Source organism: Bidens hawaiensis, unplaced genomic scaffold (assembly GCF_021521415.1).
Source record: "Bidens hawaiensis isolate Kalapana, Puna unplaced genomic scaffold, B.hawaiensis_p1.1 tig00008086_1, whole genome shotgun sequence".
In the NCBI taxonomy this organism is placed as follows: Eukaryota; Viridiplantae; Streptophyta; class Magnoliopsida; order Asterales; family Asteraceae; genus Bidens; species Bidens hawaiensis.
The window spans coordinates 85,320-157,200 of NW_027491572.1; the positions used below are offsets into that span (position 1 = coordinate 85,320).

The 71,881-nt window shown below is 34.5% G+C and overlaps 7 protein-coding genes and 1 non-coding gene across 9 annotated transcripts in view; 2 read left to right on the forward strand and 6 right to left on the reverse strand.

The window, feature by feature from the left end:
- Positions 1-4,093: 4,093 nt before the first annotated feature.
- Positions 4,094-5,569, reverse strand: LOC143636901 (two-component response regulator ARR6-like). Its single transcript, XM_077104383.1, has 5 exons — positions 5,473-5,569; positions 5,320-5,396; positions 5,174-5,251; positions 4,555-4,625; positions 4,094-4,462 (listed from the first exon to the last, which is right to left on the reverse strand). Exons 1-5 carry the CDS (start codon positions 5,567-5,569, stop codon positions 4,297-4,299), a joined length of 489 nt encoding a protein of 162 aa, XP_076960498.1. The 3' UTR covers positions 4,094-4,296.
- Positions 5,570-12,564: 6,995 nt separating this feature from the next.
- LOC143636902 (uncharacterized) lies at positions 12,565-15,925 on the reverse strand. Its single transcript, XM_077104384.1, has 2 exons — positions 15,254-15,925; positions 12,565-12,636 (listed from the first exon to the last, which is right to left on the reverse strand). The coding sequence occupies exons 1-2, from the start codon at positions 15,923-15,925 to the stop codon at positions 12,565-12,567; spliced, it is 744 nt and encodes a 247-aa protein (XP_076960499.1).
- Positions 15,926-30,858: 14,933 nt separating this feature from the next.
- LOC143636920 (uncharacterized) lies at positions 30,859-33,835 on the reverse strand. The gene is made up of 14 exons (XM_077104400.1): positions 33,778-33,835; positions 33,196-33,293; positions 32,982-33,082; positions 32,791-32,869; positions 32,635-32,695; positions 32,506-32,552; positions 32,339-32,431; positions 32,149-32,239; positions 32,027-32,075; positions 31,790-31,906; positions 31,552-31,699; positions 31,370-31,462; positions 31,169-31,280; positions 30,859-31,080 (listed from the first exon to the last, which is right to left on the reverse strand). Exons 1-14 carry the CDS (start codon positions 33,833-33,835, stop codon positions 30,980-30,982), a joined length of 1,248 nt encoding a protein of 415 aa, XP_076960515.1. The 3' UTR covers positions 30,859-30,979.
- A 2,559-nt stretch (positions 33,836-36,394) lies between these two features.
- Positions 36,395-40,739, reverse strand: LOC143636943 (aminoaldehyde dehydrogenase 2, peroxisomal-like). 2 transcript variants are annotated; one of them, XM_077104420.1, is made up of 14 exons: positions 40,583-40,739; positions 39,218-39,360; positions 39,049-39,129; positions 38,812-38,960; positions 38,648-38,740; positions 38,427-38,550; positions 38,262-38,327; positions 38,106-38,172; positions 37,944-38,020; positions 37,741-37,854; positions 37,419-37,648; positions 37,267-37,336; positions 36,738-36,835; positions 36,395-36,658 (listed from the first exon to the last, which is right to left on the reverse strand). In XM_077104420.1, the coding sequence occupies exons 1-14, from the start codon at positions 40,689-40,691 to the stop codon at positions 36,565-36,567; spliced, it is 1,515 nt and encodes a 504-aa protein (XP_076960535.1). In that variant the 5' UTR covers positions 40,692-40,739; the 3' UTR covers positions 36,395-36,564. The 2 variants fall into 2 exon arrangements, with proteins under 2 accessions (XP_076960535.1, XP_076960534.1); XM_077104419.1 differs by having other exon boundaries at positions 36,396-36,658; positions 36,738-36,844; positions 37,276-37,336.
- Positions 40,740-44,604: 3,865 nt separating this feature from the next.
- Positions 44,605-44,677, reverse strand: TRNAA-CGC (transfer RNA alanine (anticodon CGC)). The gene has a single exon. It is a non-coding gene; the product is annotated as a tRNA-Ala (tRNA).
- Positions 44,678-47,262: 2,585 nt separating this feature from the next.
- On the reverse strand, positions 47,263-52,547 carry LOC143636921 (alpha-N-acetylglucosaminidase-like). Its single transcript, XM_077104401.1, has 18 exons — positions 52,311-52,547; positions 50,974-51,047; positions 50,612-50,823; positions 50,416-50,537; positions 50,224-50,309; positions 50,050-50,144; positions 49,874-49,955; positions 49,691-49,797; positions 49,582-49,612; positions 49,380-49,497; positions 49,239-49,286; positions 49,033-49,143; positions 48,616-48,717; positions 48,450-48,548; positions 48,264-48,374; positions 47,751-48,194; positions 47,594-47,672; positions 47,263-47,519 (listed from the first exon to the last, which is right to left on the reverse strand). The coding sequence occupies exons 1-18, from the start codon at positions 52,545-52,547 to the stop codon at positions 47,263-47,265; spliced, it is 2,415 nt and encodes an 804-aa protein (XP_076960516.1).
- Positions 52,548-54,917: 2,370 nt separating this feature from the next.
- On the forward strand, positions 54,918-57,151 carry LOC143636903 (uncharacterized). The gene is made up of 4 exons (XM_077104385.1): positions 54,918-55,333; positions 55,417-56,246; positions 56,327-56,546; positions 56,614-57,151. The coding sequence occupies exons 1-4, from the start codon at positions 54,918-54,920 to the stop codon at positions 57,149-57,151; spliced, it is 2,004 nt and encodes a 667-aa protein (XP_076960500.1).
- A 13,525-nt stretch (positions 57,152-70,676) lies between these two features.
- LOC143636922 (protein JINGUBANG-like) overlaps positions 70,677-71,881 on the forward strand; it is a 1,284-nt gene continuing 79 nt past the window's right edge. Inside the window, exon 1 of the mRNA XM_077104402.1 lies at positions 70,677-71,881. This exon is cut by the window's right edge and continues 79 nt beyond it. Within this exon, the coding sequence (XP_076960517.1) occupies positions 70,786-71,881 (1,096 nt within the window). The 5' untranslated portion in view covers positions 70,677-70,785.

Here is a 71,881-nt window from a genome sequence, read left to right on the forward strand (position 1 = left end):
ACCAATAAAAACCATTTTTCCTTGTTATTATTAAACTATTTAAAATATGTAAGGCTTAAGGCATAGATAGATCACCCAGATGCTATGTATAAGAAAACCAACAGACGTATTAACTAGAAAAATGAGTATGGTGTTCTAATTGTCGCCGCCGCCGCATCGCGCGGGTTCCGTACTAGTAAACAATTATGGATGTTCATGGTTCAATTGGAAACTTTCAAACCATTTAAACCAAACCGATGATTGGTTTAAATGGTTTTAGTAATTCACTTTATTCGATCGAATCAGTGATATGACTTGATGGTGGAACATGAAGAATTTTAAGACATAATTCAAAGGCAAAAAAACCATTACACACATGCATATCTTATTTTACCAGGTGACACGAAAGCAACATCCAACATATATATATGGTTACCCTACAATAATATATACTACAATAAACGATTGAATATGCTACAATAATATATGGCTTATATAGCTAATATATACTACAATAATATATGGCTTATTAGTAGTATATATTAGTTGGTTATTAAGTAATATTATTGTAGTATATGTATAATAAAGAGTGATGGTAAACACATATTAATAACCAACAAATCTATACTTAATAACCAACTAATATTATTGTAGTATATGTATAATAAAGAGTGATACACGAAAGCAACATCCAACATATTAATTGAATGTTAATATTACTTAATAACCAACTAATATATACTACTACAGCATATGTATAATAAAGAGTGATATAAGGTAAACACATATTAATGAATATGTATGAAAATACTTGGTTGGTTATTGTTACTTTGCTATTGTATTGTTCTTGAATAGCATTTTACTCTCTTAAAAATATTTAACTATTATTTCAATCTTCTAGTCAATCATCTTTTTTGCTGTAACGTTTGTGACTGTACTGACTGAGTCGTCATCGAAGGTTGGTTAAGCGAAGATAAAGAATAGTATTTAAAATGGCTGGCTTCTGGAAAAGTTCAAATATATATACAAAAATTTTTAGATTATACACTATTCATATTCTCGTAGATTAGACCTTTTGTAGACAATTATGAATGACATGTAAAGACATAACATACGTTTCTTAACAGAACGCATGCAAGTCATAAAGTAGATACTCGAATACTATTTTTTTTTAAATGTCACTCTTAAGGAGATAACTTTAAATTTCTTTGCATATCATCATAACGCATAAAATATTTGTCTAGTTAGAAGTTGGTAGTTTATTATACAACTATCAACTTTTTTTTCTATAAATAGAATGGATAACAACTTTAGTTTTACTACAATAAACGATTGGGTATAAGGAATTATACATGGCTTCTATGGACATGATGTCATTCATTGGGTAGTGGGCTAAACAAGGGGTAGAATCGTCACATAAGTGACTTGAGTCGTGAGTTGAGCCTTATCTGAGAAGCTCGTCGAGCTTTAACGAGCTTTGTTTATTTTAAAGTTTTTCCCATTTTGTTCTTTTATATATTGATTTCACAATGCACAATGGAGCTTGAGCCAAGCTTTGGCTCATCTAAGATAATAAACAAGCTCGAGTTGAGCTTAGGCTCATTTAAGGTTTATCTCATAATATATAAAGTTAATTAAAAACAAATATAGCTTAATTAATAAATAATAAACATCCTAGCTCGAGCCGAGGCCAAGCTTAATAAAACAATTCATGATCCGAGCCCGAGCTCTAGTAAGTCAAAACGAGCAAGGTTTGGCTCTGACTCATTTACACCACTTGGAAATACACTACTACTGTTTAAACAACCTTCTTCGATGGTTAACACACCCAGTGTTATTTTAACAGTTTTGTAACTTATATTTATATTTATATTCATCTAATTAATTTAAGAGAAAACATCAATGTTATTTGGTATATATGTACACCAAAATCAAGTACGATCCAATAATAATCATAAAATACGCACAAATCCCTCGGCTCCCTTTTCTTTTGTTTCATCACTTCATGAACTTCGAAATACATGGTCTCACTCAAATGACACACGCTTGTAACATATATTATCATGATTAAAAGAATTGCTTTGCATTAAAATATTTACCTCTAATATAAAAATAAATAAATCTGAAAAGAAAGAGAAAATTCAACATACATAAGAGGAATTGGTTTGATCTCAGGTGCTTTCTTTATTAATCAAATTCGAGCGTCTATCTTTTATCATACTAATTTATATGTGAAAAATGATAATCGTTTATCCATATTTCCGAAACAAAATAACAATACGTGAATCAAATTCACGTATCTACTATTTCTACGCAAGTGACGCACGGTTTATGTTTTTTTAACTAACAGATTATTTGAGTACATATAGATATAAGTGATTGTAAATTCATTACCTAGTTGCTAAGAATGTGTATTTATTATGAAATGACTATAAAGTATCATGGATCAAAAATTGATTTGTTTTGATCAAATTACATAAACAGTACCTATGCTTTATAATTTACATAAGTAGTCTCTTAGATTTAAAAAGATTGAAATGTCTTTCAATTTAACAGATTCAGTATAAAAAACATGCGTTAGTCACATGAGGGTGAAAATGTAATTTTAACTGCTGTTATTAAGTAATATATTATAAAATTAATATATATTAATCTATTTTTATAATATGTATTAATTTATTATATTATTTAATAGAAGCGGTTAAAATTACATTTCGCCCTCATGTGACTAACACATAACGAGGATTTTGGATGACAGTTGATTAAAAGAACGAAAATCAAATAAACATGTTATATAAAAGATAACATGAAAGTAAACTTTCTAAAATACCTGATCTGTAAATTAACTACGTTTAAGGAACAAAATTTTTATTTATGTCATTTTCACTATTATTTGGACGATGGCCGACTTATAAACTTTGTATATTGTATGAGTTGGTCAATGTTGAATATTTTACTGTTTTGGTCAAACGGACCCATCGTGTGGCCTTGAAAATTATTAACAAGTCCCAGTGTGGATGTTTGTTGACTTTACAAAGATTTTGGACTTTGACTACATGTTAAATAATCCCACGTTAATTACCTCTCAGAAAATGATACGCGGTGTCCTTTTCGACTTTGTTTTTCTTAGCTATAGGATTCTGTCAAATCTTTATGACTAGTAAATTATTTAATATTAGTACTTACTTCATAAAATATATTTTGTTATGATTTTGTGTTTGATTTTATTATTAAAAGAGGAGATTATGTAAGATCATTAAAATACTTTTAATTTTTGAAAACCCATAATAGAATTCAAACTGAATAAAAGTTAATGCTACGTCAGTAAATGATTGACAAATGTTATATGGGTTAAGAGTGAGACAAGAGGGATGTATTGGATTCGAAACCTCGTGGTTCGATTCCAACAGAGGAGAACAACATTGTTCTAGGGTTGAACTTGAAGAAAACGGGTGATAAGCCTTTGGTGTCTCCTGATAGCCAATTACACTAAACACGTTAAAAAAATGAAGTGGTAATAAATAATACTCTCACGGTATGTAATCTCATTCAATAAAATCTTAAACCAAGCATAAACTACGTTCTTTTTAACTATTTAACGACAACGTAATAAAAACTATTAAGGATAAATCACAAACAAGTGAACAAAAAGTTAAAAAAACCAACATTGAACAAAGCCAATTGGTCAAAGTTAAATAGTTAAATTCGACCATGTTCCTCACCCAAATGTACGAGTTCACCTTAATATCTTCAAGAATCGTGTCCGCCACCTCTTTATAGTTGTAAAATACCCTTATTTTGATCCCTTCAAATGCACCATAATGAGAAGGAGATGAAACTTTGCCCCCAATTTTCTATTAAGTTACCGTTCCGAGAAGTTTCTCCATAAATTCCGGACTACTAGTAACCAAGTCCCCACTAGAACGTCAGTTTTTCCCAACGGTTTTCACTCGCGCCCAAACCTCATTCATTAACGAGAAAGATATATATGGTGAGGCTTTCAAAGCAACACCCCACACATCACAAATGGTGGTTTAAACAAACACACCCGCTTTCCACACAAAAAAGTTGCTCTTGGGGACACATTTAACCGAATCAAACAACAAATTATCACGAGGCATAAACTAGGTCATAACTTATATTCATCAACACAAAAAAGGTCATGTTGTGTGCCAATCACACAAACATACAACAGCCCATATTGTTTCCTTATGCATAAATATGCTTCAACATATACAATATTCGACCGCAAAAAAAACTACTATCTCATTTCCTTGCTAGTGTTAGTAAAAAAGGTTTTTCATCTTCAAGATTCAATCAGCAAAGCTTGGGTGCAGGTGAAACTGGTGGAGACATGGATGCATTCATATGACATGAACGTGGCAACCGATTTTTGGTGTTCAAAATTGTATCTTTCAAGCGTGTAACATCCGATAGCTTTACTGGCTTCAGGAGATAATCTTCAGCTCCTTCTTCCAAACATCTGTCATTCCCAAATTAAAAACAAAATCAATTCAATCTCTCTATGTTTTGAACTTGTCTTGTGATTATAAAATGCATAGATATCAATCTTACCGGTCAATGCGTGTTAGGATGTTCTCAGATGACATGATAACCACTGGTATCTCCTTCAATGTTGAAGAATTCTGTCATATCATAAACATTTTGGTGTTAGATAACCATGATGATAAAGTTCGTGTCGCAAATTTGAAATTAAAACACATAAATTAAGACAAAATTAGGCTAAAAACACATATTGAGACAAAATTTGGGCTGAAAACACACAAATTGACATAAAACTAAAGGATAAAAACACACGAACCGACAAAATTATGGCTAAAATTACATGAATTAAGACAAAACTAGGGATAAAAACGCACACAGACGTATTTAGGGCTAAAAACACATATATTGACCCAATATTAGGGCTAAAAACACACATAATAAGACAAAATCAGGGCTAAAAACACATAAATGGAGACAAAATTAGGGCTTAAAACACTTAAATTGAGACAAAATTAGGGCTTAAAGCACATAAATAGACATAAAATTAGGGATAAAACACATAACTTTGCAAAATTAGGGCTAGAAATGCATAAATTGAGACAAAATTAGTAATAAAAACAGATAAACTGACAAAATTAGGGCTTGAAACTTATGATATGAGGCAAATTAGGGGTAAAAAGAAAGCAACCTTAATTTTCTTTAACAGTTCGTATCCAGTCATCCCAGGCATGGAATAATCGGTGATGATCAAGTTCACCTTCAAATCCTGCATCATTAAACTCATTCAAACATCCATCCATCTAATCAATAAACATGTATATAGTTTGAACTTACATCAAATCGCGAAGAACACGTGTCATCATCTAACCTTAGGTACTCCAAGGCTCTGCTTCCGCTATCCACAACCGTAACTGCAACAACAACAACAATAATAATCAACACTCAATCCAAAACCACAAATCATTCGTCTCCACAAAAAAAGGCTACCTTTGAAGGAGGAGACCTTGAGCAGCTTCTCGATCAGTTTCCGATCGATGTTGCTGTCATCAACGGCCAGAACGTGTAACTCTTTAGCTGCCTCCATTAGAGAAATTGAATTGAAGGTAAAGCTGAAAGCTATTGTTTGAAATGAAATGCTTAATATGTTGGTGTAAAGGTACAGTGTTGTTGTGTGTATATATTATATATAGGGGCCAGGGGACAGGAAGGAGGAAAGGATCTTATGAGATCTGGCTTGGTATAATATAATATAATAATATAATATAATAATATAATATTATTATATTATATTATTATAATATTATATTATTATATTATATTATATTATATAATAATATAATCACACATGCCGATTTTGTCATTGTCTCGGTCTGACCCACCGCCTTCTTTTTATTTAGTTTACCATTTTACCCTTTTCGTGTTTCAAGTCACACGTCTTGGCTTCATACCGCAACCGACCAACTTTCTTCCACAAGAAATAAAGTATAATAGTAGAGTTAATGGCCATTTTCGTTCCTGTGGTATGCTACTTTCGCCACTTCAGTCCAAAATTTGTATTTTTGTCAATTTAGTCCTCATAGTTTTAAATATTAGCCATTTACATCCTATCCGTCTAACGGCATCCAGCTATGCCGTTAGTTTAAGGGTATTTTTGTCTTTCTCCTTTTTATTTTGAGTTATTGGTCATTTTCGTCCCTGTGGTTTGATACTTTTGCCAATTCAGTCCAAAGTTTGAAATTTTGTCAATTTAAGTCAGTTTTTTTCTATAACCCTAGAGAGCATTATCCAAGCCCATAACAAGTCTGCATTTACTCTGTCGACAGCAGTAATCATACCCCCTCCTCTCGTATTTAGTTTCTAGACGGTTCCTAAACTCTCCCCCATGGTGGAATTCAATGGTAAAGTGGTCAAAGCAATTCCGTGAAACCGAATTGTACGGAAAAAACTAAAAATCGTTTCTTTGATGAATGCATAATATTTAGGGTTTAGAGATTAACATATCATAACGAAAATCTGGGTCGTAATCAACTATTATACATTAATCAACAAAACAATTTTTAGTTTTTTGTGTATAATTCGATTTCAGGGAATTACCTTGACCACTTTACCATTGAATTCCACCATGGAGAAGATTTTAGGAAATGTCTAGAAACTAAATATAAGGGGGGGTATGATTACTGTTGTCAACAGAGTAAATGCATACTAGTATTTGAGGTTGCTTGATGGTTTTGGGCTTGAATTATGCTCTTTAGGGTTATAAACAAAAAACATAAAAAATAAAAAAAAATGAATTTAACTGAACATTAAATTGACAAATTTTCAAACTTTGGACTGAATTGGCAAAGATATCAAACCACAGGGACTAAAATGACCATTAACTCAAAATTAAAAGGAGAAAGACAAAAATACCCTTAAACTAATGGCATAGCTGGATGCCGTTAGACGGATGGGACGTAATTGGCTAAAATTTAAAACTATGAGGACTAAATTGACAAAATTAAAAATTTTGGACTGAAGTGGCGAAAGTAGCAAACCACAGGGACGAAAATGGCCATTAACTCTAATAGTATTTGGAAATTTAATGATGTTTGTTTGTGTATTTGGAGGACAAGATACGAAAATACTTTTGTCAGTACGTCTTACACGGCTTCTGTTTTCGGAGGGATAGGAAGATCAAGTGGTGGACCTTTCTTTGTATTAAAAATAGGTCAGCTTTTAAGTTTTTGTTTTAAAATAATTAGTGTAATTTCCTGTTTTAGTGGTTTTGTTGGGTTGGGCACTTAAGCGTCTAGCATCTTGCTAGGCTTATGTCATTTCAATGAAAGATGACGTTCTAAACAAAATAAAAATATATGATGATATATAGAAGAATATGTAACTTGAACTAGAGTAATAAGTAATAACAATGGAATAACAAATGCAAAATAGTATATTGATTTTAAATATTCAAAATCACTTGAAGACTACATGGATATCATTTAACCCTTTAAATGTATCTTCTCAATAAATTTTTTTATTAAAAAATAGAGTTTTCGTTTAGGATTTTAATTTGGAAGAATTATTTTGAACAAATCATAATCTTTTGGTAGTGAAATTATTCGGTGATATGTGTCTCTTTTAAATTGATTCTCAAACGATCATAATCATATACTGATTGTGAAGAAATATTTATTCTTTTATTCTATTTTGATTGAGATCAAAGAAAATATAATCTCTATTTCTATGTATAAAGACAGGTACATGCATTTGAAAAGATATATGCCAAATACATGCAAGGGCATGATAAATAAAAAGATAAAAGATTAAGTCATTCAATATCTAAATCTTTAAAAGATAAAAGATTAAATCATTCAATATCTTTACATATAATTTTCTTTTAACGCAATGGTGATATTGCTAAAACTTTTAATAAAATAAGTTACATGGTTATTTAAATCACAAATCTTTTAACACCCTAACAACCAATTTATGAATCTAGTCAAAAGTATGCATTAGGGGAATAGGGGTGTTTGGCGTTCCTTCTTTTATCCTCTTCATAACTTATGAATGTTTTTATAAGTCCTTTTAAATTTTATAAGGTGTTTGACATAAGTTTTTTAGGTTTTGACTTATTAACAAAGGTAAAATAAGGAGTTTTCATAAGTTATAATCTTGTGACTTATTAGCTTATAAGCTTGGTAATACCCATTACACCTCTTAACCTTTCAAACCCATTGCATTTCTTTTAAAAAAAATGATGTCCTTTTTAGTCATTTGGCTTTCCTCACCATATAAGTTAATTCAAACAGTTTTTAAAAACTTATTTTTAAAAAGTCATAAGCTAATAAGTCATTTTAATAAAAAGTTATTTTGGATTTAAATAAGCAATCCCAAGCACACCCCAAGTGTAATGGTAGGGTGGGGGAGTCACTTCATGCTACATGACCCAACTTTAACATGTTAAAGTGTTAAACCATTACACTTGACGTAATTTGCGTGCCAAACAAGAATTTGTTTCTTTGGGATTTATCATGTAGCGCCGCTAACTCGCTAAGGGTGAGGGGTGTGGGCCAACTCATTTCTCAAACAAGCAAATCATTTTCTTTGTAGTTGTTATATATAAAAATAAAAAATAATAACTGGGATGTTAGTTATTTAAAGCAACTCTGGTATACAAGTTTGATTAGGGATGGCAATGGGTCGGGTCTGGGACGAGTCTAGGCATTCCCAGAACCGCTTATAGAAACCCGTCCCAGATCCGTCGGGTTTTTATCGGGTAATTACCCATTGGGTTTCGGGTATACCCGCGGGTTTCGGACGTACCCGTTAGAGAAATGTTCTCATGCCGGTGAAGTTAATTTTCCTTTCCTCTCTTTAGTTAATTTATATACTAAGGAAACTGAATTGTCAAATAATTTTTAGTTAATTAATGCACTATAATATAATAGAATATACTTTTTTTAATGTTACTGTATCTTTTAGTCAATTAGTTGAACGGCACACCAGTTAGCAAAAAAATCAAAAATATTATTTTTAATATAACTGTATTAAACATATGTATTTATATATGTATAACAAATATATATATATAAAATTATGCCGGGTATATCGGGCATATAATCGGGTAAATGGGTCATCGTTATCGGGTAACCGTGTATTTTATAAATCCCAAACCCTAATGGGACGGGTAATACCCGTCCCAATTATGTCAGGTTTCGGGTATTCCCGTCGGGTCCGGGTTTGACTGCCATCCCTAAGTTTGATGAATTAATTAGTTAGTTAACTAGGTTATTGACCCGTGCGCTACACGGGTGGAAATAGAAAATTCGTCAATTGAAAACACACACACACACACATACTATCTAACTATTTGAAGAAATGTAATGATACTGGTTTTTCAATAAATGGATTATTTTACATAAGTATGTCAAAATGAAAAAAGATGACCATAAATGAAAATTTATTAATTTATACTTTTGATTTAATTATTATAAGATAATACTGATATGAATATTAATGAAAAGGCTATTGCATTAGTTTAAATTGAAACTGCATCCATACAATTCCTGTGTTTTCTAAACCAAAGCAACATGCAAAGACAAATTGAGTAACAAAAGATTAAGATATGATATAAATTGCTAGTTAAAGCATACGATAATATTGAAAAAAGCATTTAGTAATACATATTTATATTAAAACATCCAAGTTGTGAAATTTTTATTAAATGGTTTTTGAAAATATATTTACAACTTAAAACATCACACTAAAAAAAGACATTTATTTGGTTAATATGCTAAAAAACGTCTGCAGATGGACGGCTAGGATTCTATACTTGGTGAATATTTTATGCATATCATAAATACTTTTTTGTAAAGAAAAAACTTAGCCAAATTTATTAGGAGCTTAAAGGTCATCCAATCTTGAATATTAAATTTTATTTTTCATTTATTAAATTAGGAGAAAATTCTAAGAATGCATTCTTATTTATGGAAATTAATAAGATCATCCAATAAAAATGTAGTAAAATGAATTAGATATATAGATATAGATGTCTCACTGCTTAAGTGGAAGTAATGTAACAACACTTTTAATAGTAACCAACTAACCATGCTCCATTACACTTGATCTAACAAACATGCAATGGACACTTTTAAATACACTTTTTTTTTGCTATGTATCTCAACACCCTTTTGAAGTATGAAACAATGCTTTTTAAAGAGAAAACTGTTATAATATTACTACTAAATTATAACAAGATTAGCAATTATTCCTTAAACTTGAAGAGTTGAAGATGACAAAAAACAAGAACATAAGAGATATACATATATATTCAGTAACTCTTTTTTGATTGTGTGTGTATCTTATTGCTACAAATACAAGATATATATACACACTATACATTCACTATTTGGGGGACATAAGCTAATAATTTGGTTGAAGACTTTCACAATCCACATGCAAATGTTTCCATTCATTCACATGGATGTTTTACCCACACGTTATAACACTCCCCCTTGGATGAAACATTTTCAAATTTCGGGATATTGAATCACTGCCTCATTAAAACCTTGCCAAAGAAAACCCAGTGGGAAAAACCTTTAACTAAGGGAAAAAGAGTGCAGTATATAGCTCCCCTCAAGTTGTAGGTCGTTACATTGTTCGTATATTTCGCATGCCAATATCATGAACATGTTTCCTGAAAGTTACTGTAGGGAGTGCCTTTGTGAAAAGATCGGCTGAATTGTTGCTAGATTGGACATATCTTATTTCAACTTGTTTATCTTTGATAAGGTCTTGAGTATATGAGAAGAATCTTGGAGGTATATGTTTTGTTCTGTTAGTTTTGATATACCCTTCTTTCATTTGTGAGACACAGCCTGAATTGTCTTCGTAGATTGGTGTTGGATTTGCATCTTTCTCTAATCCACAAGAGGTTACTATAAGTTGTGTCATAGATCTTAACCAAACACTAGAATTTTCATGTAGTGCAATGACTTCAGCATGATTTGAGGACGTTGCAACAAGTGTTTGTTTCTGAGAGCGCCATGAAATTGCGGTTCCTCCATTCTTAAACACGTATCCAGTTTGAGATTTTGCCTTATGGGGATCTGATAAATAACCTGCATCTGCATAACCAACTAATCCTTCTTTTGAGTCATTAGAATAAAATAAACCTAAATCGACAGTTCCTTTTAGATACCGGAAAATATGTTTAATGTCATTCCAATGTCTTTTAGTAAGGGATGAACTGAATCTCGCCAACAAATTAAATGCAAAAGAAATGTCAGGTCTCGTATAGTTAGTAAGATACATAAGCGCTCCAATTGCACTGAGGTATGGTACTTCTGGACCAAGAACCTCTTCATTTTCTTCACAAGGACGGAATGGATCATTGTTGACATTGAGTGATCTAACAACTATTGGGGTACTTAAAGGATTTGACTTCTCCATATTGAAACGTTTTAAGAGCTTTTCAGTATAATTCGACTGGTGGACAAGTATTCCATTATTCATATGCTCAATCTGCAAACCAAGGCAATATTTGGTTTTTCCAAGGTCTTTCATTTCAAATTCTTTCTTTAAATGAATAATCGTTTCAAGGATTTCGTTATGCGTCCCAATTATATTTAGATCATCAACATATACGGCTATGATCACAAATCCTGATGTTGTCTTCTTAATAAAAACACATGGACAAATAAGATTATTTGTATAGCCTTTGCTTATCAGATAATCACTCCGACGATTGTACCACATCCTTCCAGATTGTTTCAACCCATATAAAGATCTTTGTAACTTGATTGAACACATTTCTCTGGGCTTTGAGTTTAATGCTTTAGGCATTTCAAATCCTTCTGGAATTTTCATATAGATGTCACTATCAAGTGATCCATATAAGTAAGCTGTAACAACATCCATAAGACGCATTTCTAAATTTTTAGAAACTGCCAAACTGATTAAATATCTAAACGTAATAGCATCCATAACAGGAGAATATTTCTTCATAGTCAATTCCTGGACTTTGAGAAAAACCTTGAGCTACAAGTCTAGATTTATATCTTGTAATTTCATTTTTCTCATTACATTTTAACACAAAAACCCATTTATATCCTACAGGCTTTATTGACTTTGGTGTCATGACAATAGGTCCAAAAACCTTTCGATTGTTTAGTGAATTTAATTCAGCTTGCATGGCATCTTTCCATTTGTTCCAATCCTGTCGACTTTGACAATCATCTACAGATTTTGGTTCATGATCATCATTTTCTTCCATGATATTACTTGCCACGAAATAAGAAAATATATCATCAATATTTTCCATTTCATCTTGATCCCACATTACATGTGTTTGAACATAGTTGATTGACAACTCTTTGTTGGAATCATTTATTTCTTCTTGAGGGAAGGTTATATCATTTACCTCTTCCTGAGGGACGGTTTTGTCATTTTCTCTTTCTTTATGGTCAGTATCCTTATCTTTTCCAAAATTTTTTCTTTTCGAGGATTTTTATCCTTTGAACCGATTGGCCTCCCACGTTTTAAGCGTTTTTGGGATTCATGAGGTGCATTATCATGGTTTTGCTTACTTGGAATCTCAACTCAAGCTGGAGCATTAGCAGCCGGTATATTAGATTTAGTAACCCTGTTTGTATCAGTAAATGCATCAGGTAACTGATTTGCAATTTGTTGTAGATGTATTATCTTTTGAACCTCTGTCTCACTTTGTTTTGACCTTGGGTCTAGGTGTAACAATGATGGTACACACCATGATATATCACTTTCTTGCCTTTTCATTTCTCCCCCTAATGCCAGGAATATTGCCTCGTTAAAATGGCAATCAGCAAAACGTGCTGTAAATACATTGCCTGTTAAAGGTTCAAGATATCTTATGATGGAAGATGTTTCATATCCAACATATATTCCCAACCTTCTTTGAGGACCCATTTTTGTGCGTTGTGGTGGTGCAATAGGAACATATACAGCACACCCAAAAATTCTAAGGTTGGAAATGTTTGGCTCATTGCCGGAAACAAGTTGTATGGGAGAGTATTTATGATTTGCACTTGGTCTCACACGAATTAATGATCCAGCATGCAGAATTGCGTGACCCCAAATAGAAACAGGGAGTTTTGTCCTCATTATTAATGGTCTAGCTATCAGTTGTAGGCGTTTGACAAACGACTCAGCTAAACCATTTTGCATGTGTACGTGAGCAACAGGGTGTTCAACAACAAACCCACAGACATGCAATAATCATCGAAGGCATGCGATGTAAATTCTCCCGCATTATCGAGCCTTACTCTTTTAATGGTATAATCAGGAAAATGTGCACGTAATTTGATAATTTGAGCATGAAATTTTACAAAAGCGACATTACGAGTCGATATTAAGAGACATAAGACCATCTGCTGGATGCGTCTATTAAGACCATGAGGTATCTAAATGGTCCACATGGTGGATGAATTGGTCCACATATGTCACCTTGAATTCTTTCAAGAAACATCGGTGACTCTTTATCAACTTTTAATGGCGAAGGCCTTGTAATTAATTTCCCAAGAGAACAAGATGTGCATTGAGGCATTTTATCTATATTGTGGATCTTTTGATCTTTCAATGGATGCCCATGTGTATTTTCAATGATCCTTTTCATCATTGTAGATCCTGGATGGCCTAATCTTTCTTCATTCCGGGCCACTAAAAGATGAAACGCAGATCAGCGTACATTTTATCAGCACCGGGATGTACGAAATATCGTGACTTATGAGCCTCGTCCATTATGAATGTGCGAAGGTCATCGCGATCGGGAATCCATAAACGATTAAGAAAATAAAGTAAACCATTGGGCTTGGTTTCCAATTGAGATTCCGCACCACACGACATCTCATCATACATATTACCTTCGGTGACGGATTCGTGTTGCGCGTTAAAAAACACGCTCTTCGAGATCATTTTGAATGAGAACACAAGTAAGCAACACGGATTTGACTTGTTTCTTGCGGCTAAGAGCGTCGGCCACGACATTCACTTTACCGGGATGGTAGCGAATCTCGCAATCATAGTCACTAAGCAACTCGGCCCAACGACGTTGCCTCATATTTAGTTCCTTTTGATTAAAAATATGTTGGAGACTCTTATGATCGGTAAATACTACGCATTTGGTACCATAGAGATAATGTCTCCAAATCTTCAAGGCAAATACGACGGCACCACACTCGAGATCATGCGTCGTATAATTCTTTTCGTGAACTTTGAGTTGTCTCGAAGCATATGCTATAACCTTGTCTCGTTGCATGAGAACACAACCTAGGCCTTGGTTAGAAGCATCGCAGAATACAATGAAATCTTCACTACCTTCGGGAAGGGCAAGAATAGGAGCATTGCAAAGCATGTCCTTTAAAGTTTGAAATGCTTCCTCTTGCTTTGACCCCCACTCGTAAGGTTTACCTTTATGTGTAAGAGCGGTAAGGGGCAATGCAATCTTCGAGAAGTTACGAACGAAACGATGATAATATCCCGCCAAACCTAGAAAAGAACGAACTTCGGTGGGAGTTGTCGGTGTCTTCCAATTCTTGACGGCTTTAATATTTGCGGGATCGACATGGATACCTTTGTCGTTAACGATATGGCCCAAAAATTGAACTTCATTAACCCAAAACTCACATTTTGAAAACTTGGCATACAATTGTTCCTTTCGTAGGAGGTCAAGGATAACATGTAGGTGCTCTTTGTGATCGTTTTCGGATTTTGAGTAGATCAAAATGTCATCGATGAAAACAATTAAGAATTTGTCCAAGTATGGTTTACGCACACGGTTCATGAGGTCCATGAAAACCGCGGGTGCGTTGGTTAGCCCAAAAGGCATAACACAAAATTCGTAATGCCCATATCAAGTACGGAAAGCAGTCTTGGGTATGTCATCTTCATTAACGCGAAGTTGATGATAACCCGAACAGAGATCGATCTTTGAGAAGCAAGCGGCTCCTTGAAGTTGATCAAAAGATCATCGAATACGAGGGAGCGGGTAACGGTTCTTGACGGTAAGCTTGTTGAGTTCACGATAGTCGATGCACATGCGAAATGATCCATCCTTCTTCTTCACAAATAAAACAGGTGCGCCCCAAGGAGAAGAACTCGGGCGTATAAAACCCTTATCGGAGAGTTCTTGCAATTGGCTCGAAAGCTCTTGCATTTCAGACGGTGCAAGACGATAGGGTGCCTTAGCAACGGGATTAGCTCCAGGTACGAGATCAATACGAAACTCGACTTGACGAATAGGAGGAAGTCTAACAACATCATCGGGAAAGACATTGGGAAAATCGCGCACAATGGGAATATCTTGAATCTTCCTCTTCTCCTTCTCTTTCTCCACCACAAGCGCCAAAAAGGCAACGTACTTCTTACGCAAATAACGTTGAGCTTGAAAGCACGACATGAGATTAAACTTAGAAGCATGCGTATTACCGAAAACTTTAAGAATACGACCATCTTGAAGAGGTATACGAAGGTACTTATCAAAACAAATGACCTCGACGTGATTTAAAGTCAACCAATCCATCCCAACTAGGACATCGAAACTCCCCATTTGCATCGGAATAAGATCTATACGGAACATGACCTTATTAAGAACTATGACACAATCCCGAATAACCAAATCGATAGTAATCGAATTCCCATTAGCTACTTCTACGGTAAAAGGCTTAGACAACCTATCCCAAGGTTTATCAATAATGTATGCAAAGTCTAACGAAATAAAGCTCTTATCGGCACCAGTATCGAATAACACGGAAGCAGAATGGTTATTAATAGAGAACATACCATTCACCACATTACTTGAGCTTTGGGCTTGATTCGCATTCATCATGAAGGCACGACCATTCGAACCTTGAGGAGTTGGTGCAGCTTGATTAGTCGGAGGGGCTTGAATAGCAGGGACTTGAGCAGTAGTAGTCGGCGGAGCCATAAGTTGTGGAACTTGAGGAGCATAGGTGTGAGGTGCAAAGCTTTAATGGATCGGGGGTTGGTAAGTTTGGACTTGGTAGGCTTGGCTAGTGTAGTACGGTGCGGGAACAACTTGGGCTTGATGAGCATAATACGGTGGGGGCATCACATGGGCTTGATTGGCACGGGCTAGCAATGGGCACATATTGCGGAAATGACTAGGATATCCACAATGGTAGCAAGCACGGGTATTAGGAACACCGGCTTGAGCTTGAGGGTTATTAGCAACTCGAGGAGCAGACAGTGCGGGTTGTTGAGGCGCGGCTCGTGCATTTGGAGGTGCACGACAAGTGTTAGCAAGATGCCCATAACGGTTGCACGAGGTGCAAAGGCGGTAAGTGGTTGATGCGGGATGATGACGGTTATAGATTGAGCACAGAGGGTGCGGTCCATTATACGGCTTCTTGTTGGATGCATTTTGGTTAGGGGCTTGGTTGTTGGGCTGGTTCACAACATAGTTTTGGTGATGAGTCTTGCGATTTTGGCCATTGTTTTTGTTGTTCTTGTGGTAACGGTTGGAGTTGTTGTTTTGGGCAGGCTTAGGATCGGCTTTGGCATCAGTAGAGGAGTCGGCTTTACTCTTTTCAGCAGCAGGCTTAGAGTCCTTTTGGGAAAGTGTACCATCTTAAACGTGATCATCAGTCAAGGAAGCAGCAAGGGTTATGGCTCCCTCAATCGTGAGAGGGTCTCGGCTGACAACCGCGTCACGGAAAATAGTAGGTAGTCCACGGATATACTTGCGGATACCGCGGGACAACGAGGTTACGAGATGAGGTACCACCCGACTTAGTTCCTTGAATCGGCTCGAGTAGGTAGAGTTATCGCCACCAATTTGCTTTAACTCCCAAAACTCTGTCTCAAGCCTTTGCAGTTCATGTTCGGGACAAAACTGTCTTTTCATAGCTTCCTTAAGCTCCTCCCAAGGCATGGCTAATGCTTCATCAACACCTTGGAGGTCCTTGAATGTGGTCCACCAAGTAAGGGCACGTTTCTCGAAAACACTTGTGGCAAAACGAGTCCTTTTGTCGTTCGGACACTCACTATGGATGAAGATGTTTTCCATCCTCTCAAACCAGCGGAGGAGTTTAGTAGCATTCTCCTCGCCCAGGTAAAGAGGAGGTCTGGCACTCGTGAAGTTCTTGTAGTGATAGTTGTTGGTGGGTGCATTCGAAGAACTGGACCCATTCGAGTTAATATTTTGGAGTTGAGCCACAAGCTCGGGCAAGGCGGCAGCGAACTCTTTCGTGATGCGAGCAGCCAAACGGCGATCATGAGCAGCCGATGGACAGCGGTTGCTATGGCGACGAAGTTGAGAAGACATTCTGCGGAGACCAAACGTGAAATTTTATGAGAATCGGGTAAGTTGTGTAAACGAGTCAATGCAAGACAATGAAGAAATGCGACTAATACGTGCTAGTGATTTGTCATGACTTGACGGCAAGTCGCGATTTAAAATAATGTGATTAACTTTTGGGATAGTTAATTAGATAAAATGTTTATTTCAAGTTTAAATGTAAAAATGTTATTGGGTTGGGCTTTCCATGGGCTTCCCATGGCAGCTCAAAACTTAAAATAAATAACGAATTAAACCAAGTAAGTTGGCCTCCCCTGAGCTTTTCATGGCAATTTGAATGGCCCAACTAAATTGTAAAACCAAGCTTCGTGTATTGGGTCTCCCATGAGCATTCCATGGTAGTTTAAATGACCCCAATTACATAACGAGACTTATATATTGAGAATTGGGCTTCCCATGAGCGTTCCATGGCATTTTATTGGCCCAATTAAATAGCGATTAACAAACAATTTGAGTTGGTCGGCCCATGAGCGTTACATGGCATTTTAACTGACCCAACTAATTAACGAATTATCAATTCAATGGAGTGGGTCGGCCCATAAGCGTTACATGGCATTTTAACTGACCCCACCAAATATCGAATAAACGAACAAAAAGAAAGTAGTCGGGATATCTCGTGAACCACCATGGTGTATTTCCGACCAAATAACGGATCAAAACGGGTTGTGAAATGAATAGTTGGTGTGCCCATGGATTTTCATGGATTTTTCACCCAACTAACATTTAAAATAATTAAAACACAATTTTGGAAAGATTCCGAATTTAGCCACGAACCACCATGAATTCGGTTTTTATTAAAGGAATGAGACCGTTGATTGGTCACGTTTGATTCACTTAAGGTCCGGTGGTATGACATATTGTCCAGCTTTGGCCTAGGGGCTCGAATACTGTGGTCATGTTATCCTCCAAGTAAGGAATAGCGTCTTACCTTGGGCTCTCGGAACCGTTTTGTCAAGGCCCGACTCACAGTTATCGTACCCCTTACAGTTACTACCGAACATGTCATACTCCCTTGCCCAAAGGAGAGGGAGTAAAAACAAATCTAGTGAATTCTTAAGGAATTTCCCAAAAATAGAAAGTAAATCTACTAAGGTTTTTTTTTAAAGATTTTTAAGGATTTTTATAAATTTTTAAAGATTTTTAAAAATTTGGAAAATATCTTTGAAAGTAAGGCAAGGCCTCATATTTGGTGTGTGCAATATTTACTAAAATAAAAGATATAATTAACTACTTACTAATATAAAAGATTTAATAAATATTTACCAAAAGTAAAAGATATCCTAAAATATGAAATAAATAACTACCTAACATAAAAAATATCATGAATAATTACCTAAATAAGCTATAAACAATTAGGGAGCAGTTAAATAGTTCAGATAGGCACGTATGGGGTTCCTAACATATGACTAGGACAATTTCTAACCACCTATCTTAAACCATCGGCTCTGATACCAATCTGTCACACCCCAACCTAAGGCGGAAATGCCGGGGCGTGAGCATGATTGCTCATAGCTCGAGGTAACTATCATGCAAAAATATGGTGACAATATCTAATAATTGATTTTATTTCAAATAACCAAAATATCCAAATATAGAAATTCAATCAAACAAGAATCCATAACAATAAAAGAAATAATCCATAATTTAAACTTAAACAAAATAGTTCTTGATAAGGCCTATGGTCTCATCTATCAATCCAAAACTCCAAGTCTTAAGTTTAAATGATAACTTGCATATACATAGAAAATACAATAGGTTTGTCAACAATAATGTTGAGTGAGCAAGTCATTAGTTTTGCAATGATATGTAATGTCACACCCCGACCAATGAAGGTGGAAACGTCGAGGCGCGACATGATTGCTCATTGCATAATGACACTATAAAGTTACAAAATATAAACAACTCATTTAAATCCATATCATCATAAATAACACAACAATTGTACATACAAAATGCCAAATAGATAGATAAACAAATAACTTGTTCTTTTATTTTCTAATATCCTAAAGCCAAGATAATAAGTTTCTTCAAGTAATCCAATCAAGCTAACATCAAACCTGTAACATTGCATAAAATAGAGTTTGTCAACACGAAGGTTGGTAAGCAATTTTCATAGTTTTGGACAATAAGTATATAGTATGAAATCCACAACTAGTATATGAAAACAATAAATAATAGCAACAATTTAGATAATAAAACCGTCAATAAGAATACATTGACGACAATAATGAAATCGTCAATAAGAATACATTGACGACACCTTTCTATATGGGGATACCATATATACTCGGAATTAACGTATGATCATACTTTGATGAGGCTACCCGCCTTAGCAGTCAAGAATTTGCACACAATCATGTAAAGCATATAACACCAAATCGAGCATTTATTTAAGTAAACATATACAATACGTGTTGTGGTTTAAGACTCAAGTATAAATCATTTGAATTTGAATAAGTATACAATGCCACCCCCAAAATGAAAGATGGAAAACGGGGGATGAAAAAGTACTCACATTAACAAGTAACTTGAAAGATAGTGTCGTGAATAATCGGAGAGATCGGTTTAACGAGCAAGACCTATATTAAACAGGTCTTGTGTTAGTAGGTAGTCTTGGAAGGGTTTAAAATAAAATACATGACAAATAAAGTAAATAAATAAAGTTTAGGATTTAAAATGTAAATATTTGAGAAATTAAAGAAACGAGTTTTGTAAAATAAGTTTACTCGAAACCGGGTCTCGGTATTCTATTCATTAGTTTTTTTCTTTTTTTACTCAACCTATGTTAAGTAATAATGTAGGTTAAAATGCGATATTGCAAAACCCTTGGTTATAAGAATACCCAAAACGAGGTTTAAACGAGTGTTCGGGTTTGTCGGTTCGAGACTTGATAATTGACCAAGCTCACAGTTAACTTCCCAAGATAATAAATGTTATGAGATAACTCAATAAAATCAAAATAGACTTAACCAAGTATGTAGTTCTATTGTGAAGAACCTTAACGTTCGTTAAGCGAGTATACGACCTTATCTGTTCGAACTTGTTATAAGATCAAGTTGGTTACCGACATGCCAAGTATGTTTAGAAACTAACTAAAATTGATTTAAAATATAATCTTGAAGAAAAATATGAGTTTTGGTGGCTAAAAACACACTTGTGTGTCTTAAGCGAGTGAACTCGGTTTAGTTCGGTTTTTGGTTCGGTCCTTGACTTGGAATAAGACCGAGGATGGTTACCACATACCCAATTACCATGGAACTTGTAAAATAACTTATAAATAATAATACTCAAGTTTTACATTCAAAAAGTTAACAATAAAGCTTTTAAACAAAAGTTCGGTTTTTGGTTCGGTCCTTGATTCGGAATAAGACCGAGGATGGTTACCACATACCCAATTACCATGGAACTTGTAAAATAACTTATAAATAATAATACTCAAGTTTTACATTTAAAAAGTTAACAATAATGCTTTTAAACAAAAGTTCGGTTTTTGGTTCGGTTCTCAACTCGGGATGAAACAGAGTTTAGTCACCGCATACCCAGTACCATGGAACTTGACAAATATGAACAATAAACTAAAATATGTAAAAGTTAAGCAAGTATAACAAGTTATATGGTTAGATTTGTTAAATATATAAACAAGGACTACAAAGTCCTCCATGTAACCTTGCCTTACTAGCCTGACATTTCAACCGGCCGAGACCGGAGAAATGAAAGATCAAAGGTAAACAAGGAGTGTATATTATATATATGTTGTAACATTAAGCTTTAAGTATTGAGAAGTTAGTTAAAATGAAAGATTATCTTATGAAGAACAACTTTAGAATTCAAGAATTTGAGAGAGAAATGAAGAAATGAGCAAGCACAAATGAAGAAGATGGATGTGTATATATAGGGTAAGTTGAATGGGTCTTTCATAAAGGGTGTTTCATGAAAATGGGTTGGTTATAGACCCAAGAAGCACAAACTACAAATGGGTCCTTCAAGTCTCCATTTTGGTAGTTTTAGTCCCTCGAGTTTGTTTTGAGCGTTTTCGGAGAATTTTAAGAACCGAAAAGGGTATTTTTTTTTACCCAACAACTATAAAACAAATATTTAACATACAATTCATCATTTTAATAATATCGAAAGGTTCGGGATACAAAACGGGTCAGGTTTACATTAAGAATACAAATATAAAATAACCCGAAATTGATAAATGTCACATGTAAATATATAAAAAGTAGCAAAACGTAAGTAAAGTGGTAAAATAACGAAACCAATGAGCAAATAAGTGTCAAGCGAACCATTGCCAAGCGAATCGGGCGCCGGTTACAACAAAACGGTCGTATGATCATACTATAATGAGAACATGGTGGACCTCTCCGAATGCGCAAATTAAACAAGTAGTCAAATAGCAATTAAGTCTAGCAATTCACACACAATACAACGTTTGCTAATGATCAAGATATATCTAATACGAAATACTTTAAGTATATATACGCCCCCAAAACGTTTGAAAATAGGTGAAAATGGGGGAATGACAAAACTCACATTAAAGATTAAGCGAGTTAATAAAATATCAAGAATAAATAAGAGGTCTTCCGATTAACGCGTCAAACGAGAATATCCAACAAAACCTGAAACTTAGTAGTATGAAAGTATAAGTAAAAAAGAACCTAACGCCGTTGGAATCAATCCAAACGGATGTGTATAACTCGAGTTATGCCGGTTTTAATGTTTAACGAGTCGAGTCTGACCAGAATCTGAACTTCGAGTCGGGAGTCGGGTTTTGGTCAGAACTATTAAAATTTAATTACGAGAAGAAAAGTCTTCTGGACCGAACGTTGAATCCAACCAGAAGCATGAGAAAACGAGAAGTCAAACAGATTGACTATTTTGCCCTTTTATCGGGTTTTAAAGCAATTGACCAGTCAATACCCTTCAATCTCATAAATTGATTGAAGGTTATCGACCAGAGAATGTTTATGAATGAAAACTCCGTTTACAACTTACCGGGAATGTGAACAAACAACGAGATATAACAAGTCAAAGGTCCTTAGTCTTGCAATGTCAACCGTTTAAATGAACGGTTCTTCAACAAAACACCAAAAACCGAAGAGAATTGAGATGAGCAGCAGGTATGACGGCTGGACGATGATGATTAGGGTTGGTGTAAAGTTTTGTGACAGGGTTTTATGATTAGTTTATATAAGAAAAGCTAAACCGAACCAATTATGGATGTTTTGGCCCGTTTAAGCAATAATCTACGTTTAAAGGAAAGAATCACACAATATATCATAAAGATCTGATCTTGGTGAATAAGAAACGAGGTATAACACGTAATTCAGTTATATAAAGTTGTCTTGGCCCTTAATTCTTGCGATTCATGCCGAAAATAACCGATTTTATGCCAAAACGAGCTAATAAACGAAAAACGAACTCAGATTCTGCGTGAACTGACTGTGCAGCAACACCATAGCGCTTTGTGGCTAGCTTCTGGACCACCACCGCATGGCGGTCCGGCGTCCAGGTGGGTCAAGTTTCAGCCGTTGACAACTTTAGTCTCTAATGTTTGTATTTTGGCCATTTTATGAACATTTTAAGATACAATTAGAATTTAAACAATGACTAAACATGAAGGGCTTGATGTGAATATATAGAAATTAGATAACTCATAGGTTTTTATTAAATATTAGGATCCGAAAGAGGTTCATACAATGATAAAACGAAATAGTCGAATACGATAAAAAAAAACCCGAAATGTTACAATTTTACAATATCACTTTCAGGGTTCAAATTCATTGATAAAATCTGAGATATTCAATTCAATATCAGCATCATCAATTTTGTCGATATGATTCACTTCCTTTTCCTTTCCTCTCAGAGATGTTTGATATAATTCACATAGATGTGAAGGTGTTCGACAAGTCTTTGCCCAATGATTAGTACTTCCAAATCTGAAACATGAGCCTCCATCATTCTGGGATGTACCAGCATCATTTTTAAACTTGTTTTGCTGGTTAGCGTGGTAATTATTAGCTTTTTGGCCACGACCGCGACCGTGTCCACGTCCACGGTTATTATTCCATTTAAATGAGTGGTTGCGACCACTAAATGGGTTTTATTGAAATAGTTTCGGCCACGCCCCCGGCCTCGCCCATGGCCTTGTTCCCATTTACGTCCAGAATTCTTATGATCATTATTATAAGCAATATTTGCTTCTGGTATGGCTAATGATCCTGTGGGACGAGCTTGATGGTTTTTCATTAATAGCTCATTATTTTGCTCTGCTATGATGAGATTTGTATTCAGATCAGAGTATGTTTGAAAATTATGCAACTGTAATTGTTGTTGCAAAATTATGTTTGATGCATGAAAAGTAGAGTAAGTTTTTTCTAACTTATCTGCCTCGGACATAATTTGTCCACAATATTCAAGCCTTGAACATATATTTAATAGAGCAGATGTGTAATCATTCACTTTTTTAAAATCTTGGAAACTTAGACTGTTCCATTCGTCTCTAGCAGCAGGGAGTAATGAATCCCTTTGATGATCAAATCTGCTTTTTAATTCTTTCCATAAAACACTTGGATTATCATGATTAAAATACTCCAACTGAAGTTATCAATGTGTTTATGAATAAAGACATCGGCTTTTGCTCTATTGTGGTCATCCAATGTGTTGTTTTCATTAATTGCTTCTAGCACACCCATTTGATTTGAGGTGTCTTTTGATATTTGCTGTCCATGGCATATAATTATCTCTAGAACTTTCGAGAGCCAAAAATTCAAGCTTTGCAATATTCGTCATTTTATTACTAAACACAAATTAGATATATATTAGGATTACATACTTATTAAAATTGAAAGAAGATACAAAGGTAGGGCAATAAGTAGATAAAGGAAAAAGAAAAAAATCAAACTTCTTAGGTAGGAGATTACAAATTAAGAACAATAAGATTATCATCATTATGGTGGCTAACATCAAAACTGGGTGAAGCATCTTTCAAAAATATTATCTTGAGTATTCCTAAGAAGAATAGTTTTGTATTTGTGAAAAAATTGAGATTGATAATTGGTTATTTGTAATGAAAAATTTATAACCGTTTTATAACGGCTATATGACCGTTTCATCAACGGTTATACACATACATACATACATATATATACATATATTATTTTGTAAGTAATAGAATAAATGAGATATAACTAATAATCTATTAAATAAGATGTAAAATTAGTATGCAGAATAATGAATTTGTTTAAGGTACATAAAGAATCATTAGTACATGAATAAAATTTAGTGTGCATAATAAAAGTTACAGAGATAGTAAGTAAAGGTTAGAGAGTTATTAGTACATGAATAAGATGTCTTTTATATTTGTTTTGTTTTATCATTATAGTTATCTTTTTTAATCATTATTAATGATATGCTTACTTTGTTTATGATTGACGTCTTCTTACTTGGTTGATCTTCTTGATTAAGCCACAAGCGATTCGTGCTGATAACGTATTATAATATTACTACTAATTATAACAAGATTAGCAATTATTCCTTAAACTTGAAGAGTTGAAGATGACAAAAAACAAGAACATAAGAGATATACATATATATTCAGTAACTCTTTTTTGATTGTGTGTGTATCTTATTGTTACAAATACAAGATATATATACACACTTTACATTCACTATTTGGGGGACATAAGCTAATAATTTGGTTGAAGACTTTTCACCATCCACATGCAAATGTTTCCATCCATTCATATGGATGTTTTACCCACACGTTAAAACAAAAACATATTTTTCTTAAATTGGAGTTACTCTAAGAGCATTCACATCTCAAAGGAGTTTCTGGTGTAGTTTCTCAACAATTTCATTAATAAACTACATATGAATCAGTCAGTACTTTTAAGTGTGTTTGGTTAATTAAAATGAAGCATTTGAATCGGTCAGAAAACCTACACCCCCGCCCATTATGCCAAAGTGCCACTCACGCACCATCTACTTGACCCACCACCACCTTATTAATTTGATGGATGATGAGTTATAGTTTTTATATATAAAAAGTTACTGTAACATTTAAAAAAAAAAAGGGATTACGCTAAAGAAATAGTACATGGGAATATGATGTGTTTTTAGAAGATTTTTTTTTAATGTTTTAAAGGAGGAGGAAGGCATGATGGATGAGTTGTGAGGGAGCTTAACATCGAAAATTTAAATAATTATAAACAACTAAGAAATCAATGATTTTCCTCCTAAGCTTCTTGCTTAGTTGGAAATCTGGAATGTTTCTTTAATAAAATTTGCTTTGCAGTTAAACGCAAAGGTATTCAAGGGCCGCACGGTTGACCCTCGAGTGCAAAAGCAAAATGAAGCTTGACAAAAAAAAGTGTAGTTAACAGTGTAACGTTACTGTATGACTTGTTACTGCATGATCTTTAGTGAGATGATGAAAAACAATGAGACCAAAGTCAAAGTCAAAAATTTTAAATACCCTTTCAGTTTTTGTGGGCCAAGTGTATAGAATAAACCAAAGAGAGAATCACATTAAGGTGATAAAAAGAATAGTGATTTGGATTTAGAGAGAATCATTTACGAGATTTTGTTGTGTGTAAATAAAGTGACAGGGGATATGACACAGTTTTCAGACTCATTATTATTATTATTATTATTATTATTATTATTATTATTATTATTATTATTTAAATCAGATCTTCTTCATCTGACCCACCAAAATCTTCAAACCTGGAACCTCCCTGCCAATGCCATCATCATTCTATTCAAACTGGAATCAGTATCTTGCAAAATGAACTAATGCAGAATTATGAAGGGGAAACTGGAAAGCTTGTAAATTAATTACCTAAACACCTTTCAGGCTTTGATCCAAAATTTTAAAACTTTAACCAATTTGTATATATCTGTACATGTTACGTTAGTAACGAGTTGGATTTCTAACTAATTTGTCTCTCATCTTGTATTGTCCACACTCACTAACAAATCGCTACGTATTTACTAGAACATACAAAATTATATATCGATACGTTTAGTTTTCATGTTAAGAACGAGGATTTAAAAGACAAATTGGTTGAAAATCTATTTATTGTTAGTGATTTTAGTGTCATCGATGTTATTTTAGAATAACTTAATTATTCGATACCAAAGTGTAAATAGTAGACGCTTGTTCGAGACTATTGTAATTTCATGCATAAATGAAGTCTAAGACAGAATACCTTTATTGTGATTTTAATGGTGTATGCAATGACGAGGATGCTCAGATCACCATTGGGTGTTGGTGCTTTTGTAGGCAAAGTATTTGGGATTGTTGGTACAAAGTGATGGGAAGATGGTAATAATGTAGTCCACCGTATCCAGGTTGTCTGGTGCAGGTGGAGAGCGGCCATGATATAATTATGCGATAGGATGTTCCCTACTATAATAAAAGGAAAATTTATAGGGTTGCAGTTACTCTTGCTATGTTATATGGGACTAACTATTGGGTCGTTAAGAAAATACACGCGTGCAACTTGCAAGATAGAAGTAGAGATGAGGATTTAAGTTGGATGTGTGGGCACATAATGCTAGACCGGATAAGAAATTCGGTTTTTAGGGAACAATTAAGACTGGCTAGTGTATCCGATAAGTTTAGGACGTGAGTTTGAGATGGTTTGAGCATGTGAAGAGGAAGCCGACCATGACGCCGGTTAAAGCAGTGGAACCCTCACTATGGATGCGGGAGTGGAGGCAGACCCAAATTGATCTGTTATAGACTGATTTGACAACATTTGCTAGAAGAACATGATCCATAACAGAATTTTATGAAAACATACAAAGCTAATGTTCCTGTTTTTCCTATGCTACTCCTTCACCATTCTTTTTTGTAATTGGCACCTTTTTGTTTGTGTATGTTATTTGTTTTGAAGCTGATGGTCATTATATTTTGTGAAATGACATTCCTTGACATCAGTGTACAAATACATAGCGTGCATACTTTTAACTTTTAAACCTCATGAAAAAGATACGTAAAAAACAAATAAACTAAATTATTCCAAACAAAGATTTACCTAAAATTATAGTTGTTCGAAGTACTTCCTACAACAAGCAGACATTTGAAAAGGTGGTCGTTTTTAATTTGAGTGACAGTGGATTCCAAGGACTGTCTTGTTTATTCGTAAAAGCAATATATCAATAAAGAAGCTATATAAGTTTATTCTTTTTGCTTTAACTAGTTTTTTTTACCGGACGCAATGCGTCAGGGCAGCTGACAAATCGCCAGCGTTGAAATCCGGGCGTCGGTAAAACCCGAGCGTTACTACGGTGGGTCGATGTGAATTTGGTCAGTATCCGCTATGTTCATTACGGTATACACACCATTGGTAAAGTTTGAGCGTTAAAACCCAAAAAATCAATTCGTCAAATTAACGTATAAAAAAACAAAATATTTAAAACGATGTTTATTTGGTCGGCAAACCCGCACGGTTCCCAACTGTTGCCGGTTCGGGGTATTGAGGTTGTAACTCGACATGAATTTAGTCGGTTTTGATTACATGTGAAATGCTACCGGAGTTTAAAACGAAAAAAAAAATTATAAAAATTGAGGTGGACCAACGACCAATTTGGGGGGGGGGGGGTAAACTTGCGCTTTGGTAAAACCCGAGCGTTGTCGATCACGGGCGTTGAGACGGAGACTCTGCGTGAATTTGGTCGGTTTCCGTTAGATTTGTTATGCTACCAGAACTAAACAAAACATGACGTTTTGTCAGTTTCTTTTACGTTCATTATAATAATCGAACTAAAAATAAAAACAAAAAACAAAAAAATTGCGGACCAATGTATTGCTATGGCCTAATAGGACAATTGCAACATCAAAGTTGTTAATTCTAGAATAATTAAAAATTAATGGAGGAATATAAAAAAATAATAATAAGGATTAAAGATACGATGGCGGTGGTGGGGTCACAACCCAAGAAGATACACGCTGGATATTGGAGATCGTACACCTGATCCACCAAATCAAATCCCCGAACGGTGAGATATACGGAAATTATTATTATTATTATTATTATTATTATTATTATTATTATTATTAGGGGAATTAGATGCGAAACCATCAAAACTACGTAGTTTTAAATACAAATTTATTAAAAAATCACTTTAATCTTTGTATTCTCGTTCCATATCCACTAATTTAGGATAACTTGATAAATCCCTAATTTACCGGTTCTTTGGTCATGCCTCACAATTCATATTATTCAATTGCAATCACAATTGGTCTTCAATTTCCCTGGTTACAAATTCATCTCTGATTTGATTAAAATTCATGTCCAAACCTGCAATCAATTTTCTTGTAATTGGTGTTTGTGGGTGGTTTTGCCTTTTTTTTGGGCTGTGTTTATAGAAATTTTCTTGTCACAAAAAAAAAAAACCTGCAATCAATTGTCAGGTTTACAACATCGTTCTTCACATTACCTTGTTAATTTCAATTGTTTACTACCACATGTGATTTTGGTTTGGTACATTAAAGTAATGAAACACTTGATATAAAACTAATGGTGTGTACTGTTGTCCACATGTAATTTCATGAAGAATTCGACACAATATTATAATCAAAGAATTGATATCAAACTAATTAAAATGTTAATGGCTATCCTTTGATTTATTTATGAAGAATAGATTCGGTGCACTAAACTTTCGTATCAACAGAATTATAACTACATGAGGATCGAAGATTAAAACCTTGTGTATGTATCACAACAATTTTGTTGGACATAAAAATAGGTATAAAATTAAGATTCAATTGGTTTTTATTCAAAATTACATAGTTTTGATGGTTTCGCATCTAAGGTCAGGTGCTTAACAGCCCCATATTCACTTTTCCCTTAATATTATGATTATGAATACCCAAGTTCAATTCTCACTTACAACATTTTGGAAGAGACATGGGTGGCTCAATAAAGGAAGACTTGGGATCTTTGTGATTTCCAGTTCGATCCTGAGAGCATCCGGCTTTACCACCAATGGGCCTTTGGGCGGCTGGGTTTTTCCCCGGAACTGAAGATAACTTGGAGGCGCTTAAGGGCTCCGTACGGCTGGGTTGGGCCAGCTGGCGGTAGCCTTTAGCCATTGGGTCACCCCATACGAAGTACCTTGACATTCTATGTTTGTTGGTCATTCAAAAAAAAATTATTATTATATTTTTATTAATTCATGTTTTTTTTAACGGTCAACAAACATTGAATGCATGGATACTCTGTACGGGGTGACCCAATTTCAAAAGGACACTGTCGGCTGATCTAACTCTGCCATACGGAGCTATTAAACTCATCCAAGTTATCTCCAGTTCCAGGGAAAACCCACCTGCTCGAAAGCCCACTGGTGATAAAACTCGGACGCCATCAGGATCGAACTGTAGATCACAAAGATCTCAGTCTTCCTTCATTTAACCACCCATGTCCCTCACAAAATATTGAAAGTAAGAATTAAGCTTGAGTCTTTATTGAAAATCCCATGCTTCCTACCATAACACCATATTAAAAAGTTCAATTCAATTTGGTTATAGATGTTTAATAAAAAATAAAAAACAATAGATGTTTATAATTGCATTTGCAAGACGGACTCAAGGGATGGGCGGAAGGTATTGTGGACTGAGGCCCAATGTATAAAACTATAAAAAAAAACACATACTCATTTGTGTTTTATATGTTATTCCTTTTTTGTTATATTCCTTGTACTAAATTCACATAACTTTATAAATTGTTGATATGAACTTTTAAATTTAGAATCCTTCCCGGACCTTACTTTGCGAGCGAGAGTATCCTGGATATGATTAATGAAATTGAACTAAAAGTTGAGTTTCTATGATGCTGAAATATATGTGTTGGTAAGGTAACTTAGGATAAGAACACGAAAAGAACTTATACTAGTAGGTTTATTCACATGTATACAATAACAATAATAAATAACTGTAATATTTTAATTACTAAAAAAACAGAAACTTCAGTAAATACATTTGTTGGTAGAGCCTAAGTATCTCGTATGATGTATGGGACTAAGGGGCTAAAAGGTTAGTGGGCCATAAGTTTGCTGGTTGGACATAATGTGAAATGGTTGCATTAAAGAAATGTAGTTGGCCATAAGTGAAAGTAGTTGGCTAACCGTTAAATGTATCTACCAAGTTAAGGTTAGATATCACTAATTCACTATCACTACCACTATCACAACCAAAGGTTATTGTAATCAGTTTTGAGTTATAAGTCGGTTTTATTACATATATTGTTCATCAATTACCGTTTATCAATCATGATTATAATCAGTGATTATTCAACACACATTGATGAATAAATGTTTCATATTTATTCTAAAAAAATTAGTGGTTTTTAACTAAATGCAACGTTGTATATATGCAATTTGGAACTCCATGTATTTAGGTTCATATTCAAGAAGATATAAACCAAGATGACATACTACAAACATTAATACATATCGGTTTTATTATCATCCCTGGATTATAAAAAAAGTTAAAAAAAACATAAATCAATATCCAAACAAATATGCAAGATGCAATATTTATTAAATAATACATATGCCCCTTATAAAATATCACAAACAAAAGAATAAAAACTTCAAACTAACTTTATTATATCATTACAGCTGGGATCAAGAAGCCGAAGAAATGGTGACAATTTACAAGATAATTTCTTGTTGAACACTAACATTAAGAGTCTTGTTGGGAAGAACAATGCAATTGATTACCACTACTTCATCTTCAACATTTACAGCTTCGCCTGGATCATAGTACACAATGAGTTTCTTATTAATCAGATTAATGCAAGTTGACGTAAACGTTGACTATTTTGATTCTTTCGGTCTTACCAAGAATAGTCACTCCAAGCTTTGCTTTTTGATCTCCTTCAGCCTGGACGCGTGACCACCGCCCAATTGAACATTTCCAGCCAACAATCGAATGAATCACAACTGCATTTTCCTGAAATCACATGATAATAAATAATAATATTGTCATTAAGCTACACATGTAATCCACCATTGCTCAACTGTAACTGTACATTTCTATACCTTGATTTCAACGTCATCAAGAATGATACAGTTAATCAACCGCACACCAGCTCCTATACGCGCATTTGCTGATATCGAAACATTTGGACCAATCTATGCATTTTAAAAATCAATATAACCACAATTTCATCATATTAAAAAGATTTCAATGTGTTTGAATTCAACTTAAAATGAGCACTTACCTTTGCAGTTGGATGAACTTTTGCAGACGGGTGAATATAAACGTCACCAATTATGGTGGCACTTTTTGTACCGTCTCCTTCGGTCAAAAGATGAGGCGAGGTGTACCGAAATAGGGAAAGATACAAACCAGAACATTTTAATGACATTCTGCATAAATGTGCAAAAAAAATAAAAATAAAGCATATTTATAATAAAAGATTTTAAACGAATGCCTAATGGTTTATGAGGGATGCTTACCCAGGTGTTTTTATTTGTTCCCAAAAATCTAAAGTTTCATATGTGTATAACTGTTTCTTTCCTGCAAGCGGTGATAATATATCTTGATCTAATCTTACAAATTCTGCAGGAAGGCTCCTGTCAGATGCAAACTATTGTTATCATTTTCAGAAGCGTATTGTTTTATTTACCATAATGTATATCATCAAAATAGAAAAATAAGGAAATTTAACTGTTTAAGTTCCACTACATTATTACCTTGTTGCTGACTGTAAGGCTTCAAAGCTGGATTGACGTCTTAGATTAGCTGCAATGGAATGAAAATATATTACAACTATTATATAAATTGTATATAAAAAGATTATAGGATTATGAGTAACCTCGGTCTTTTCGCTGTGTGGAAACACCCTGAATAGCAGTGAAAATCTCTGGTGTAAATACATAAACACCACAATTTATTCTGTCACTAACCTGCAAATCAGATAATATTTTAGACAAACGAAACTTAACTTGTTTAACAAACCAAGTGGTTGACTTTGACTTTGTGTTTGAGTTTAATCAAGCACATACAAAGGTTTCAGGTTTCTCTGTATAATGCAGTAATTCATTGGTGTTAGCATCAGCTACCAGTTCCCCAAATTGGTCTGCTGATTCAGGAGAAACCTACACAAGAATGAAAAAATAAAATAAATAACTACCAATGTTGACTATTATTATTATTTGTACACTATACCAACCTTTATTACAAGGATAGTCCCCATCCCACCATATCTTTTATGAGCCTCTGTAAAAAAACTTAAGTGTTAGAATATTCAATTGTCATCGGCATTTACATCCAGGATAACTTATAAAATGAGTCTAGTTACCTAGCATTTGCGGTAATGGGAAACTGCAGCAAACATCACAGTTCAGCAAGAAGATGTGTGACTGCCAGCAAAAAAGCACGGTACCACATTAACAATATGTTTTCTTTTTTTCCTTTTAATGAAGACAATCAAGAATGAAAAAGCGAAGGTTAATACCGGATTATCTTCCATGATCAGATCTCTGAAATTGTAAAGTCCACCAGCAGATCCATGTGGTTTGTCCTCTTTCAAGTATCTATTTAAAATTACACAAAGCAAAACATAATAACAAGATGAAAATATTTGTTAAAATTCGACACCATACAAGAAAGGCATATGTTTTAAGAAGAAAAAGATTCAGATGTTACCTGACAGGGACTTTGAGCTCATTCGATATGGCGGACACATATAACGCAAACTCACGCTCCTCGTAGAAACCAACAAGATAGATCTGAACTAGGTTTGGTATCTGTAACAGAACCAATTATGCATATGTGACACGTTAAATTTTATTATCAGAAATCAAATTCACAATACGTCAATAACTAACTTATGGTTGGTTAGTGCATAGAGCATGCATACCCTTTTACAGGCAGAGATCGGATGATGAACCATTGGTTGTCCTGCCAGTGGGAAAAGTGGCTTTGGAATATTGAGTGATAATGGCCTGAATCGAGTACCTATAAAACAATAAATAAAAAGAAGAATCAAATGAATTGTTGTTAATATTAACAAATCTCTAAGAGTGTTCAGTATTCGAGCCACACTCAAAAAACTCAAAATTCTATTCAAATCGAATCGAAATCGAAATTCTGTTTGCAAAAAAATCGATTGCAATTCGGTTCAAATTCGATTTAATAATCGAATATGAATGTATGATTTTAAATTCAATTCGAGCTGCTAATGATTTCAATCATATTTGGGTTACTAATTCAATATCCAACCCAAGCCCAAAGTCCGGGCGAATTCAAATTGATTTAGTTCGAATTCGACTTTAAGGTTGAGAAAATAAAAAATGGAATAATTCAATTAGATTAACTCACTGGTTGAACAAATATCCATTACAACTACAGACACACCTATTTCTCAAATTAACTGCAAATTCAAATCACAACAACATTCCATCCAGTGAAGTGAAATTAGCAATAAGAAACAAAGACAGACCTTTAGTGGGACCACCAACCATGATGACAGCAACAGCTCTTTCATCCGTGCTCCCCATTCGATAGTCCAGAATTTGAATCAGAGTCGGAAGTGGACTTTTACTGGATCTGAATTGCGAGATCTAGGAGTGGATCAAGTGTTTGAGGGAGAATTGAATTTGAAGTGGACCAGTGGATCTGGATAATAATAATAATATATCTGAGGTGAGGTGAGGTGAGGTGACATCATCAAATCATTGCCAAAGCTCTTGGTAAATACAAGCTATGCAGTCAACACGGTAAAAAATAGGCTGACAGTCAAGGTCCGCTATTTGAGATACAGGTTATCATAATAGGATAGCGGTGAGAAAGCGGTAATCTTAATATCATACATAATGTGTGTGTATATATATAAATAGTAATATCAAAAGTAAAAAACACAAATGTATCAATAATTGAAATACGATTCAATCATAAACAATGAAATCTTTCTTCGATTTCACATCAACCAAAGAATCGTTGGCAGACGAAAGAGCGAGAGAAAGACTTTTCTAGGTTTTGGGTAAAAAAACTTGTTATAAACAAATAAAAGATCAAATTTGAAGTTTGAGCTATCTTGGCCTTTTCTTAATTTAGCCTAAATATATCAATCTTGAAAATCGGTACTATGATCGCTATCTAGAAATAAAAAATCGGTCAAATAGCGGCCAATAGCGGTTCCGCTATTTTGGACTGCTATTGGCACCGCTATTTAGCAAAGGTCCGCTAACTGTTATCCCACTGCCATTGACTAGATAGAATACATGGCACACCCGGGAATTTTGGGAATTTTTTCTTACTTTATTCACTTTGCCAATGACACAAGGTGATGATTAAAACTTAGATTTTAAGCCCTTAATTTCAAACTTTGATTCAATGGGGTACACAGTTACACACAATGGTGGTTTCCTTCTTTAATGATGTTCTTAAGTGAATAAGACATTGAGCATAAGAATCATACATCTTGTCTCAAAAGTCTTACCCATATATCGAGTTGGTCCAAAAAGAAAAAAAAAAGATCTTTACTCTTTCACCTTCTTTTAGTGGCAAGTTTGTATACTTGACTACTAAATCATTTCGTTTTTATACTTTTACTTGACAAGAAATAGTTTGATATAAAGGGGTATATTTAGTCGATTCCTTGTGTAAATCATGTAATGTGTGAATTGTGTATAGATTATATCTAACAATGAGATGTATGTTGTTAAATTAGAGGTGAGCTCAAGCTTGACTCATTTAGTTTAAGATGACTCGTTCAAGCTCGGTAGTTTTTCAAGTTTGAGATTGGCTCGCTTATTATTAATTATTTTATTAAATATTAAATGTTCTAATACATTTATGGTTGCATACATGTATATATTTATAATTATAGCTTTTTTATTTAATATAGTATATATTATAGTAAGTTTATGTAAAAATATATGCATTAAATAAAATTATATAATAACAGGCTCAGTTGTATGCTCAAGTCGTTTAAGCTCCGCTCGATTCTAGGTTTTAGCGAGTAAATTTTGAATAATTTATGACTGACTTAACCTGTTGATACTCGTAAGTTAAATAAATGGAATTTTTACCAAACACATGTCACAAGCATAGGATCCTACATGTGAGGGTACCACACTTATGTGTGATCTTAACATAAGTTCTTGTTTGGGTCAACAACAAAATCATTGAGTCATTAGGTGAAGCAAACCATACCATAATTGTGGTGGGTGTTACAAGCAACTCATTTCCATTTGGGAGTGCGACAAAACTCATCTCATACGGCTTTAGGGGTGTTTGTAACATCTTAGACGTATATCCATGATTCCATCGGCTGTGGAAATGATATATATTGGTTGAATAGAGTGCATACAAGACATGGCATAATCGTATCATATCATGCCAGTACTCCATAGTTATATTTAAGAACAAAACTGTGAGCCAATAGGGAAAAGGATACTTGAGGGTCTTATGATATTGGTTTAGGTATTGTCAACTAAGAGACTTTTCAATTGAACCTGAACCCTTCGCTAGAGGTTATTTATCTTCCCTCTCTATATTTCATTTTTATTGGTTTAAATATTGGTGTGGAACTTATCTAAAAACCAATGTACAATAGGGCATTTGTTAGGAGTTACAAGATTTAATATTAATTGTAAGATATTGGCAATTTGTTAGCACGTAAGATATTGGAACGTGGTTTCATCAGAGCGAGTATATATTCATGGTGTGACAAGTCTTATTTGTGAAAAGGTAGGACGATAGTATAAAGTTACAAATTGACTACAAACAATTGAATCACACCCCTGCCACACATTCGTAATTTGTTCGACAAGCTTTTTGAGGCGTAACTCTTTTACCAACAAAGACTTGAGGTTGTGACTTCACTACTTATAGAGTAAAATGTTTCGAGAATTGTCGTTACGTGGAAAAAAATATTGTTTTTTTTCTTTTTATTTAAAAAAGTTTCCAAACAATTAAAAAGAGCAAACCCATACAATCATGACGATTTGTGTAGTCTACCTCATTATTAAACAATGTTATGCATTTAATAGTTATAGTTGATTATTATAAAACTCATAAGTCAGGTTATGACTAAATTTACTACTTTAGCAACTTTGTCAACTGCAATTGATTGTGGTTGAACCAAGCATAAACTTTGGTTCAAGAATTCAACCCATGATTAAGCATTTCTCACTGGACTATTTCTAAGTCTTATTTCTTATTAAATTTGCATTTAGGGAGTTTTGAAATACTTAACCAATACAAGAAAACACGATGCATTGGCTTAAAGCTTAGAAGCAGGAGGTGTATACCAGCCCCAAGGCTCCTTAGAGATATATCGCGTCACCTGCTTCACACTCAAGTAATTCTCAAGTCCCCTGAAAACAAACAAAACGAATATATAAAAAATGGTTGTCAAAGCAAACATATCAAATTCTTGTAACAATATAGTATTACCATTCTCCAAGTTCACGACCAAAACCACTACATTTTTTCCCACCCCATGGAGCTTGAGAGAAGCATGGTTGTGAACAGTTGACCCATACAATACCTGCCTCAAATGCCTACACAAAATGAAACAAATGTTCGCCTCAGACACAGAAAATAATCGTACTTTGAGTTGCCATATCATATCTAATATGTTTAACAAGCAGGCCTATTTAACTTGTTTAATTAAACGGGCTGTGTTTGGGTCGACCCATCAATACGTTTATCACTCATTTAACCACTTTATTACAATTTGTTTAACACGTTTATAACTTGAATAAACACCACTTGCAACCCACCAACATGTTTCACTCGTTTGGATAAATGGGTTAAGCAGTCACATTCGGGTAACCAATTTTTAAGTTTATCTACGTTATGTTGATGTTTTTGACACAATTAAATATGTGAGACGTGTTTGAATGATTCAACCTGCCAAACTGACACGAATGTAACCCCTAGCCACTAATCAATTGTAACACGTGTTTTCATCTAATTAAACTTTCAATACCTTTGTTAAGCGATCACACCGCTCCAAATCATTGGATATAACAGCAGAGCCCAATCCATAGCTGTTAAAATAGCATAAGCAACAAAAAAATTTAAGGGAAAAAAAAATAGATAAACTTTTTAGTGAAATAAATTATAACTTACTGGGTGTCATTTGCTAGTTCGATTGCCTCTTGCTCTGTGGAAAATGTTTTAACACACAAAACAGGTCCAAAAACTTCTTCTCTCCAAATTTGCATGGATGTGGTAACATCAGTAATGATGGCTGGCTCGATATAAAACCCTTTCTTCAAATGTTGGGGGCGTTTCCCTCCATGTAAAATAGTAGCACCTTCTCTTTTGGCTGTTTCAACGAACCTCAGCACCTTCTCGTACTGAATTATTAAATAATTTAGAAAACGATCATATTTGTTAAATCCAATTTCCGTTGCAAATGACATGGAAATGCTTTTTCTTTATTATTTACCTGTCCACCACTAACCACAGGCCCAAGCCTACAACCTTCCTCTAATGGATCAGAAATCTTGATGTTCTTAGCCCACTTTACAAGCTTGTCTAAAAACTCTTTGGCAATACTTTCCTGAAATATCAACATAAAAAAAAAATTTATGTATCATAATCATAATCCAAGAAACTATCAGAGCATAAACAGAACAAATAGTATATTACATGCAGTATCAAGCGAGAAGTTGCACTGCATATTTGTCCATTAGTCCAGAAGCAACCAAAAAGTGTCCACTCCACAGCTGTGTATGATGAAACAGAAAGCAAAAATATTATTATGTATACGGCAAAGATAAAGCTTATGATGTATAAAACAATTAAACAAACCATTATCAATGTCAACATCATCAAACACAACTATTGGACTCTTTCCACCAAGCTCAAGTGTAACAGGCTGCCAAACAAACATAGCAAGAGGGTTTAATACATGGATAGCCTCAAACTCCAAATCCATGATGGCTCTTTCATGATTAATAGGAATACCTTAACATTTTGAGCAGCAGCAGTCATGATCTTGCTCCCTGTAGCACTGCTTCCAGTAAATGCAATCTGTTTACAAAACATAGCATTATTTAAATGTCCTTTTGGATTATAAAAGCATGACACATGTTAAACTAAAAAAAAAGTGATGTTCAGTAATTGGCAGACCTTATCAACATCATGGTGAGAAGCCAAAGGAGCACCTGCTTCTGGACCTAATCCAGTCAGAATATTGAGAATACCAGGGGGTAGCCCCACCTCCCTGCATACTTCGCCTAATTCCAGGCATGTGCTGAAATTAAAAGAAAATGAAAAAATATACAAATATCATACAATGAAATAGTGAAACGCAAAAAATAAGAGCAGAAAATGATAGATTCAGGACTTACACAGATGCCAATTCTGATGGCTTAAGTATTGCGGCACAACCAGCAGCCAGTGCAGATGCAACTTTCCATGTAGCCATTAGCAAAGGGTAATTCCTATAAAAACATGCTATTATTTATTACAATAATATACAAATAAAAAATCAATATAGTAGAGATAATAGTACCATGGAGTAATCAGCCCAACAACACCAATAGGTTCCCTAATGACATGGCATTTAAAGGTATCCATTGGAAGATTAATAGGTGCATTTTGTTTAGCATCCAAAGCTTCAGCTAGTTCAGCATTATATTCAAAACATCCAGCAACATCATCCTGAATAACAATATATACATTAGCTGGTTGCCTGGTTGTATGCTTAGTTAAGAAAATATAGCAATATAATTATATGCAATGGATATACCATATCCCATGCTGCTTCATCAAGTGGTTTTCCACAATCAATGGCTTCAAGTTTAGAGAATTCAGCTTTTTTCTCAGTTATCTGCACATGATTGAAAACTTAAGCATTAATAAAAATAAAAAAAAAACAACTGAATCCAAGTTTATGATATCATCCCGCAACTCCTCACCTTTGCAGCAATGGCACGAAGATACTTTGCACGATGAGCTCCAGAAGCTGTTGCCCATTCTTTTCCACCATTGCGTCTAAGAGCTCTACGTGCTGCTTTCACAGCAATATCAACATCCTCAGAGGTAGCTGCCGGAATATCCCCTGCAACCAGTATTTCAACAAGTGCAAGCAATGTAAGTAAATCAAGACATGAACAGATTAAACTGTTAAGAATCAAGAACACCATTCAGGTAGGAGATTGCATAATCAACACATGAGATTAACAATAATATAAATGATCTGAGTAATGCAACCTTCATTTGATCTGAAATAATTCCAAAAAACAGTAAAACACACAACACAACAGGGGTGCAAACGAACTGATTCAAGCCCGTTTAAATTACACAGAGCTCAAGCTCGAGCTTGGCTCGTTTTGATTATTTCTAAAGCTCAATCTCGGTTCATGAGTGATTTTTCAAGCTCAAGCATTGCTCTATCAAGCTTTTCACGAGCCAATCTCGAGTAGCTCGCAAGCAGCTTGGCTTGTTTGCACCCCTACAACACACACACACAAGATGACCGACTTGAAGAGCTAAATAGCTACAACATAAACCTTACAGACACCTCAAACCAATGCTTCTGCATTCTATAAAACAAGAAAATAAAGAAGCATTCGAGCGTGCTTCACAACTAATGACGCAAAATTGATTCTAATGTCATTATCCAACTTCTAGGGCCAAAAGACGCTCCTGATAATCTAATCCACACTTGCTGCAAAAAAAAACTGATTCACTACAACAGATGCTAAATTGCATAAAACAATTATCTGATTTTTCACAACAATCTACCTTCAAAATTCATAAACAAAAGAGTACATTACACAAATTAGCATCGATCCAATCTTGATTGCCTCTACATCAGGGAAATTTGGTTAATGTTATCAGTCCGTTATGAAAGATAACTAACAAATACAGATCTTATACAAATGATCTTCAACTAGAGACCTAATTAGCAACAACTTAACCTAACAAATTCAATCTCTCACATAAAAGACAGTTAATCATCGGTTAGTCACGACTGATGATGCAAAATTGTTTCTAATGTCATCATCTAACTTTTAGGTTCAATATAAGCTCCGGATAGACTTACCGCAAAAAAGCCTATTCACTACAACAGATGTTAGATTACATAAACCGATTATTCGATTTTCACAACAAACTACCTTCAAAATTCATAAACAGAAGAGACGTAATTATCAACAACTTAACCTAACAAACTGAATCCGTTACACAAAAGTCGGTTAATCAGTACACGTGTAACTCAATCAGTGTATAAAATTAGGGCAAAATAACACATAGAAAGAAGTAGTTATATATATATATACCTACGATCTGTTCGGTTGCAGGATTGATGACAGGTATGCGATTCTTCCTAACAGGTTCTCTCCATTCTCCGTCAATGAATAACTGCCGAGACGGTATCGAGATCGCCATAACAGTGTATGCAACTTCGATCGCCGGGATAGCAACGGTGTCGTTTTGATTGATCAAGTGTGTTGCTAATGGAAGCTAGCTGTGTGTGCCGTTTATTTATAAATACCTAATAGAACGTGTGCAAATCGGATTGTGAAATGCAATGTTTTTAACCCGGCTCAGACGTTGACGCGGAAGCCTTACCGGGTCAAAGGTCGGACCGACCTGAAAAGACAGCCCGGTGTTTGACCCGGATTATGTCATAAATAATATATTTATTTTTTATATATAATATATTTAATGTTAATGGATTATATAATGTTTTTTAAATTTTTTTATTTTTAAATTTTTTTTATTTAATGTCAATGGATTATATAATATATTTAATGGATTTTTAAATTTTTTTATTATATAATATATTTATTTATTTTTTAAATTTTAAAAAACTAAACATGTAAAAATGAAGATATGAATGCACTAAAAAGTAAATTTTTATTATACTAAAATGAAAAAACGAACAGGCACATTTCAATTAAACCTTTTAATACACATTTCCAACCTCTCTCTCTCTCTCTCTTCACGACTTCGTCCCTCTCAAAGCCTCAACCCTAAAAATATACACAGCATTTATCTTCTACTTCTCACATCCACTATTGTTTACCACCATTAATAATAATAACAACTTTAGATCGGCAACTATTATATTCACAACATCCTTTTCTTCTATTTTGTTCTCATTTCAAAGATCTGGACATCTTCTGCCGCTATTCTGGTCGATAATTGAGTTTTCGAGACGGAAGATGATATGCAGATTGGATGAAGCCGAGATTTAGGCTTTCAGTTTTGATAATTTTGATATTTTTTTTAATTGAAAACTTGAAAAAATAATTAAGAAAACGTTTTTACCGGTTCACCGGGTCCGGTCCGCCCATCAAAACCGTCCGGGCTGTTAGAAAACGGGTTAACTACTATAGACCGGACCGGTATGCTTTCCGGGTCCCGGTTCAACCGGTCCGACCGGTCCGGTCCGGGTTTCAAAACACTGGTGAAATGTGAATCTTATCTGCTGGATTGTTTTGATTTGATTCCTAAGTTTTTGTAGGCACTCTCTTACACTAATTATTTAATAAGGACCAGCTTTATTTTTTAATTATTGTTTTTTTTAAATAATTTATTGTTTGGATCATCCATATTAATTTTGACGTTTTAGGTATGACTCGCCTAAGAACATCATCAAAGAGGAAACTCACCACTAAAACCCCCTTAAATCAGGTTTCAAACATGAGACCTTAAGGATCCCAAACTTTAACCATCACCACACCACATGCAATTGAGCCAGGAAACCAATTCTCTATATATATACATATCTTTATATTTTAAAAAGTCATATTAGAAAAAAGAAAAAACACTCTTATTTTTTTTTTTAAATCTACCATATCTCATTCCACATCTAATTCTTTGTATTACTTTTTTCTCTATCTACTTCGTATTTTTATATGCCATCATGTAATTAGTTGTATGAATTTAGGAGTGATGAAGAGTGAACCCCCATACCTTTACCTTAAACTATAAGGATGATTATAGGAATGAAAGATGGGATAGAATAGTGTTTTTAGATAATAACGGAATAGATGAGGAAATAGAATGGATGGGGGAATGGAATGAACAAAGGAATGAAATGGATCATTACCATTCTATTGTCATGTTTGGTTACCATTTAAGAATGGACTGATTAATCACTTTATTATTATTATTAATATTTTTATTAGTAATAATAATAAAAATAAAATAAATAATATTAATAATAAATGAATATTCATAATAACTATTTTTAGGACCCTCGTACTGTAACGAGATCGTTAAACCGTATATGCGTTGTGAATGTTAACTCATCAAATTTAAAAATATATATATATTGATAATGTAGTAGTAGTTCTAATATAAAAATAGTTATATTATAATATACAAAACAATAATGATGATTATATAGTAATAACTATAATTGGAAAATAATGATAATAATAATAATATAGTTATAACTTTATAATAGTAACAATGATTGTTGACTTTTTCATTCATTGAAGGAATGAAAAAAAAACACGTGTATCCAAAAGAATGAAAATCCTGAAAATGAAAGGAGTTTCATTTCATGTGGAATGATCTATTCCATTCATACATGATAAGAAAACATGCATTTTTTCATTCCTTTGGAATGACTTATTACATTCAACATTCTATTCCTCCGTAACAAACACTACCTTAAGGTTTTCATGGAGAATTGATTCTTTAATGATGTGAGATAGATGTATTACATATAAGGAAAATGCTAAATGTAAAGTTGAAAAGTCAAGACGGGTATCTTGAAAATAGGTGGTGATCCACAAATATGCAAAATCGGATAGAAGTTTTAGTCAGGACAACAATAGTGAGGACTGAGGAGGCATAGAAACACAGCACGGCAGGCACATAAGATATTGTTTTATTATAGTAGGAATATATGTATTTCTGTGTGTGTAGCAATCTAATTTAATTTGGTTTAACACGTCACTTATACAAAAACAAATTATAAATTACATAAATGTTGTAACCTTTATGTAATACTTGAAGTGCATGTGTTTCAATTAATAATACGACACACATGGTCCTGGCCCATCCATCCATTTGGAAATGGGTAGGCAAGCAACCATACAAACCATTGCCGAACGTACTCATTTAAATTATTTTCATAATCCGTACCATGTTCCATGTTGCTTTATGAGTTTACAGGTTTGAGATGATGTGAATTAAATTCACTATCACAAACGACGTCACATCATGTTATGACACAATGATGGGTTTGTGGCATTCTTATAGAAAATGCATTGACTTTGACATCGAAACACAATACGCATATTGCAAATTGTAATTTGTAAGCACGCAAATAACTCTTCTTAAATGGTATTCATAAATGAGAACTACTTTTGGGATTTTGTATACCACTTGACAATATTTAAGCACAGGAAGCATGCAAGTATACAACTTTTATAATCATTTTATAAAAATCATACTAACGATCCATATGAAAGAAGTTTAGCTTGAAACTAAAAGAACAAAAGCCATAGAAGGTTTAGATTGCTACAAGTCTACAGCATTTGAAGAGAAGTCGTGTTTCCTTTGATGTATGGTAGAAACTCCACTAGAATGTATCCACACCAAACAATGAGCTTGAATTATGGTGCTAGGCAAAACCGGGTTTCAAGATGAAGTCTTTGAAGTACAACCTTCTTCATAAGAGATGACATATAAACATGCAAGTGACACTAAGAACACTTAAAAAACTCCACCAAATATCTTATAAATGAAGGTTTTTGTGAAGCTCGCAATACTTTATTTTTCTCTTCCCTTTCTCCCATTTATCACCAAAACCGAATTATGCGTATATGCAAGGAAATAAATGGTGTTTAGTTATTTCTGTTGCCATGTAACTTATATAATCTTAAATAGACCAATTATAATCAAGATTATGAAGTCTTCAAGATGGATAATAGGGTGATTATGCCACCCATCATGATGATGAATGGTTTTAGAGGAAGTAAAAAAAATCTTGTTTCCCCCTCCATAAACAGGTAACAAGGTAGTTCTTCATGTTTCCAGTCTTGTACATGGTTACTTAAACATTACATATAAATCAAGTCAATAACTATCTATGAAGATTTATTAAAAAAAATTACAATACTTATAAACTAATTCAATAACCATCTAACTTAATTTATTAAAAAATTGCAATTATTTGGATTAAGGGTATAATCATCATTCGGTTATTCCATTCACCACATGATATGTACAACGCTATATTCATACATGGCTTGATAAAAAAAAAGCAATTCCAAAGATGGGAAAAAGTAATTTGGCGATACATTTGTTTTAAAAAGAGGCAAAAGCTAATATAATTAAATGGAGATGCGGGGAATCGAACCCCGTGCCTCTCGCATGCGAAGCGAGCGCTCTACCATATGAGCTACATCCCCAAATGTACTTTGATAGCTCTACGATATATTATAGATATTTATTACAAAATACAAAATCATAATTATAAAGCTATTTTTGGTATTTTTTTACAACTCTGATATTAAATTTTTATGTGCTGTTGTCATAAACCTAGGTTTAGATCACAATGTATTTCTCCAGCTGTAAAATCACAATAGTTAACTTACTTTTAATATTATTTTGTAAACTTAAGTTTAGGTCATAACTATTACTTTTGCAAACCTAATTTTAGGTCATAAGTATTGCTTCAACCATAATAAAAGCGTAATCATAAATCTATACTTAAGTTCAAAAATCCAGTTTAAATCACAAGTATTGATCTTTTACCTAATTTTAGGTCACAAGTATTGTCTTCAATTCTAAATTGCAAGAATAAACATGCTTTAGTTTATAAACCTGTTTTTTGTTCATCGGTATTGTTTGCAACTATAACTATAAAAATAATAAAAATGATAAGAAAACACACTACAAACCTAACTTTAGGTGATAAGTATTGTTTTTGAACATACAATAGTACCCGAGTTTGTAATTACCTTATTTTATTGTACCATTTGAGAAGATTTAGACATCTTATTAGTAAATTACCTTTTTGTTACGTTACTTATTTGACAAAATGGAATATCAATCATTTTGATAAACAACCACATGAATCACGATTCTACAATATAAAACTGACGCCAAGCCCTCTTTTTCAAGGCAAAATGGACTAATTATGTATTCATCCTCCGGTTGGAACCAAGCTGACCATCAGGGTTTTCATAGAATCCTCAAGAACTTAATATGAAATTCAAATTTATTGAATGAATTGAAATTGAAATATAAAGGATTGAGATTTGAATATGAAGTTTGTCGATAAGATTAGGATTAGAATTCCAAAATATTGCAATATATCAAAGTAATGTGAATTTGTAATTCATTAGGCAACAATGGGGTTGACGAATGTAACGATATGTAGAGGTTTGAGATTCTAGCTCATTTGGCCGAAATACTTCACAATTTGTGAATTGTTCGAATTTCTTTGCTTCAAGGAAATTTATAGAATAAACCAAGGATATCAAAAATAGAATTCACAACAAATTCTATAAATCAAATACACAAGTTGATTAAAGCTATTCACATCATAACCATACAAAAATATAAACAATTTTAATAACTCAACACTCAAAACAAGGAGAACATCAGACATATTCAATTTGACCAACAAAAAAATTTACAACACAACACATAAATTGTAAAAAAAAAAAAAACATCATTCATACACTTATAAGTTTAATTGCATATCTATTTATGAGTGGCTTTATGGTACTTATGTTTGATCCAATGAATCCCTACCGTTGATCCGTGTTTGATCTTCTTAAGTCCACTTGAAGCCACTGCTTTGGTCTTCTCCAAGCCATCTTCCAACTTGTCTTTGATGTTGCTCCGGTTGTTGCTTTGGGTCGGATGAACGTACACCGTGGGCGTATCGGTATGATCCGCCCACATGTAATCTCTTCTGTTTAGTTCAGCTGCTGATCTATGATCACCATAGTTTCCTTCCATTTTGATATTATCTCACTGATTAATATTGTATGGTTTTTGATGTAGAAAATAATTAATGAAGAGTTGTGTTGCATATGAGGTGTTTTTATATATGTGTATGTAGAATTTGACTTTCTAATGTCTTTGCGTGTTGATAGGTAGCTTGATTTGACCGAGGAAAGCTCTTCTAGACATTGTTTTATACGTGAGATTTGGATTATTCTATTGGAAGACAGCATAACCACCTTCTTTATGTGCTTTTAATGTATTGCCATGTGATGTTAATTTATTGCCATTGTTTAGAAACAAGTTGTATTTGAAAATACTTTATTAGCAAGTTGCATGCTTGTTGGGTTTTTTCTGGTTTTACAGAGCTTCCTCTGTTGGAGGTCGAGGGTTCATGTCTCATGATAAATACTGATATAGTATTATCAAAAGTAGATTAAATTGTCATTTAAAATAATAACAAATATAATAATAACTTTAATAAAAGCTAGTTATTTTGAAAAAAATATATATAGAAATTGATTCAAACTAAACCGTTAATATGCTAACCGGTAAAACTGCTCGGTCTAGTCGATCAACCGAACCTGGTCGGTCTAGCTTGCCTTTTTCCAAAATCGTAGCTATAGGCATGGTCAATCAGTTGAACAAGACCCTAAACATTCTTACTTCCTATAGATGTAAACATAAGCGTTTAAACGTAAAATATATAAATTATCAATATACAAAGTTTAAATAATAAGTTTGTTCGTACAACGACAACGACGACGACAACCATCACCACCTATCAGAATTCATTCAATACTAAAATAACCGTCCCCACTTAGAAAAAAGTCCACAAAAGTACCTAATGAGTGAGTGCGTTATACATGTCATACACACATTTGAATATTTGATGTTAGGTATGTTTGATATCTTGCTGACTTATTGTTACAAGGTGTTCTGAAGACTACTTCTTATTCAATGTTTGAGAAATGATTTCAAAGTTCATATTGGTAAAGTTTCAGAATTATAAAGACTTTATACATTTGACTCTGAGAAGCTAATGATCACTTATTCCAGAATCACACAAGTATTTATTAAAAAGCGCCTGCGATATGCTGAAAGTGTCACCATCACTTTTAATCGGGTACACATTCCTACCGTCCTGCCACTCGTTCGTAAGCTTAATCCATTCTCTTCTCCAACCTTGCAAACTAAACCTCTCCCCCATCACCAAACTCTCTTTCAGGTACCTAAAATAAATAGCTGCTCGAGGCCCGTAATAGTCTTTTAGAAGTCCACTCCAGTATTTGTTTCCTGCAATCAAGTTTTAGCCCATTGCGTCAAAATATCAAGACTTAAGGGGGGTTCTATGAAAAATGCTCGCTTACCGTAATCACGAAGCAGACTAGCTTCCTCTTCAGTGTTATCAAACCACATTGTGATTTGAGTTCTTGCATTCCATTCATACTACATTAAATAATAATAAAAAAAAAATTTTAACAAAACCTTTCATAAATTAAATAAAATGCTACTTAAAAAACTAACTTGTTTCATTTGTTCTTTGTTAACAGCAAGTTGTTTTGAACTCTCTAACCATGGTCCTAATAAGAACCCTTCATGGGAAGCTAACAATGTGTCCATATCATCCACAAGGTCAAGAAATTTCTCGCTAAGGCGAGCAACGCCATAACCATCGCGTGACTCATAGGCTTCAATGATGTCTACAAACAGAACATTTGCATACTTTGCTAATGCTTGTCTTGTTAAGTCAACAAGGTCATACCGATAGGTGTTGCTACTAGATAGTTCTTTACCGCCTTCAATAAAAAGTTGTAGCGCGCGTATAACTTCTGATGTTGAGTACCACAAATGCGGTTTATCAAAAGACTCATCTTCGTCATTTAAGGAATTGATCTTTGAAACAAGATTTGTAAAATAAACGGTTGGATCAACGTCTGGGAATGCAACTATCACATCCCTATTTTTATCCTGTAATGTTTTATAACATTTAAAAAATGCAACTCTATATTATAATTAAAAAAAATGAAGATTACTTACATAGGCACCATCGGTGCAATTATAAACCGTGTGATATAATATGTTCCAGGCCTCTTGCAGTGACGGAACAAATTTTCCATATCGTCTGGTTGGATATGAATCAACCCATTTCTGAAATATATATAATATACTTAATAACGAGTAGTAGAGTTTGATATATTTAATCACATGTATGATTCATGGTACCTTGACGCCAATTTTGTTGTGCTGAAATGCCATTTCTGACATGAGATCGTAGACCACGGGATTCTGTTCAATACCTTCCATTGACATTCCAACACCAACCTAAGAGAAACAATATTAAAGTAAAAAACATGATTTAAATAATTACAGAAAAATTATAATTTTTTACCATTGTTGAGTTGTTGCTAATACGGGCTTCAACGGGTCCAGATCCTACAGAATCTAAATAACCATACATTTCAACATTTCCTGCAAAATTATGCAGCATGCACCTGTATAGTAGAGAAAGATAATTATTAGAGTTAAATATGGTTTTAGTCCCTGTGGTTTGACCAACAGTTTCATTTTTGTATCGATTAAAGTCTAGCCCACTAACCCCATCGAAATTTTGTTAAAAGACCAAAACACCCTTGAACTATTTGTGTTATTAAGTCAAAATGATAAATTTTTTGGGACCCACTTAAAAACAAAATAACTAGAGTTAAAACACGGTTTTACACCCTGTGGTTTGACCCAAATTGTTAATATGCCAAGAATCTAAATGCTTATTTGTCAAGAATAAATATTAAAAGGAGAAAGTAACTTTCCAGATGTAAGGGACACCATAGAATTGATTTGAAGTGGTCCAAATAGGGTTGACTTCAGCAAAAAGGTCAAGAACAATCATTTTGCCTATAGGAACAGCATGCAGAAGTGCCTGGAAGAAGTTATTAAACATCAGAAATATAATAACTTTAATGATCGCCCTTGAAGTAATCATTAAGAATTTTCTTCATTGTTAGTAGTTAGTACCTGCATCTGCGTAGGTCTCCAGTATGGATCATATGCAAATAGCCATCCCTGCACACATAATATTAATAAATAAATAATGGGAAATTCATTTAATAAGTAAAAATGTATTTCACCCGACAAATAATTCATTTTTTTGTTTACCTGCATTAACCAAACAGCATCATTATCACCACTTTGCATTGCATTAAAAATTGCTGCAGCCAGTGAAGAAATGTACTCAGGATCATCTGTTGGTGGCGTGTTCTCATCAAATGTATCACTATAAAAAGTTAAAAAACTTAGAAAATATCTTCCAAAACTGATAAAGAATAATAAATAGAACTTAAGTGTTTAGAAGATTTACCAGTTGTAAATGTGGGTACTCCGCCCATACTCTGAACAACAAAAAGTATATATCCATTAATACAAAAAGCAATTTTATTATTTTATACAAAGGTTGTGAGAGACAACACCTTTGACTTGTTCTTGTATAAATGATTTCCCAATCTCAATGAATAAAGGATCAGTTGCATCAAGAAGATATGTACAACACCATCTAGGGTTGCTGTCAACTGTAAACCTACGAGGAATATCATAATAACAATTTCCTTAATAAAAGATCAAAGATATACATTTTATCAACTACAAATACTTACCAATTTCCTAAGCGTATTATCTTTGCTGATGGATATACATTTTTCAAAGCAGCAGGTACATTTCCTGAGAAAGCTGGTAGGACTGCAACAACACGCAGGTTTTTAACTTTGTTATTCCATAATAATTAATATGCCAATTAAAAATGAATGATACAATCATACAAACAATATAGTACCCGGAGTCATTCCGAGCTCATACATTCTAGCAAGAATCTTCTTCTGCATTGCAAGTTGTTGATCAAGCCAACTTTGTGGCAGTGGGCCACCCCACCTGCAACCGTTATATAATATTTACATATGAAACTAAATTAAACCAATTAAAGGTGATAATCATGAAGTGCAAAGCTCACCCGTGCAAGTTGGCCATGCGAGACCACGCAAGAAACGCAGGACCACCAAAGAAATCATTCAAGTCTGTACTGCTTATATTAAATTTCTACAAAAATATAAGATAATGTTTATGATTGGAATAATAATAATAATAATAATAATAATAATAATAATCATAAAAGTGGGAATAATAAGAGTGAAAAAATAATTACCTGAAATACTTTTTGCCAAATAGCTTCTTGACCAGTAAATGCTAAAGGCATATTAATGCCTTGAAGAGCCATCCAATCAATCTCCTTTTCCCATCTTTCCCAGTCCCACCAAGCAAATGTATCTTTAACAAATATAATCGTATAAAAATGTGTAGATATTTTAAATATTTTGGTGAAAAAATATATTTGAGCTTACAACTAGATGTAACAGCATTCTGGTAGTAATTCCAAGGAATGGGCCTTTGTATTAGAAGTCCATCATCTTTCATACGAGGAAGAGACCCTGCTTTAGGCACGGAAGACAGTTGTGAACCACCGGTTTTATCCCATGATATGTGGGCCCCACATAAGTTTTTCAAGTACCAATGAAGACCGGATAATAGTTCCACTCCCGTCACACCACTTATTCTGTTTAGATTGCACATAAAGGAGCAGACTAAGATAAAATCATACTGAGTTTATAAAATGTAATGACAAAACGTTAAAGTTTATTATCAGGTTCAGGATTGCTAATGGTAAGATGGAAAACTTATACAAGTGATGAAAGAAGAATCATACATAATTTCAGGGGCACCAGGCAGGTTTGAAGAAGGATGGTTGCTTATGATAAAGCAGGATACTCCACCACATTGCTCCTATAAACAAGAATGCAACGGCGCATAAATTACATTGTAAGGATATTTATGAAAAGATAAGTTCGAATGTTATCAAATACTAAAATGACCAAAAGGATTGTTAAAAAATGCAAGTGTGTAAGGTTCAGGTATATTTTAATGCGCATGACAATTCTTAAGGCACTAAATCAGTTAATAGCCCAAAACAGTTAGTATATTAACATTTTTTAACCAAAACATTCTGTTATAAATGACTGTTTATTTAAATAACAGAAAATCATGACTCACCAACTCAAATCATGTTCTTTATAATAAACAGGTCCGTATCATTATAGTATTATAACTTGTAATTACATTAGTTAAGATGAATGAGAAAAACCAACGGTAATAGAATATGTTTTACAAGAAGTAGCATATTCTTAGCTAGTCTATAATAAGTTACTAGCATCACAGACCAATGCGTTTGACTCTGTTTTTAAACGACCAACATGCTTGTAACAACTGAATGAGAACACCCCTGTTGGCATAAAATACCCAAAATACATGTATTGATTGTTCTAAACATAATTTAAATTTTTTGTAGCACCCAAATTTAGCAACTTAAACGTATAAGAGTTATTGAAGTTTATGTGAGCATTTGTTAGCACATGTTGAGTTACTTAGATTAGTGGAAAGTTATAAATCTGTGCTATTCGCAGTGTAAACGAGCTGAGTCGAGCCTGGGCTAGAGTTTGGCTCGTTTTGACTTACGAGAGCTCGAGCCTGTCTTGCTTGAAGCTCTTTTTCTAAAGCTGAAGCTCAGCTCACTTATTATTTATTAATTATTTTATATACGTTTTCTTAATTTTTATATATACTTTGAAAAAAACCTAAAACTAGCCTAACCTCGGCTCGAGCTCGTGTACCCCCTTAAACGAGCCAAAGCTAGGATCAAGCTTGTATACTACCTACCTTAAACGAGCCAAAGCTATGTTGTGCAATGTGAAATTTATCATAGAAGTCCAAAAGAGGTAAAACTTAAAAATAACAAAAGGCTCAACAAGCCTAAACAAGCTTCCCAAACAACGCTCTAGCTTGGGCTCGATAACTAAACGAGCTTAATTTGAGGCCCGGACTAGAAAAATCTCCGCCTGTTTCGAACTTTTTATCGATCCAAGCAGCTCGACTCATTTGCACCTACTTATTCGATGTTTAAACTATTTAAATCATCATAATCCTAATTGGCTAATTCAATACAAACATTACAAAAAAAGATAATTAACGACAATTGAGTAGTTTTACTGCCTTAGTGATGATCTTAAACTCGAAACTCGACGAATGCGAAGGAATAAACCGATCAAGCACTGCTCTAGCAGCGGATACTTGTACGGACGCCGGAGCTCGTTCTCGATCCTGAACCTCAATAAGACGAGACAAGTACTCAACTCCAACGGTCAACGAGTGAGTCACCGTACTACAGAGTACGATAACGGTGGTGAATACGACTGAAACGTAAACAGTAGTCATGACAGACGCCATTGAATTGAATTGAAGGCTTTTTGTATATTAAGTGCGTGTGTATAAAACTAGTAAGGGAGTTAGAAGAAGAAGAAGCCATAATAGATTCCAAGGGTTGTGCGAGTGAAGACAAAATATGCAGGCCGGTAAGCGATAGATAATAACGCTTTAACTAACAAGATGCTCTTGTTTTTATGCCTTGAATCTTTTTTTATATTTTGCTGTTCGGATTTTTATGCTAAACTATGAGATAAACTGTTAGTAAAGTTTTTTTAGTATGGAAAATTTAAGTCGAACCGTTGAAAATAAAAACCGAACCGTGACTAACGGTTTGGTTTCACGGTTTAAACGTATTTATATTATATAATGAAAAAGTTGCGCCTAACATATGAAAAGAGCTGTATAAAGTAATCCGGCATTCAAATTATTAGAGTATAAATACATCAAATTAGATAAATATTTCAAAACAAACTCTTATTCATAGCCACAAAATTCGCTATACATGCTCGTATTCCGTATTGGAACGTTTTGTTTCCAGACGAAATCGCAATCGATCCAAATCGCTATGAAATTGCGAGTGGTTCTGACCAGTCGTCGTTCCAAATCGATTTCAACTAATTGGTTTTGGTATTTAAAAGGGGGTTGTAGTGCAGCTTGTGCCCCATTTGTCTTTCATTTTATTATAATCGTTTTGAGTTTAGTTTAATTAGTAATGATTATTCTTCACTAAAAAAATTAAATTGATAAGATACTCCATTTTTTAGACATTTACATCTCCTTTAATATATTAGAGTGGCCTGCTTCTTTAAAAGAACACAAAACATTGAGTATTAGAAACATTATTATAGTATCAAGACAGAATTACAAATTTTGTCCTTTAAAATAAGACGAATTACGGTTCGTGTCCTTTTCTAAGTTTCCTTGCAGGCGGTGTACTTTAAACTTTTTTTTCCTACAAGTTTTGTCATTTACGCTAACTGGGTTAGAAAAAGTCAGTTAAATCCCATCACGTGAGGCTCATGTGAGGGTAGTTTTGTCCTTTCATATATCTCTGCAACTAAACCCTTTATCAGTCTCCCCCCTCCCTTTCAATCGATTCAATTCCCGGCGATTAAAAACCCTCGTATCCGACTCGACTCAACAACCCGACAGTTAATACCTTAAATTGCACATCATTCTCAAAACTTAAACACGTAAGATGGATGATCCTCCTCCTCCTCGATTCTACATTCGTGAAGCTGATGAACAATCAAATGCTGATGCGTTTTATGGTAAGTTAAAACTTTAGGGTTTATAATTGGGTTTATTTAACTAACAGCTGTTTAATCTTGTTTGTGTAGTAAATAATCCACATTTGTTCACGATCAAGATGCACCATGGTGGCAGTTTCACTAAATTTCCTGGACGGGTTTATAACAGAGCCGTTGTCCATTTTGTTGACATGCTAGATATTGACAAGTTTTCAGTTCACGAGCTTGATCGAATCTTGCTTGAATTATCCTATCCTACAGATAAGGTTAGATTCTACCATTATGTAGTACCGGGTTCAGAATTGGATTGGGGGCTTAGAGCTTTGGGAAGTGATGATGATGTTAGGGGATTTGCTAAGTATATTGGAGCTTTTAATCAGTTAATGAATGTGTATGTTGAGCATGAGTTCACCTCTGTACACACATACTTCTGCTCAACCTCAAAGTTTACCATTGAAGAGATAACAAATGAGGAGTTTCTTGCAAGTGAGGTCGTACTAGATAAAGCAAACTCAGTTAAGAAAAGGTTGTTGTTGGAATGGCAAGATAGCACAAATGAGGTTGTTGTTCAAAAGGTAGTTGTGGAACAAGACAAACAGGATGCAAATGTGAATGTTCAAGAAGAGAATAATGTTGGTGTTGTTGAACAACAAGACCAGATTGATATATGTCATGAGGATCCAGAATTTGACCCTATGTTTGGAGAGGATGCTTTTGGTGTGCAACCTACAAATGAGGTGGAGATTGATTACAATGGTGATGTAGATGGAGGTGGGGATGGAGGTGGATATGGTGTGCAGCCTACAAATGAGGTGGATATGGATTACAATGGAGGTGGGGATGAAGATAGTGAAGATTCTTCAATTTCAGATGAAGAAAGTGGAGATGAGTCTTCAAGTTCAGATGAAAGTGGAACTGATGATAGTAGGGATTCTAACTATGAATGAGAGATGAGAGTTCTGATGATGATGAACATATAGAGGGTTGTCCAGTTAAGAAACCAAAGAATGTGAAGAAATCTAAGAACAAAAAGAAATCTAAAAATGTTAAGAAAACTAGGGATGGTGATGAAGATTCAGAAAGTGATTCAGATAGTGACTTCAACTATGAAGATGGTGAAACACATGATGTAGATGTAGATATGAGGGATTTCAGACTGCATACTGATTTTGAAGTTGAACAGCAGGATGCAAATTGTAGTTTAGAGGTTTTGGACATAGAAATGGATGATGTGATGTTGGATAATGATAGGATGTATAATGAGAAACAAAGAAATGAGGGGGACATGGATTATCTTTTCCATGTGGGACAAGTTTTTGGTACAAAAGCAGAGGTGAAGGATATGATCAAGGCACATGCAGTTGAAACAAGAAGACAAATTAGGATAAGAAAAGATGATTTGGTAAGGGTCAGGGCTGTGTGTGAAGGAGATATGGAAGATGGGTCCCACATGCAGGGGGTTGGATCTAGCAGTGCTAATAAAGATGAAGGACCAGTCCAGAAAAGTATTGGGGGTAGGGAAAAAGGAAAGACCCACTTGCTATTAGATGCCCTTGGGTACTGTTGTTGTTATACCAAAAGAGAACAGCTTCATGGAAAATTACAAGGTTGATAAATGAACATAAATGCCTTCAATCTAGGGAAATTTATGCTTGCACAGCCGGGTTCCTCTCAAACCATTTGGTTACTGATCTTCAAGATGACCCAAAGCTGAAAGTTAAATCCATCAAAGAAAGGTTTCAAAGGAGGTTTGAAGTTGGTGTGTCTGAGATGAAAGCTTATAGGGCAAAGATGTTGGCCAGGGAACATATAATTGGAAATTTCAGAGGCCAATATGGGTTATTGAGGGATTATATTGAAGAGTTGAAGAGGACTAATCCAGATACAACAGTGAAGCTTGAATTAGAAGAATGCTCAGATCCAACATCTGAGACAAGACAATTCAAGAGGATATACATCTGTTTGGGGTCTTTGAAAAAGGGGTTCAAAGCAATAGGTAGGGATCTGTTGGGACTGGATGGGGCTTTCCTTAAAAGTGCTTTGCCTGGTCAACTTTTAACAGCAGTTGCTCTAGATCCAAACAATGGATACTACCCTGTTGCATATGCTGTAGTTGAAGCTGAAACATTAAACTCTTGGGAATGGTTCTTGGAATGCCTTGGTGATGACTTGGATATAAACAACAGATCCAAGTTTACCTTTATGAGTGACAGGCAAAAGGGTCTTATACAGGCTGTAGATAAGTTGTTTCCTTCTGCAGAGCATAGGTTTTGTGTGAGGCACATTGAAGATAACCTAAGATCACTCTTCAAAGGAAAGCTTTTAAGGGATGCTCTTTGGAAGCTGGCTAGATGTACATCACCTACACAATATGAGAGAGAGATAAACAACCTAAAAAACTTGAACAAAAGGTGTCATCTTTGGGTATCTAAGATCCCACCAGAAACATGGTCAAGGTCACACTTCTCTGGTAAGTTTTTAATTTTGTATCATTTATTCTCTCATAACTTTCAAGTTTTGTCCTTTATCTGTTGTGTTTTGTTATAATAGGTAGAGCAATGTCTGATGTGTTGACCAACAACATGTGTGAATGTTTCAATTCAAAGCTGGTAGATGGAAGGGACAAGCCTATTATCACATTGCTGGAATACATCAGAGAATATGTGATGAGGAAGATTGTTACTGTGTTGAAGGTAATTGATAGGTCATCAGGGTTACTAACACCATATGCTACACAAATTATGGAGTCAGTGAAGAAGGAAGCAAGCAGGTGAGTTGTATGTGAATATTCACTTGTCTTGTAAATGATGTGAATGGTTTACATATTTGGATGATAGGTACTCTGTGCATTGGAGTGGTGAGAATCATTATCAGGTAACAGGTCCATATGGTGATCAGTGTGTAGTGAACATGAGCACAAGTACATGTGCATGTAGGAGATGGGAGATAACTGGGATACCTTGTAGACATGTGGTGGCATGTATTTGGGTGAAGGGTGCACATGACAGATCTGTTGGCAGGCCAGAAACATTTGTCAAACCAATTTACACAATGGATAGGTGGAAGGCAGTGTATAGCTACAAGGTGTATCCCATCAATGGTATGAGTATGTGGCCCACATCACAAGTCCCAATCAAGATCACAGCTCCTAAATTAAAAAAGCAAACTGGAAGGCCAAAGAAATCAAGGAAAAAGTCAGCAGTGGAAAGGGAAGATGGTGGTTCAAGGAAAAAGTCAAAGGTTGATGCAAAGGGCAAGGGAAAGGCTGTGGAGGGTGAAGGTCAGAAAGTGAAGGCAGTGAGAAAGACAAAGCCAAAGGATCAAACACTTGTGGGACATGTGGTCAAAAGGGTCACAACAGGAGATCATGCATGAAAAATTTTGCTGATTAATGTGCCTACTGTTTGACTGTTTTTGTAGTTTTTATGACTTTATGGTATGGATATTTTTAAGTTGTTAGACTTTTTTTGAAGTTTTTCATGGTATGGATGTATTAAGTTGTTGTCTGGACTAATGTTGCTTTAATTTGTTGACTTTAATATGGTTGATTAATGTTTAGTAGTTGTTAAATGACAAATAGCTTTTAATATGGTTGTTCATTATTTACCTTGGTTGTTGTTTGCATTTATGGTTGTTGGTAATGGTTGTGCAGAACTGCAGATGGATCAGATGTTACTTATTTTAAGGGTTTGGACATATTTGCCCTTGGATCAGATTTTACATAATTTAATGGTTTGGCAGATGGATGTTTGTGCAGATGACTCATTCATCTTTTTGTGCATATTGTGCAGTTTTTACTTATTTGCCCTTGGATCAGATCAGATCATATTATGCAGTATTCATCTCTTGGTTTATGGTTTATGGATGTTGTAGATGGATGTGTAGATAGTGCACAATGTGCAGATTGTGCATGATGTGCAGATTCTGCATAATGTGTAGATTGTGCATAATGTGTAGATAGTGCACAATGTGCAGATTGTGCATCATGTGTAGATAGTGCACAATGTGCAGATTGTGTATAGAATCCATCCAAAAGTCCAAAATAAACTAACCAAAGATCCAAATTAAATCCAAAATAAACTGATGATACATTGCTTAAAAGGGATCCAAAATTACATCCAAAATAAAGTCAAAATACATAATACTTAAACTGCATAAAGTCCTAAATTAACTAATAAAGTCAAAATACAAATAGTCAACAACTTCAAATTCAGTCAACTAGTTACATTTTCATTGCAATTACAATTGCAATGAAAATGATCCAACTAATGACCAATCTGTTCTTCATCTTCTTTGCTTGTTCTTTATAACTCTCTAAACTTTGTTCAACCATGTTTTTCGACTTCAATAAGCCCGGGATAATCTCCAATGCCCGTTCACACATTGGTGGGTCACGCCATCCAAGAAAGGGGCAATCCGATGTCTGGAAAAGAGGAGAAACATGAAGTATAAACAATTGACTGGAACTTAAATCGAATTACACACTTACCATGTCCGGACAAGAGAAAAACCGACGACCTGGATTTCTATCAGTCCATGAAGTTCGAACAACTGCTACCTTGCCACAAACACAGTAAGCCATCATCAATTGAGCCCTGGTATTTGAATTTCGCATCGAGCCCTAATTGATTGAAGCCCTAATCGTACCCTGATCGATTGAAGGTGGGGTTGGGTTAAAAAGAGGGGGAAGACTGATAAAGAGTTTAGTTGCAGAGATATATGAAAGGACAAAACTACCCTCACATGCGCCTCACGTGATGGGATTTAACTGACTTTTTCTAACCCAGTTAGCGTAAAGGACAAAACTTGTAGGAAAAAAAAGTTTAAAGTACACCGCCTTCAAGGAAACTTAGAAAAGGACACGAACCGTAATTCGTCTTATTTTAAAGGACAAAATTTGTAATTCTGTCTAGTATCAATAAGACAATAACTATAAAAACAATTCATGCATACCTTTTCCAAACATAAGCAATTTTTGAAGTGTTGACTGTTAAATGATATTTGAAGGCCTCAGGATCGATTAAACAACACGATTGAAACGTAAATAACAACAATTGATCAATAACGAATTTGTATTATAGAATTGTCACATCCCGACTAGCACAATGTGGAAGCGTAAAACGGAGATGTAACAGACACCTCTGGTATCAACAACATTGTTTATAAAGAACATTACAAACTAATTTACATTATATTACATTACATCATTCTATCCATGATTTCAAACTAGGTGTTACAACAAAATATGCTCGTAAGCTATTCTACTCATACTAGTAACATTGCCTTTATTCACACCGCATTAATCACGTTTAGTAACAGATAGTACAAAATCAGGGATTTTCCAACTTCGGTATCACACCTGAAAAGCACATTTAAAATGGGTCAACTACACGAGTTGGTGAGTTTCACGAGTTTCAAGAAAATAGGTATGCGTAATCACAAGTCATAATTTGTATATACGCATGTAAGTATATATGTATGTATTTATATATGTGATGTAATTATGCTAAGCTACAGTGAAATCTGGACTGTTCGTGCTGCGTGCCTCCATTTCCCACGCTCAATCAACCACTGTGGCTCCCCTTCCGCCCACATTATACCCCAAGTAGCTATGTCTAACACTACATAGCTGGTTTGTATAATTATGGACATGTACAAACGGGATAATGTCTCAGCAAACCGTGCTGGCCCCGCCTGGGTTTGTCAAACCAATAGTACTATTCACAAGCCACCGGCTCGAAGTTAATCACTGTGTTAGTGGGGACTTTCATATGTTAGCACTTAGATAATTCACATCATCATACGTTTCAGATAAGTATATAGATATAAGCAAACATGCTTTTCACCCCAAAAGTTCATAAAACAGTTCAGAAAGTGGGGTCATGAAACTCACTGTTTAGTAGATAATCAGCACTGTGTCAGCTCGCAGTTTGTTCGATTCGCTATCACTAGTTCCTATAATCAATATTATAATAATATTAATATTATTATAATCTCAATACTAAACTGGGCTGTATGTCTAATTTGGGTATAGCTGGAACACCTAGAAAGTGTCAATAGGCTTAGGTTGTGATGTTGTTCAACGTCTAATACTTAAAACCAAACTTGGCTCAGTTTCCCTGATTTCCCAGCTGGGCCAATTTGTTTGTTTATGCGTTCAGAAAACAGTTATGGGGAAGTAAGCTTGGGTAAATGTGTTGGTCGATAAAATGATTAAGTTATAAAGAAATATCACATATTGGGGTTCCGGATACGCTATAGGGCCCGTTTCCGTTTATTCAGTTTGATTTGAGGTTTTTCATAAAAGGTTCATTTTTACTTAATCAATCCAAAAATATGATTTTTAATCACTCCTGGTGTTATGATTTTTCTGGTATTCCTTAATTACGAACTTGCCGGTTTTTATTAGAATTGAGTTTGTTTAATCTTCAAATTAGCATAATTAATTAACCGTTAATCATTAAATTATGAAAACTTAGTCACTTGTCAAATAAAATATGTAGATTTTTATAAAAATATATCTCGAATTAATTATTGATTTATTAATTTATAAAATTTCATTTTACCTGCTATATTTAGCCTGAAAATCGTCCGTTTATCCCAAACGATTTCCAAAAATTCCACAAAAATTCCTGGATGTTCAAATTATATCCCAAAATCATCTGTATCAATTCCAGAATGTAACAACCTTGTCCAATATTCTTTTCGGCCCAAATTCGGCTATAAAAATTCATACGAACGCATATACACCTAACACCCTTAGACTTTTCCAAATGATCCCAAATTTCATATGTGATCAAAATATACCAAATTTGAGTTCCCCACAAAATTTCATAATTTTTCAAGAATTTTAACTAGTTTTTCCAAATAAACGTCCCAATTCGGTAATATATTCGCCAAATATTCTAGGATGGTCGAAAAATTACCAAATTTGAACAGGGACTCAATGATATGGTACCTGATGTCCCTGCAAAATTTCATAACCTAAAAATATGTAAATGACAACCTTAACCTAAACAGCCCGTAATCGAGTGTTTCGGTATTACCTTAGCGGGTTTGGCTCGTTTTTGCCTTTCTAATCAAGGTTTCAAGCTCTTGTGCTTCTATACCAGCTAGATACAAGGCCTATATCACAAACCAAGAAATTTTTCATCAACATAACAGCCCTTGACTTAGGGTTTCGGTTAGGATGTAAAAACGAACTTTTGAACCATAAAAATGCCGTTTCAACCCTCTAATCCGTGTTTATGGCCAAAAAAACTATCAAACCAGGTTCCTCACCATGTGTATGATCAAAACATGTTTATAGACCATTTTTAGGGCTTTTACATGGTTAGGAATGATTTTTTAGCAATCAAACTATGTTTATATGGTATTAATCAAGATTAAATAAGTGTAAAAGTTGCTTATTTAATTTATTTACCTTAGGGTTTGAAGGGCATCTGGAAAAATAAGTTGCAGCTGCTTGGACTTGAAGTCTTTGTTAAATGGAATGTATAAACAATCTTAGAAATTAAGTTATATAAAAAAATGGGGGTGGAGATATGCTTGCGGCCGGGAATGCTTATGGGCCCATTTTGTGACGAGTAGTTTGTAGAAACCAATTAGAACTTGTCACGTGTCCTTAAACTAACAGTAACGAGCACGTTTACTAATTATTTACTCGTTATGACTAAATAAGTTTCATGCCTCATAATCAACGCTCACGAGTAATTCATAAGTCCTTTAGTCGCAACGAGTAGATTATAAGGTTAAACTAGTCGCGACGAGTTAACTACTAATAAACAATTCGTGTAAGGAATGTAAACCGGGTAAACTAGTCGTCGCAACTAAAAAGACTTATGAATTACTCGTGGACGTTGATTACGATGCATGAAACTTATTTAGTTGTGACGAGTAAATGATTAGTGAACGTGTTCGTTACGGTTAGTTTAAGGAAACAAGGCAAGTTTTAATTGGTTCTACAAACTACTCGTCACGACTAGTTTATAATACATATTTCTGGAATATTTTGTAAATGGTACCTAAAACTTGAAATTTGTTTTCATAAATGGTTATTTTGGGAATTTTCCCTTTTATAAATTGATGAGATTTGTACTTAATATTTTTAAATGTTACATGTTTTCTCTTTTAACACTATCCCAGTTAATCATATTTAAAATACTATTTTTATACATTAAATGGTGTTCGAATATCTCTTAACCCACGTCTGAATTTTTGGTTCAGGCCAGATCACATAAGTAATACTAACTTCTTGTTGCAACATGTATAACTAGGAGCTACAAAGAGGTTTTGGTTGTAACTAATCATCATCACGTAAAGGTAAAACATTGTTTAACGATTGCTTATAAATAATAACTTTGGTGGTTAGTCAATTAAGATACTATTTTTCTTTTCTATATAACAATCGTGCCTAGTAAATTCCACAATTACAAAGGTAACTAGCAGGGTGCATAGAGAGTGAGATGTACAGGTCAGCCCTCTATTCATGAAGATAGAGATACTACTTGCAAAAAACATACTTGTACCATTAAAAAAATGGTGGAAAAGTGACATAGTAAAAAAAACAAACAAACACATATAATGGGAAATGTTTGCGTACACAATAATTTTAACATGAGAACGTAGAAAACAATACCAACTACAATATCAATCTACATAAGCAATGTTTTATAATAAAAGAAAAAACCCTAATAACAGCAACAAAAGAATCAAAATTAACAACAAAATAATAATAGCAAATACTTATAGCAGCATAAGAAAAAACCTAATAATAACAACAAAATGTAAATCAACAAATACTTATAATGTCTCATAATTAAAAATCAGCAATTAATAACAAACACTTATAAAAGCAAACGTAATAATAACAATAAATTTGTTCTCACTGTTTTTATATTAAGAATGATTTGTATTTGACCCTGAAACTACTTATAATATCGTATAAAAAATGAGCGCATGTCTCATTCGTGAAAGTTCATTCATCCAATAACATATTCCAATGCAAAATTGTCTGTGTATTAACATTTTTTTAATTTATATCTTCTATGTGTACGATATTGGTAACGAAAAAAAAATACATCATCCCTAATAGTGTCTAGTTTGAAGATTGAAGATTCGGAAAGAGGTTCATAAATGTAATGAAGTTTTTAGTTTTTATTTAGATATTTGTTAGTTTTAGTTATTATATGCTGTTTGATAGCTAGACTTAACTTGAGCCTTATTAGACATTTGGTATATATTTGGAATTGATCGAACAATCAAATGCGGTGTGATTTCTATGGTAAACATCTATAGTGGCATTTAGAAGTGCCCCAAAAGGCGACCAATTTTGGTGTCAGACGAAAAAAATGCTACTAAAAATCCAAAGGTTTTATGGTAGATAAAAAAGTTTCACTAAAGTCTACAAAGTCTGTAGTGGCAAAAAAAGTGTCATAAAAACCTATAAGTTTGTATTGGTAGGCCAAAAAAGTGACGCTAAATGGCTAAAAGCCCAAAAAAAAATTTTGTGGCATACAAAAAATGTGCCACTAAATGGCCAGAAAGTTTGTAGTGACAGACGAAAAAGAGTGCCACTAAAGTCAAAAAGTATGTGGCAGACAAAAATGTGCCATTAAAATTCCAAAAAGTTTTAGCGGCAAATGAAAAAAGCGCCACTGAAACTCCAAAAGTTGAGTGGCAGACCAAAAAAGTGCCGCTAAAGGTTTTATTGATAACACTTCTAGTGACACTTTCTTTATGTGTCACTCTTTCCAATGAAGTTCTTAATGGCACATTTGTGGTTTCTTGTGACACTATTTGTAGGCCAATTAAAGGCTTTTTGTTTGTGCTAAACACAAAATGTCATAGAAAACATACATATATATGTAACTACAGGAGAACAGCATACATGCATAGTCCATATACTAAGTAGGAGAATCTTAGTCCTTGAGACAAATCTAAAACCCAAAAGTATCATCCTTAATAATCCTTAACCTCAACCCTACGTCTTCACAAACTTCTTTTCTAGATCATGTCCTCAAAGAGATGTAACTCTAGGTACTACGCCCGTCAATGACTACATTCAAGGGCGTAACATGATAGAAAAAAAATATATTCCCTACAAAATAACATGTCACAACTCTTCCCACCACCTTTTGTCAGTCTTTTATGGTGGTGGAGGATGACCGCCAAAACCAATTAAATCAAGTCCAATCAGCCATCAACGACCTTTGAATGATCTGCTTACGTCCCCACCACCACCATAACTTAGCCGCCGCTACATTCACCGATGCTAGGTGATATATCCTTTCTAAACCAGTGGGTAACATGTGTCTAGATTATCAAGGATATTTTGAGACTAAAGTCCGTAGAGGAAAAGAATGATAAGGTTTATAGATGACTAAAACCGCCCTAAAACTCCTAGACCCTATATTTTTTGTCACAAACCTTTTTTCTGTCTGGTCAACAGTCAACACAATAATCAAGCATCCTACTTGGACCACCTAATTGTGCCCTGAAGAGGTAGGTCCCAGCAGAGCCCAGTTGGACCCGCAAGACTCACCTTAAACAGGGACGTCTGCGTAGAAACCAACTGGATCCGCAGGACAACCATGCTCAGAGACGTGACGTCCTTACGCGCAGTACGCAAGCTGGTCCCGCAGGAAATGCCTCCCAATGGTGAAGGACTCCGCCTGTCCCCGCAGCCTCGGATACAAGCCATTAGGGAAGGCCACCCGCGCAGCAAGGCTACACGCACAAGGCACTTAGCTCTCAATCATTCAGTGTCACCTGAAGGAATGAGCGAAGCCGGGAACAATCCCGCACAAGGGCGGGAGGGGGAATACTCCCGCCCAAATAAGCCAGTCCGTACGATACGGGAAGATCTTCTGTACTGTACCTGACGAGGTATGGGAAAAAGATCTGACTAAAGATACGACAGCTTATGGACAACAGTATGGCGAGCAGCATGCTCCTACACTGTATGTCACTATTAGCCGCTGCCTACTCACCAACTCTTGTCATACCACGTGCGTAGCCGGCAGTTGGTGGAAAAGGAATAGTATACAGCAGGCCTGGTCGCTATCAGCCGCTACCTACCCACCAACTACCAGCAGGGCACGTGCGTAGGCTACTGTTGGTGGAACAGGAACACTGTTGCAGCCGGCCATACCTCCTTGGAAACCTACCTTCGGCTATAAATACCACAAATGGTATGACCATTTCATCTTACCATATCTCATATCATCATATTATACCTGATATCTGCTCTAGCAATCTCTTAATATACTTTTATATTTAAAGAGCAATCTAGTCTGATTCTCACGCCGGAGGGTGGTCACAAGGAGGAACCCCCCCCCCCTTCTCAGTGACAAGCTCACGGTGTCTGTTTTGCAGGTTATCAGAAGAACCATCTTCCAAGGGTCTAACCCCTCGTGGGAAACAGCTATCCAACCCCCAGGTTACCAAGAATCTGCCCGGGGTCCGGTTAGTGTTTCTTCATGCCCCAAGAAATAAAGAGCAGCAAAATTAAACATCGTTTTTCTTCAATTTTGCGGGCGGCGGCCCAATTAAGTAAAAATCTTTCCCTGTTCCAGAAAATTATAAATGAAACAATCTGTCTGTAAAGTGTAAACAGGTAATTGGCTTGGCTGCTGAATATTGATAGTGTTTCCCATAATAGAAAAGACTTTGTATCATATTATTTGGTTTATTTTAATGTTTCTTTGGTGCCACATTACAAGATCGTCTGTACAAGCACTAAAAGAATTGTAAACACCAAAAGTTCAAGTCTATGGTGATGCTTTTAATCTGGAAACCATATTAAATTTTAGATTCTTGAATGCTTTCTATGGTTGTCATATATGTTCCCATATTGTAAACTAACAATAGGTTGATCGCATAGTAGCGGTCATAGTTCGGTAACAAGTTGTAAAATATATGTTGGTGTTTTAAGAGTTGATATATGTTCAGCCCACAGGCCCGAGTTAGGTTTCTCAACGGTTGGTTTCCTATAATAGTTCCCCCCAAGATTAAGTTAAAAATGCAGTTTATTACTTTTACCTAGGTCAAAGTAGGTTCCATTGAAACGGATTGGATCGGATAGGGTGGTGCGATGTCCAAACTTTTTGAATTTTTCATAACAAACTTTATATATGAATTATACTAATCGAGTAATAATCTATTTTTATGAACGAATACAAATTGTCACCGTTATGAAAAAGTGTCGACCTATTTAACCTATTTGACTCGTTTCCATAGACCAGGTAGGGGAAAATTCGCATAGATCATGTAAGTCCTAAGACAAAAGTGATAAAAATAAATGAATACTAGGTTGCAACCTTTTTTTTATCCTTTTTATATCCACAACTTTACTTTCTATAGTAAACAAGCCAAATCACTTGTGAGCTACTAAAGGATGACCCGCTAAGAGTTCGCATCGAACCAAGCTTAAACAAGCTCGAGCCTACTGATAAGCTTACTTAATGAACAAGCCCAAGCCAAGCTTCACTTATCGAGCTCAAGTAGGCTTACGAGCCTAAACAAGTCAATTAATATTTTCTTTATTTAATATATTACAAATATATTTACATAATAATAAAATTATTAAATACAAAATTATTATAAAAAATAACTAAACAATGCACGCACACGCGCGCGCGCACACACACATATTGTAGATAAAGAAATTATAAATAAAATGCATTCATAAACTTATATAGATAAAAAAATATTAAATGAGCCGAGTTCGAGCTTTAGAAATACGAGCGGGAAACAAGCTGAAGTCGAGCTGTTACACTCTAAACAAATTGACTCGGCTTATTTACCCCCCCCCCCACCCCCCCCCCCCACCCCCAAAAAAAAAAAACTACAAATTATGGCTTTTGCTGAACTTCTTCTAGAGATGTTATTTTCAACTCACTTGGTGATAAACTGATTAAGACTGCCAGAAGAAAGCATACCATCAGTAAACCCAAACTGTAATCCCAGTAAGGCATGACCTGCCTAAACAATCACCACCTTCACCAGGAGACAGCTACTGTTGCCGCCACTAGGATATGTGGCCAAAGTCTGTGGGCATCATGTGTCTAAATCATGAAGGCTACTTTGGAATTAAAGTCAGTAGGGGAAAAGAGATTAATAAGATTAAAGATCAACAACAATGCCCTACAACTCCTGATAGGCCTGTGTTATGGTCATCACAAACCCTCTTCTTTGCTTTCTAGTGATGGGTCAATACAATAATCAAGCATCCTACTTGGGCCACCTAAATCTTCCCCAACAAATGAAAATACCACAAAATCATTAAAGGCTGTGATAGTGTTTCTTTACGAAAACAAAACCACCAAACACATAATATGTGCATGTGCACTTAGTAGTTAGTATGGAGCTGCAGATCTTTCAAAGTGCTTAACCCAAAAATGCACAAAAAGAATACAAATGCATGCACATGTGATCATATTATATATTGTATAAAAGCACTAAATATCTTCCACTAGTTTATGAAAGAAACAATTAGTCTATAAATATGATTATGAAGGCCTAAGTCACAGAATTACAAATATTGTTTCTAAATACTGATAGTGCTGACCATAAGTATGAAGTAATTGTATTTTTATGGCTTATTTTAGTGGTTCCTTGGTGGCGCGTTTTAGGAACATTACAAAAGGTGTGTACAAGCATTAGGGTACAAGCCGGTAGAACAATTAAAAAAGGTAATGGGATATAATAAGAGAGTTAGGTATAAAGTATAAACACCAGGTTTTAAGATATAGTGTTGCTTTTAATATGGAAAAAAAACTTATTTCAGTTTTTGCATATCTTATAAGGTTGGCATAAAGGTTAGTTCCCATACTGTAAACTAGAAAGTTTTAAGTTGAATAGAGAAAAAAAAAAGTATACCAGTAGGGCCAATGAATAACTCTTAACAAAGCATGTATGACGGTTCTTATCAGTACTTCATGTATGATCGGTGGTTTATAATAGTGTCAACCGTAAACAGGAACCTAAAGGGATATAAATTTAAGCGGAGAATCCTCCCACTAATCCTAAACTCCATACTGACCCATTGATGTCGCATATGCCAACAGTCAACACAATAATCAAGCATCCTACTTGGACCACAGAGTTGTGTCCCAAAAAAAACAGCACAAAAGAAGCATCCTTTTTCTTCAATTTCGCTCACCCCAGTTGAGCTGCGCCATAGTGTCATTAATGAATGATGATCATTCTATGAATACCACCATAGGCTGCCCTAAAAGTAAATTGAAACCTGGCCCGGATCTTTTTTCTTCCAGAAAATTATAAATGAAACAATGTGTGTGTAACTAGGTAATTGGCTGCTAAAGTACTAATAGTGCTTCCCATATAGAAAAGACAGTGTATTATATTGTATGGGTTATTTTAATGTTTCCTTGGTGGCACATTACAAGATCATATTTGTACAAGCACTACAAGAATCAAAAAAAGTGATACATTATCATAACATAGTTAGGTATAAACACCAAAGTTTCGTCTTTGGTGATGCTTTTAATCTGGAAAACATATCCGATTTAAAATACTTAAATGTGTCTAAGGGTTGGCATAAACACAAGGTTCCCCCAAGTAAACTTATTGAAAACACAGTAGCAGCCATAGTGGAATAACATATCAAAGTAGGGTTGGTTGGAAAAGGGTCGGGCCAAATTGGGTGGTGTGACGTCCATAACTTTTGAACTTTTTATAAGAAATAAGAAGTGCTATATATGAATTATACAAATTCACTAATGGTCTAATTTTACGAATAAAAATATATTGTAGTATCTTACACGTTAGTGCGTTACAATTATGAAAACTTGTCGACTCATTTGACCTGCTTCCTTTTAAAACAATTGTTTTGATTTAACCTATTGACCAGGCAGGGAAAATTTCATAATCAATCAAATAGCTCGTAAGATAAAAATGAAAAAAATAAATGAACACGAGTTTGCAACTTTTTTATTTTTTAATATCCATAACTTCACTTTCTACAAACTAGGGGAGTTAACGAGCCAAGTCGCTCGTGAGTCATGAGCCACTTGCAGTCAGCTAGCTAAAAGCTCGAATCAACAAGGTCAAGCCTATTAATAAGCTAACTTAAGAAACGAGCTCAAGTAGGCTCACGAGCCAAAACAAGCCAATTAATTACATAACTTTTACTTAATATATTAACAATATATTGACAAAATAATAATTATTTATGTATAAAATTATTATGACGATACCTAAATAATATACATTGTAGACATAAAAAAAGTATAATTTTAAATATATACAAAAACTTATATTAATTTATATATGATAAAAATAATAATAAACGAGCCGAGCTCGAGCTTGAAAAGTAACTCATGAGCTTGAGCTCTAGAAATAAAGCTTAAAACAAACCGAAGTCAAGCATGCGCTCTCGTATTTTAAACAATCATTAACACCCCCTACTATAAACCATGGCTATTACTATACTTCTTCTACAGATGTTAAGTTCAACTCACTTATTGGTAAATTGAGTGAGTTGAGTTATACTGCCAGAAAAAAACATACCATCAGTAAACCAAAGTTGTAATCCCAGTAACCAGTAAGGAATAACCTGCCTGTACAACCACCACTACCATCACCTCCACCAGACGGCAGCTACTGTTGCTGCCACCAAGATGTATTCCGTCTAGACCAGTGGTCGTGCATATCATGTGTCTAAAGCATCAAGGCTACTTAGACATAAAAGTCGATAGGGGAAAAGGATTGATAAAGATTAAAGATTATCAGCACAACCCTACAACTATTGATAGGCCATATTATGGCCATCACAAACTCTCTTCTTTGCTTTCTAGAGTCGGGTCAATACAATGATCAAGCATCCTACTTGGACCACCTAAATCTTGCCCAACAAATGAATAACACCACAAAATCATTAAAGGCCTGATAGTGTTTCTTTATAATAAAGGAACCACAAAACCCATAATATGGGCATGTGCATTTAGTGCAATATGCTAGATAGGCCGGCAAATACCCTAAGTACTTTACCCAAAACATGCACAAAAAGAGTACTATAAATGCATGCACATGTGAGCATAATCGCATATTATATAGGGAGTCTAAAAGCAATAAATATCTTCCACTAGTTTATGAAAGATACAATTAGTCTATAAATATGATTATGAAGGTCTAATCACAGAATAAATAAATATAATTACTAAATAATGATGGTGCTGACCATAATTAAAAAGTAATTGTACTTTTTGGCTTAATTTAGTGGTTCCTTGGTGGCGCATTTTGGGAACATTACAAAATGTGTGTACGAGCATTAGGGTTCAAGCCAGCAGATACAAAGTTGCATATAACATTGGTCCAACATAGAATAAAGAAAAGAGGTAATGATATATAATAAGAGAGTTAGGTATAAAGTATAATAAGCAGGTTTTAGGCTTAGTGTTGCTTTTAATATGGAAACAAATCCGATTTCTACTCTTTTGCATATCTTATAGGGCTGGCATAAAGGTAAAGTTCCAATATTGAAAACTAGACAACTTTGAGTTGAACAGAAAGAAAAAGTATCTCATTAAGGCCAATGAATAAACTCAACAAAACATGTACGACAGGGTTCCTATCACTCTATCAGTACTTCATGTACCGTCATAGTTACAGACTTCCATATAACTTTAATAATTGGAGATAAAAGAAAAATCTTGCTTTAAGTGCAAACAGCAGTACAAATATCTGCCAGTTGCAAAAGAATAGGTCAAATTGGCAGTTTATAATAGGGTCAACCATAAACATAAACCTAAAGGGATTTAAATTTAAGTGGATAATCCTCCCACTAATCTTAAAGTCCATACTGGCCCATTGATGTCACATGTATTAAAAATTCAGGTTGATCTTTTTGGATTAAATAATTTAGAACCTAGAAACACTTTTTGCCAAATAAATACTTCATCTCCATAATCTCCTATAAACTCGTAAGGTACCAAACTCATTTCCCAACTTCTTTCTACCTTTCACTTCACACTAAAAGAAAAAAGATGTCACGTCTTCAAATTTCTAACTCACAAGGTGAATCACAATCACAATATTCTCATCACTGCATCTTAACCATCAAACACAAGAACTCCTGCATCTCATCTCTTGTCATTGGTGGGAAGTTGCTATACACAGGTTCTTCCAACAAAGAAATACAGATATTGAGGCGTGATAATTTAAGGTATGAATTTGATTATGAAGATGTGAATAATAATAATAGCATGACGATTACAGGAAAGGGTGCAGTAAAGTCGCTAGTAGTTTCTGCTGATAAAATATACAGTGCCCATCAAGACCACAAAATCCGTATTTGGAAAGTTGATGAAACCGATGAACAACAAAAGAAGTTAACACAATTAGCCACACTCCCAACGTTTAGCGATAGGGCCCTTACAATGCTAGTACCAAAGAATCATGTACAGGTGACGCGACACAAGAAGTCTACATGGGTCCATCATAATGATACTGTATCAGCACTAGCAGTGTCCAGGGACAGTTTGGTCCTATACTCGGTTTCATGGGACAGAACACTAAAGATTTGGAGTACAACCGACTTCAAATGCCTAGAGTCAGTAGCTAACGCACATGATGATGCAATAAATACAGTAGCATTATCAAGCAAAGGTGATGTTTATACCGGATCGACCGACAAGAAAATCAAGATTTGGAGAAAATTAAAATCACCAAAAGGTGAGAAACACTCTTTAATTACTACACTACAGAAACACAAATCTGGGATTAATGCCTTGGTACTAAGCACTGATGAGAATGTTTTGTACTCTGGTGCAAGTGATAGGTTGATTATTGTTTGGGAAAAAAATGATGATGCTGATGATGACGACGACATGGCAGTTGTGTGTGCTCTTAAGGGGCATGTTAAGTCTATATTGTGTTTGAGTGTTGTATCAGATTTGTTGTGTAGTGGTTCTGCTGATGAAACCATAAGAATTTGGAGAGGGGTTGAGAAATGCTACTTTTGTTTGGCGGTTTTGGAAGGTCACACAGGTCCGGTTAAGTGCTTGACTTCAGAAACTGATCACAGCCGTTTATCTGATAAGTCAGCTTCTTATCTTATCTACAGTGGTGGTCTGGATTCTG

Coding starts and splice junctions, on each gene's coding strand:
- LOC143636921 (XM_077104401.1), bottom strand. CDS start 52,547: ATGGCGTCTGTCATGACTACTGTTTACGTTTCAGTCGTATTCACCACC. Junction 50,310..50,415: donor TTTGGCAAAAAGTATTTCAG/GTAATTATTTTT, acceptor ATATTTTTGTAG/AAATTTAATATAAGCAGTAC. Junction 48,195..48,263: donor ATTGCACCGATGGTGCCTAT/GTAAGTAATCTT, acceptor AAAACATTACAG/GATAAAAATAGGGATGTGAT.
- LOC143636943 (XM_077104420.1), bottom strand. CDS start 40,691: ATGGCGATCTCGATACCGTCTCGGCAGTTATTCATTGACGGAGAATGG. Junction 39,361..40,582: donor TGCAACCGAACAGATCGTAG/GTATATATATAT, acceptor TACTGGTTGCAG/GGGATATTCCGGCAGCTACC. Junction 39,130..39,217: donor TTCGTGCCATTGCTGCAAAG/GTGAGGAGTTGC, acceptor AATCATGTGCAG/ATAACTGAGAAAAAAGCTGA.
- LOC143636920 (XM_077104400.1), bottom strand. CDS start 33,835: ATGGGGAGCACGGATGAAAGAGCTGTTGCTGTCATCATGGTTGGTGGT. Junction 33,083..33,195: donor CGATCTCTGCCTGTAAAAGG/GTATGCATGCTC, acceptor GTTCTGTTACAG/ATACCAAACCTAGTTCAGAT. Junction 31,907..32,026: donor GCCTTACAGTCAGCAACAAG/GTAATAATGTAG, acceptor TGCATCTGACAG/GAGCCTTCCTGCAGAATTTG.
- LOC143636901 (XM_077104383.1), bottom strand. CDS start 5,569: ATGGAGGCAGCTAAAGAGTTACACGTTCTGGCCGTTGATGACAGCAAC. Junction 5,397..5,472: donor CAAGGTCTCCTCCTTCAAAG/GTAGCCTTTTTT, acceptor TTGTTGTTGCAG/TTACGGTTGTGGATAGCGGA. Junction 4,463..4,554: donor ATCCTAACACGCATTGACCG/GTAAGATTGATA, acceptor TGGGAATGACAG/ATGTTTGGAAGAAGGAGCTG.
- LOC143636902 (XM_077104384.1), bottom strand. CDS start 15,925: ATGGCTCCGCCGACTACTACTGCTCAAGTCCCTGCTATTCAAGCCCCT. Junction 12,637..15,253: donor ATGTCTTTCCCGATGATGTT/GTTAGACTTCCT, acceptor ATTGCAAATCAG/TTACCTGATGCATTTACTGA.
- LOC143636903 (XM_077104385.1), top strand. CDS start 54,918: ATGAGGGATTTCAGACTGCATACTGATTTTGAAGTTGAACAGCAGGAT. Junction 55,334..55,416: donor TTGCTATTAGATGCCCTTGG/GTACTGTTGTTG, acceptor CCTTCAATCTAG/GGAAATTTATGCTTGCACAG. Junction 56,247..56,326: donor GTCAAGGTCACACTTCTCTG/GTAAGTTTTTAA, acceptor TTGTTATAATAG/GTAGAGCAATGTCTGATGTG.